A 60,948-nucleotide genomic window follows, 5' to 3' on the forward strand; every position below is an offset into this window, starting at 1 on the left:
ATCAGCCATCAACACAGTGATGATTTTGGAATTCAACAGCATCCAAACACAATACATTAAAAGAAGTCTGGAAGTTATGATCACGGAATGAATTTACAAACTTACCCTGATCCAAAATATATGCAACGTTACTCTGAGCAACCTCATATCCAAGTTCTGCCAGGAACACGTATTTTATCAAGGCTGTGTCAATGTTTCCTTCCTTGTAACTTGTATGGGCCTCCATCAGGAGCTCTGACCAGCGCCCTCGCTCTGCTACATTTTTGAACAGCTACAGGAATACAATACATGTATCTCAGTATTCAGTGAATTTTGAATGACAATGGAATTTTCCCTGGATGATCTTTTCCTACAAGATATTTATTATATGGAAGTGTTTGCTTCTATTTGTCAAAAGGTCAGGAGCTAGTTGCAATCATCTTCATTTGACAAAATTATGAAACAGAGTCAAAATTATGGCTATTTGAATGGAATAGATGTTACTATTTTTCACAGAAGAGGTGGCTAAATAAGAGTCTACAGAATGTATATGTGATTGTGTGTGTACAATTATCATGGTGTTCTGGTTCTTCAGCACCAAAGACTCAACAACTTTTACAGTGGCGTTGCACAATCACTTTTTGCAAAGAATCATTCAATTTTCATTAATTTTTAACCCAAGATTAGAATAATGGTTGGGTTCACCTTTACACATGACAAGCAGTAGTACAGGTGAGAAAGTAGTGTAAATTTATGCAAATCACCTGATTTCTTGGGTTCTTTTTCTACTGTTTTAGACATTTCAAAAAATTAACTCCACTCCGGCTGGGTCAAATTTGGTGAAATTTCCACATTATGTTCTTTATATACAAAATAACAAGATGACAATTTTGTTTGGCAATGAACTTTTCACATTTGTATGAGAGTCGTTTCAATTTTGCTTATCATGATTTTAATCACTTTTTTGAATGTCAGTCTTTCAACCCCTGCCATTTAAGAATGAGAAATAGGTAATGCAAAACAAAATCGTAGTTTTTTCTACATATGAGGTATTAAATTTCATAAAGTAGCATCAAGTTTTTGACTTAATTTTTTATCATGAATACCAAAATTGAGGTTTTCTTCCCCAAATATATACCCCTTCATTCTTCGAGTAAACTAATGCTACATGTACCATACTAAACTTTAGATTCTCTGCTTTTTGAAAACATATAGTGTGAGGAGATTTTCATGCCATCTTTGATAAGAAATTCTGCTTTGAAAAAGTGTTGGTTAAGAGCAACGCCACCTTCAGTACAGCATTTACCAAGCATCACTCCCAAAATTTATGCACATCAGGCACACATTATAACATGACTAGAAATAGAAAGGATTCGCATGCACAGAGGTACTATATTTTAATAACTCACGCACATTGTGGTTTAATACAAACAAATCCATTAATTTTGAAACCTTATGTATCATCATAATAACATGAACTGTACGGTATTCACAATGCAATATAATTCCATGGCTTCCCCCATAGCAGTGGTTTGTTAGTTGATGCTTACCTCCACTGCTGTATGACATGACCTCATTACTCCAGTGCCAGCTGCATGCATCTGGGCCAGATTGAAGAATGCAAGGACGTGACCAGACTGTGAAGCCAGATTGAAATATTTGACAGCCATTTTGTAGTCTCTCTTCACTCCCAATCCACCTAATGGGGGAAGTATAGAATAGATGTTGAGTCTCCAGTGCTTACATGCAGACCTAAAATTTATAAATGTCAAATTCATATGTATCAACATGGTAATGTTGAACATATGGTTTACGGTATTTGCAATCCATACGATAAAATTTCAAATGTACACCAATGATAGTACACCATTAAATGAAGCAAATATTTGCTTAAAACTTACTGTAATACATGGTTCCTAGGTGTAACTGGCCATCAACCCATCCCTGGTCAGCAGCCATTTGGAAAAACTGTAATGCCTTATGATAATCCTACACAAAAGAAACAATGAGAATCTGTTTTTTGTTTCTTTCTTTTTTTTTGTTTTTGTTTTTGATTTTTTGGGGTTTTTTGTATGTTTTGTTTTTGTTTTTGTTTTTTTTGGGGGGGGTTGATTAATTTTGTGCACAAAATGGGTTCTCAGAGACACAATTTCATTTACAAACACAGGAAGCATCACCACACTCTGTCAAGGCAGAGTTTTATAAAACAGACCAGTGACAGTTTTGTGACACACTCTGAGTACACAGAATCATTTCAACCATGATAAATCACTTGAGGAAGGAGACTGGCTCATTGAAGTGTCTTCACCAAATATAACTGTGTGCCACTGTCGTCAATGTGGGTCTATGTAAAGAAATCTAACAAGAGTTTGTTGACTATTGACCATATATAAGTGTCTGACATCATTTTTTATTAACATATTGGAGGACTCTATGGTTGTGCCTCACTCACATGATAATACAAGATAATATGCATTTCTATCCTATTGCTAACAGCTGACAGTATTAACATACTGCATTGTTGGATGCATGCCTGCCTGCCTCTATGATTTTCAACAGGTCTACATGACATTTTAAATCAGCTGATGATTTGGACAATTTTGGTCTATTTCATCATTACTAAAAACTGCACTAAAACGGAATCCACTCCACTACGATGGACATACCTGCTCAACCCCGCTACCATAGAGGTACATCAAGCCCATACCACTCTGTCCTATAGGGTTCCCCTGATCTGCCGCTTTCTTGAAATACTTCAGAGCTGTGTCATTGTCCTGTTTTATCAGTGGGCTGCCTTCAGAATACATCTGTCAATTGAGAAAAAACAACAGAAGAAATGACGGGTGGATGGACTGAGAATTATTAAGGCATTAAACTCTGGTAAATTAACATGCATAACCAAAACATATAAATTAATGGTACCAACTGAAATGTCCTCAGGCAGTTTTGTCATCAAGCCCTCAAAGGCCGATGTTTAAATTAATAAATTAAAGCATATATGATATGCTGAAAGTTGGCAACATATCTAGAGAGTTACAAAACAGAAGACTGACATACCTTTCCAAGGAAAGCCTGTGCATTAGCATTACCAGCCTCTGCTGCTTGCATGAAATAGTTCAATGCTCTCTGTAGAAAACAGAAGATTAGAAATTTTTTATAAGCGTAGTCTTTCCACTTCAGTATACGTAGCTTGGTCTGATTGTGGCTTGATTTGTTCTGATTATATCCAGCGGTGTCACTAGAGCTATCATAAAATATTCCATTCATTCTTTTCCTGATTCAAAAATGTATCATTAATTTTTTTCATATCCATTTCCTTGTCTGCAGATCAAACCACGAGTACCAGAACTTTGATCATTAAAGTGCAATAAACTTGTTATGGATAATCTAGCATTTCAAAGAAATCCTTTGCACAACCAAATGAGCATACCCTATGACTGTGATGGGTCCGGTCAGGTATGGATGAAAACTACTAGCACGTTGTAGTCTGTGAGCATTCTTGAAGCTTGAAGCACAAACTAGACTTTCCAATCAAAGGCAATAAATGTCAGAGACAGTGACTGTCTTCACCTCACATACACTTAGAACTCAAACTTACATTGTGATTTTGCTCAACTCCTCTTCCTCCTTGGTAATGGAGTTGACCAAGACCAACCTACAAATTAAGGAAAACGTTCACCAATATATCAATACTGCTGGTTAATACTCAATCACAAAATTCTGGCAAGAAGAAATATCATAACTTTTGTATAAACAAATTACATATAGCTGTTATCTTTGTGTTGTACAACTACTTTGCTATTTCGAATGGGAAAAGGGTGTATGATACCAGCAGCATGTGACTGATGCTTATCTAATAATATCAGTGCCTCTTGTTTTTCACAAAAGAATGACAATAATTTTACCTGAGCCTGTATATCTCCCTTATCTGCAAGCAGTTCATAATATTGGACCAGGTCTTCGTCCAATAAACCAGTGGCTGCCCCTGATGTCTCTGCCTCATCATGTAAACGTACACGTTGTACCGCAGCACCCCCGCTAAGTGACACGTCCTCTGCAACTGTAGACACATAATGAACACAACATTAAAATGCGTGTTGTAATATTCAAACCACTGCAAAAATCTGATGCTTGGTAATATTTATAGAAAGAACTGCAGTCAATGACTGAAATATTTGGGCAACAATGAAAGCTTTTCAGTATTATAAGAAGTCAATTGTGATGCCAAACTTTTTATCAAAGCCTTCGTTGTCACAATTGCACATCGAGGACTAGTTCTAAACCTTTCCAAATTTCTTGATAGGAGAGAATGACATATATTATTATGTACCTTGTTGGATTTAATGGACCAAATTTGATCATTGTAAAAGTCAGTTTCATTGTAAAGAAGTAAAAAAGATGATGGTTCATTGAAAGACAAATCAAACTATACACTCACCTTTGGTGGCTACTTTTCTGTAGTATGTCAAAGCTGACTCACAGCTCTGACTTACACCAATGCCAGCCCAATACCTGTATCCCTGAAAACAACAAATGTAGGCAAGGTCAAACTTGTGTTCAAAAATTTATGACAAGATTTCTGTAGTTTTTTGTTTTGAAACACTGAGCTCATTCTTGTGCAAAAGAATGGTCAAAATCTTCATCAACATACACTAGGTGACATTCTTCCAATTGCCGAATGAAATGGAAGGTTTCGTGCATAAAACTATTGGCAAGTAGTCTATAGATCTTTGTCACCACCAATGCACATGATATACCGGTAAATAACCTTTTTCATAAAATTATAAACATTCTTTTAAAGGAGAACACACCTATATTTCTTGCTCTATTCTTTGTTTGTTTGGTTATACAAATTAATAATAGACAGTGTATATGCAGATCTGTATGGACTTGAAGATCTTATGAGAACATCAAAGACTGTTGGGACTTCATTGCAACATGAAACTTGTGATGATAAATATATTCCAACTGCATCAAAAATTTTTCTTTTTCTTTCAGTGGCAATCTGCCATTATATCATTCACCTACAACAATTGCATAAGATTATTTAAACGTGATTACCATCGTCATCTGGGCAAGTGGATCACCACCAAGGGCGCCAAACGTGTGGAACACCAACGCCTTGGCTTGGCTTGAATTGACACCAATGCCTGCCCCGTACATGAAACCTAAACACTGAAACAAAAGACAAACAAAATCCCATCTCACGTTTTCTAACAGTCATGTGGGCTGTACCTCACAATGACGTTGTGCATTATAATTTCACGGTTGGAGATAAAACGTACATGTGCTCAATATGGAAAAATATGTCTAGTACAAGGCAAATGTGTGCTAATGACATATCCCACTTTTTTATATCAAGTACTGCATGCACACAAATACCATATGAGAGATTACAGTGATTGAATGACAAAGCACTTTAAGTTATGAGTTTATCATGTATGTACTGCATCATGCATACAGATGCTGCACCTCATTAAACTTCAATTTATATAATCAATTGTTATTATTAAATAAAACTGTTAGGCTGAAAGTTTTTTTATATACGAAATGTCAGATTTTCCACGTTTCTCCAGATAGAATTGTACATGCAACAGAGAATCTGATACTTACAGTCTGACCCTTTGGAGATCCTTTCTCTACAAGGTTGGTACACATATCAAAAGTGCCACTGACATTGAATGGTAGATAGTCACCAAACAAGTAGGCATAGCTGACTAGCTCTTGGGACGATGTGTGGTTCATGTAGGCAGCAACTTCAAGTAATGAATACCCTCTAAAATAAATGAAAAGGAACATAATATATAGCGAGCCTTGGATGAACCTACATGTATATGATGACTTTTCTGGTGGGTCTAGCCTTTGGTGTTCTGGCGCTAACTGGTAAAAGACCATGGTGATATTCAATGGGTAATGTACACTTACAATCTCCATACAGAGACTGTAGCATGGCATGGATAATTCTAACCTAGCTAGAGAGTCTCTGAATCAATAACTTTGCGCCCCCAACAATTAGTATGGGTATTGGTCAGACTCCATAGCTAGATTATAATTATCCACAGTGCTACTACAATCTCTGAGCCAAGACTGTTATACTTACTGTTGTGGGGCTTACTGACTGGGCTGTGTAAATGAACAGCAAATATTGCAATAGATACATGAAGGTCCACGCACAGCCGTACAAAAAACACTTGCTAACTAACATGCACTGTGCCAGCATATCAACTAGATGCTGTATAATATGCAAACCCATCTTATTTATGACCTGCTACCTGCTTTTTGACAAAGCCATTGTGATATGAGCTGAATCTGTATTTGTCTTTGAATACTATGCATAAATTGTAAACATGGTGATACTCTGATTCAATTCAAGCAAATAAACAATTTAACTTTGCTATATTTACCTCTTCTTGTCTTCTTTTGTTGTGTTCAAAAGTGGTAGAGCTCTTTGATATGTTGCCTCAGCTGAAATCAAACGGTAACAACATCACTTGCACACTTTAACATTACAAACCAGATACACGGGTTACAAAAACCTTATTTACATTTGCATATTTTTCCTGCTAGCATTTCCTGCATTTTTTCTTTGCAGAAAATGCCTGACATTCTAATAAAGTGGAACTAAAACAATTGGCTGTCAGCATGACAACAGTGCAACACTGTGCAACCATGGTGTTACAGCTGCTTTTTAACCCCTGTCCTGCCAAGTTCATATGTTACCATCAGGCCAAGTTGGTTAAAACAAGAGCTCGATCAATATGTTGCATTTAAACGATGACCTGCACACTTGAACTGAGAAGGCCTCTCAGTCTGAAATCACAGAAACTGTAAACGTGCATTTTTACTTACTAAACCTGCTACAGCATACTATGCCAGGTGGGTGAAAATAGATTATACATATATGGTTTTGGCTCAATGCTGCTTTTTACTGACTTTGGCAGACAGGGCAGTGACAGGTCTGGCAAGATAAGGGTTAAAGTACTGGCTTTTGGGAAAGATCTCACAGTGAAACACACATTCTATACTATTTTGCTACACATGATAAATCACTATCAGAATGATACAGTATCAAAATAAGTTACCTATTTTTGCAGTTTCATCATCTACAGCTGGCTCTGTTGGCGGTTCCTCAATTGGTTTCACATCAGGAGACTCACTGTCAACATTGACATCTTCATTTATTGCAGTATTCCCGTTTTCCGTTTTTAACACCTTTGCATTTGCATCTTCTGGCACGTTAGTATCCTTCCCACTGGAATCACCATGGAGTGCGATTGGTGGTTTTTCCAAAGTCCTACCAGGTGTATGAACTGTCCTGTCATTTTGCTGTCCCGGTATGTGTTGGTTTACTGTATTCTGCTGTTCATGATGGAGCAGTTGATCTCCACGGTGACGATTTTTAACAGGCTGAGAATGCTGTTCATGTTGTTGTGCCAGTGTTTCCTGCTGCTGTTGGTTTCCTGGGGGTACTTGGGGTACTTTTTTCTCTTGAAATTGGTGTTCATGACCTTGATATTGCAGATTTGGTTGTGCTGCTGGTACCTGCTGCTTGGGTTGTACATGTACTTGCTGTTGTTGTTGTTGTTGTTGTTGTTGTTGTTGTTGTTGGACTGGCAGTGAACCAGGTTGCTGGTATTGCTGCTGGACTGGAGGTTGATGTTGTTGCTGCTCCTGGTGTTGTTCTTGTTGTAAATGTGGGGGTATATGATGTTTATTTTCTGATTGTTTGCTAGTATCTAGTGGCTGTTGAGGTTGCTGAGTCTGCTGTTGCTCTTCATGTGGTGGAATATGGTCAGTGTTATCAATTCTTGGATTTGAATTTGTTGGCTGTTGCTGCTGTTGGTGATTTTGATGTTGCTGTTTTTGCAGTTCATGCGGAGGAATGTGATTGTTTTCTGATTGTTTATTCAAATCTGCTTGTTGTTGATGAAAATGATCATATTGTTGTTGTTGTTGTTGTTGTTGTTGTTGTTGTTGTTGTTGTTGTTGTTGTTGAAGTTCATGAGGAGGAATGTGATCTGCATACTCTGATTGTTCATTCAAATCTGCTTTCTCTTGGTGTTGCTGTGCTTGTGGCTGATTCAGCTGTCGCTGCGCTTCCTGTTGCAGTGCCTGCCACTGTTTCAGCTGTTGCTGTGCTTCCTGCTGTTTTTGCCGCAGATCTGGCGGTACATGTCCAGGTGGTTTGCCAGCCACAGTATTTCCGTTCACATTGACTGGCTGTTGCTGCACTTGCTGCTGTTGGTGTTGCTGCGGTGGCTGCTGCTGTTCAGCAGGTTTTAAAATGTTCCCACTGGGTTTGTAACCCCCTAGTGAAGGATGCTGCTGCTGATGTTGCTGTTGCTGCTGCTGTGATGACTGTTGCTGCTGGGGCTGGTGAGGTCCTGGATGACCTGGGGGCTGGTGAGGTCCTGGATGACCTGGAGGCACTTTGTAATTACGTGGTATCTTTGGTGCTTGGCCTGTTTGTTGCCTGCTATCATCCTGCTGTTGTTGCTGGCTCTGTGCAACATCAGCTCCTGTGGAATCAATGAATAATAGAAAAACATCGATCAACCCTACAATGAATAAAACGTCTAAATAGTCTGACTTGAAAATGCACTTTTCCTCCCAAACAGCCAAATTGCTCATTATGTATACATGTTTTACCCAAATTATTTGGAACAATCATATAATGTACTGCATTAAACAAAAACACATGGCTTCAAAACAGATCAAGCAATAATATAGAGATGACTGAATTAGTCCATGGCTACTTGGTATATTTTTGTGGTGATCCATGCTGTAAAGTATGCTGAATTGCTGGTCTGAAAAATGGACGCACAAGAAATAAATTTGATTTCAAATAAAACATTTTAAAACTTTGTAACTTCATTCTCATCACTAAAATCACAATCATACCATAATGTTGATACAGCATGAAGGAGATATGAATGGTAAATTTTCAAATTGGCCAGCAATGAATTTTATCTGGAGTGACATCTTGAGCTAGCAGCCATTGTATTAGTATGTTCTATAAGCATGTGCCTGTATAAACACTTATCAATCTCTCAATAAAATACATTTTAAATGCATTGTATAACAATCCCGTACAAACTTGCCATTAAACTACAGATATGTATGAACACAGTCCCTCTATCCACCGGTCTGGAAACGCCTATTGTAAAAGGTGTCAATCACCTAGACCGCACAGCCGAACCGCGATACGAGGGCCAGTCACGTGATAATGCGTAGCTTGGGTTTGTCCTGCATGCCACAGTCCCCCGATTGTGTGTACGCTTTTCTCGAATTTTCGCTGTTTTTGGCTCTATTAAGTGTTCTCTGCGTCTATCTACGACACGAAGACAGACATTATCATATCCTGAAACCGGTGTGTGTTTTTCGTGATCCTTATCCCATCGTAAATGATGATAGTGTGCGATAATTTCTGGGGTTGACCGCTGCGAGTGTGTTGACGTACGTAGCACAAGCAACGGCTGGAATCACACCGGAAAATTTGTGGTCCCCCTTCTCTTTCAATGCTAGTAGTCAGTGCCTCCAAATATGATCTAAATATGTTTTCTGTGTAATATTCTGTGAAATTATGTCTGTTAACTGAGCAGAATAGGAACGACAACTGCAGAAATGCACGTAAATTTTTTTCGCATATATATTTTCCCATGTAGCGTCAATATGGCCACAGTCCCTCTATCCACTAGAGGGACTGTGATATGGCGAACTCTCGATACGTACGCTCGCGCTCAGGCACAGTAAATACCTTTTACAAAATGCTATCATGTCAACACAATAACAAGTTTGGTAATGAACTACTCAGCTGTCGATGTTAATATTCAGCTGATTTTGCCTGTCTTCTTGATTTCGGGCAATAGTCCATGACACTTGCGAACAGTGCATGGCCATTTTGTTTTTCGATCGTGATCATAATGCAACCATAATGTACATGTGTGGTCCCTTTCAAGCTTTATCTAGAGGGGCAACGTTACCCATTTAATGAAAAAATAAATTGTTTAGTGTTTCTAAAGTGAACAAGTTGTAATGTTTTGTGATATTCTGAAAATAACAACCCACAAACGTCATGTTTTTGAACGATCACATTGCGGCTGTCATAGGATCGTGGGGTAGCGACATCGATATAGCGGCCAGTTGAACATTGTCAGTGTCCTTTGTTTAAGGTGTGAATCGTGTGTTGGTTCATATCACGGAGTGTCACAAAGAAACCAGCCACGTTTCCAGACCGGTGGATAGAGGGACTGTGGTATGAACATGTGACTAGTATTTGTAAACTGTGTCAGCACATCTTTTTACCCTAAAAAGTCTATTTTTAAAAGCTACATCAGAGGCAACTGTTGCATAATATTATATTATATTATATTATATTATATTATATAAAAATTATATTATATTATATTATATATTATATTATATCATACCAGTATATAGCGATCTGATTGGTTGAGACTCGTAAAGAACAGTGGTATATTGGTGATATACCACGGCTGGCATACGCTCGAGCTCTCAGCTTAAGCAAAAATCTTTTTTTGCCAGTTTTTCACCAGAATTTCAATATACTGTTATGATATAATAGCAATAAATCACACCCAGCATCGGTATACCACTCGATTTTGACCAGTTCATGACATATGTGCACGAGCGATAGCGAGTGCATATATGGAGTGAACTGGTCAAAATGTCATGGTATACCGTCGCTGCGTGTGCTTTAATTATATTATATTATATTGTGTTATATTATATTATATTATTATTATATTACACTCCAATAGTTTCCAAAATAATAGACACATATTCAAGCACCATTTCTTAGAGTCTCATAGAGCTAGATATTGAGAAATTGTCCAGATGGTATACTTCGATGAGCCACGGTCCCTGGAGGGACCGTGGATGAGCTAATAGTGTATTATTTTTCCTCTGGGTACTTGTCATGTTTTTAACAAGAACATTCAATACCAAAGTGTCCGATGTATACAACTGATACAAAATCTGTGCAAAGTGATCGTCAAATCTACCTCTAATTTACTGTAAATATCCTGAGAAGGATATGATGTTACTGAGTGCATGGGTCGTCGAAAACAACAGGCTTGCTTCAAAAGCATGCATGGAGATGTAAGAAAATGAATTACGTACCTGAAAGAGACAGTCCAATAACCACAATTAAAAATGTCCAATGCACCATCTTTGCAAGGTGTGGACTAGAAAATGGAAACAAAATACACTCAAACGACTCGAAGGGGTACTACACTGCAGGCGAGGTTTGCAGCAATATCAGAGCATGGAGTATGTCCGTATTCAAAAACAACGTGTAATTATTTGCTTGGACGGGACGAAACGACCTGTACACACATCGGCTGAATTTGCTCACTTCCGGGTTAGGTAGTTCTGTATCAACGCCATCACAATAACTGAAACGATGCAAGTTCCATGTGTTTTCGCTCAGAACGCCATAGTAGTGGCAAGAAACGTTTCGGGGAGCCCGATAGGATTGCCTACACCGATTTTCCTAAATCATAAGCCTCAACTCGATTCAGGTGAAGGCGAAATCAATAGTTCTTTGACACGTATGGTGGAAGGAAGGAACGAATGCTGTGATTGGCTACTCAGACATGATGCTAAAATATCATTTTTTCACAGGACCTTCCAGGGACCCATCGCCTGTGGATGCCAATACAATACTTTTACCGTACCAATCCATGTAGCTCAGCTTTATTTTCAATGAATGCCTAGATAGATTGTCATAAAGATGTTTTATTTTGTCCAATCAAAATTCGTTTGACAAATTCTGAAAGTAGCGTAGAGAGAAACTACGCATGTGCAGTTTGGGGTCACTTGAGGTTATGCAACAAACTTCATCGGCGCGGTCGCGGCGGTCCAGGCCGCGCCGAGGCCCGAGGTAATACCAACTGGATTGTCGGTCATGCGGAATACATAGCGATGGCGTCTCTCGAAAATATTATCAAGTATAATACATTGTGTTCGGACCTATCGTAGCATCTTCCACAATTACCAAAGTAGTAAGGATAATGTTTATTTATTTTTTACTTTTACTTTAAGATCTTATATACTTGCAGCAGATAACTGGTGATTTTACAACACGCAAAAACTTGTTGACGACGCACTATATCAGACAAGAATTTCATGAATGTCACAGACGATGGAAAATGATACTGCAACTGAAGATTCAGTTGCCATTTATACTTAAGTTATGTGTTAGGCTGGTTTGCATTCAAAATGTGATGTCATTGGCATGTAATAAGTGCCTGCCCAACGAATCTTCTCTTCCAAAAAAGGAAGCAAATTGTTACAAGAAAAGACGGGGAATATTTTTCAAAATGTCAGTTTTCGAAGTTGTCAACTTTTGAAATTCGCCGTCATCTTAGTGTTTTAATATTCACTGTTATGTGTTTTTGGGATTTATGTGCACTTTCCCCAAAATATTGCAATAGACTTTTGCAGAGGATAGTGGCTTTACCCGCGACTAAGTTTTTTTCATTTTGAAAATTATACCAAAATTAACCAATATATACCAAAATGAGCAAAAAAGGGTAAATTTCAGTTTTTATGTGTGAATTGTAATTTTTACCACTCCATAATAGACCTTGTCTGATCGCCGCTAAAGCAAGTTATATGTGTGAGCTGTAACAACACTGGGAAAAGGAGATTAGTATATTTGCCCTTGTGGTTATTGGTATGTACAATATGTCTGCACATACCACAGAATAATTATTCATCTTTTGGGAACTTTTTGTAAAATTAAGTATTTGTTTTCCATTAACTAGCTTGGCAAGTTACTGTTTTGTACTTTTATGTGTTTATATACAAGTCACTATGTAAATTATTTCCAAATTTTGTGGGCTCATTGACTGATGAGCAAGCAGAAAAGATGGTGCAAGCAATGAGCGACTTTTTGATTGATTTTCATTTTTTTCTTTCACAAATCTAACATGAAATAAACAAAGCAAATGGTAGACTGTGAAAAAAGACTATCTATATCCAATGATAATGTGATACTTATTTTTCTTCTCAGGTCTGGAGTTTCTGAACTGAGTTTAAACACTATGCTGAAGAAACTGATTGACCTTTGCTTAAAGTGCATTGAGAATAATTTACATCTGTTAAGAAATCTACAGGAGAGTTTACCAACAAAGTTTAAAGAGGTCGTCATTGAGAGACTTGCTTGCCATGACAAATTCTCACCAGAATATGTATCACTTATCATTCAACAGTTGTTTTCAGCTTTATTGAAGAAGATAAGTTTTCATGAGTGTGCTCAGATCGATGATGATGTTCTACAAAAACTGTCTGACAGTGGGTGTCAGCTGGAATGTTTGACCATTGATGGGTGTGCAAATGTCAGCGACGCAGGCTTGCAGGCTTTGCTTCAGAACCAAAGGGAGTTAATCACCCTTGAACTGATTTTCTTGCCCAGGGTCACAGGGTCATGCCTACGAAGAGTGCATTCACCTGCGTTCCAACATATCATTGTGCAAGAGGAACACTGCGATGCGCTGGGACTTGACAACGATGCCCTGTGCTCATTCATCGACAACAACCGATCTTTGTTCTTCATCTGCATCCACAAAGCAGCAACCTCCAGGCCACTCACAGAGAGCCATGTCTCTAGGATTATCACCAGCATTGGCCAGAGGCTCTGTCACTTCTACCTGACTGGAAACACCGCAGTGTCCGATTACAATCTTCAGGAGCTCGCTAACAAGAGCAAAAACCTGAGAACTCTGAAGATAAGGAAGCTGGACGAGACGGCATGGAGGACCATCACAGAGAAAGGTCTGCAAATCTTGTTCAGAGGCTGCCAGCACATCTCTGATCTGAATCTGTGTTTTTACCATGAACTTTTTGAGAGAAATCATGGCACTTGCTCATTGCCATATTTTCCCGAGACCTTGGTTTCGTTAACACTGGATGGAAGTTCAATAGGCATGGATGAAGCCACTTTCTATGATGCCTTCTGTCGGCTCCCAAACTTGCGAAAACTGGACACAAACATAGACGGTATTTCAGCCGACACCCTTGACAGAACTTTGGCAAAGATAGGACACCAGCTGAGGGATCTCAAAATGGCATATTCTTCTTCACACTGCACCATAATGCACTCTGTCATGGAGTCTGTGGTCAACTACTGCATCAACTTGAAGAGTTGGACAGTGTACACCTGCAACCACATGACTGGCAGAGAGCTGTATCCGCTGTTGCGAGATGAAAACAGGGCCAGTAAACTGACGTGCTTAAAACTCTGGCCAGTCGGACACATCTTGTATGATGTCTTGATGACGGTGGCCAGTTCCTGTCAGAATTTAGAAACACTGACCGTGTGCAATAGCGATGTTGACGACGACATGATCATGACTCTCTCGAGAAACTGTACCAACCTCAAAAACATTGATCTGAACGGCGAGAGTGCCAGTGTCACCGAAGAAGTCTTGTCTCAGTTAGCCATTCACTGTCCCCTGAGTCGCGTCCGGTTACCCAGAATGCTGCACATTACTGACAAGACAGTGAAAACTATGGCCTATCACTGCCCATTCCTTGAATTTGTAAGGTTTGCCGGCCGTGCTAGAATAAGTCCCGATACTATCAAAATGCTGCGGGACAACTGCATTAAGAGAGTCTACATAGCTTATCATCCCAGGCTGGAAGAATGGAGCACAACCTAATAATATGCAAACCTGTGGTCACATCATGAAATCATCCATAAAAACAAAATTCTTGGCACACAGAAGATTTCATGAGAAATCAAACAAAGTTTATCAAGAAAATCTGTAGATCTTGGTGAACTATAAAAATGTAACGTCTAAATATGAAGAACTCAAACCAGAGCATAGTAGTATGCAAGATTTGCATGCATGCAGTTATCACTTATTTACCATAAGATACTATGCAGTATATGCATCCAGTCGTAATATTGGCATCAGTTGATGAAGGCCATCCCAAATAACTGATTTGTTATCAGCAGTTTTGATATTTAAATTCAAGAGATGAAACAATCTAGGACTGAGGTAATAGAGGGCTCCCCGAATAGCCAGCAGGCAAATCCCAAGATCCAGCAAATACATCAATAAGTGATCTGTGATTTGATTTTGATATGATTTCAGATGGGCGGTACAGTGAAATCATCCTATGCTTGTGCCCACAACACCACCCAATTCTCATGGTGTGTGGCTAATATGCAGGGTGTCTGTTAGGAAATAATTTTGACGCCTTGATTTAGTTTATTATGAGTGCACAAATGTGCAGAGTAATTAGAGAAATGATGAGGAATGCAATCAGTGATAATGATTAGAATTCTACAAGTGATACGTTAATTGCCTGTACAAAAAGAAAGCACTTACAAAAGCGTGTCAGTTTTGCATGATTTCCATTTTGTGTTATTCATGTCAGTGTGCATTTTTCAATGATTTTAATCCTTTCACCCTGTTTCCCTGTGTAGAGTTCCAACTTGATAACAGAAGACAATAGGGATATACCAAGATATTGTGTTGAAAAGGTGAATCTAACTTTAGTTAAGGGGTTACGTTACAGAAGTTAATAGAATAATCATGTGAGATGTGTTAATTGTGAGTGTGTGAGTTTTAAGTCAACCTTTGGTAACTGAGACATTTCACATTAGGTTGAATATTTTCTGCTGATTTTTGAGTATTACACTATATGATAACAGAACACAACCAAGTCTATTATACTGTCTTTCCACCAAACTCTGACCACAGATAGACTTGTAAGTCTTGTAAGAATGGACCCATGCATTCATGTAGTTAGGTTTGAACAGGGAAACGAAATCTTGCACCAGTATAAAGATTTTTAATCGCTTCATCTCTTTTGACACCCAGTCATCTTGGATGTGGTATCCATGGTGAAGGTGTATCAGTGCACAATACAAGGTGAGTTACTCTCAGTCTCCGAAGATGCTGAAAGATTTACGAGATGATAAGTTTGTCTAAGATTAAGTGCTTTGTACACTTATGATCAGTATTTGTTTCCATTCATTTTATACCATGTACTGAATCATTACTTTAATTTTTCAGGCATGTTTCTCAAGCTCTATTTATTTAAAATGTATCACAACAATTTATAATGGTAGATGAATCAGAAGTCGAGTTAAACAAGGGCTACTCAGTGCATGTACACTTTATGTGCAATTCATGAAAATTTACTATTGATAATGAGTAATTGTCTCTGGATTTTATATTTATTACAGCAGATTTCGATGTTAGTTTTTATGAGACACCTTAATCACACGATGTAGATTTTTCAAATTTGCTATCAAATTCATCAGTGCAGAAGATGTATCCTTGGTAACAAGAATAGCATATAAAACATCAACTGTAGAGTAACCCACTGGCTGCTTGGCATTTCTTGGGTGTACGTGGTAGATTTTACCGTTTCGTTTTATCACCCCAACAGTACACTATATATGCGACAGCTTGCCAAAGTGTATTGCCTTCAATTTAGGGACTGGACATAAATAACAGGGAGGGGGGGGGTGGGCCGTGTTTTTCGAAAAAACGCTGCGTAAAAAATAGTGACCCTTCAAAAGTTCATGCACAAAAATTAGTGACCCTCCCCCTTATCCGTGCATGAAAATAAGTGACCCTCCCCTGTTACTCAATACCCCCCCCCAAAAAAAAACCGCAATGTGTTAAAGACCCCTTCTGACTTGCTATACTTTTTAAGTCGCCCTCCCGAAAGGAAGGCAAAATGTGGCCGATATAACGCGTTGTCCAAAAAATATCAAATCATATGTGTGTTATTCATGTAAATGTACTTTGCTTGAAGTGGCAGGTAAAAAGTGCATGCCTGTACAAAAAATGTAATTTTTAGATTTTATCGATAATGTTGATTCACTATACATGTAGTCGACTATAAGAAAACTACGAACGTGTATTTTCCAGTATAAAACTAGCTATATCTGTTCATATACAGATGTTTAATAACTGATAAAGATATACTTGATTAGCATGGGTTGTTTACAAGTGCACATGTGAACAAGATATTTGATTTTGGAATTTCTGTCAAAATGTTGATTCACTATACATGGGAGTCTATGACAAAACTATACATGGGAGTCTATGACAAAACTGTCAAAAAATTTTCAGAATTAAAAATTTGTACTATTTGTGCATATATGGACCCTGAATAATTGACATAATTGTGCTTGATTAGAAGAGGGTGGTAAATGTGCATCTGTGTACAATAACTTTGTTTTTGGAATTTCGCATAAAATGTTGATCCACTATACATGGGAGTCTATGACAAAACTGTAAAAAAAATTTTCAGAATTAAAATATGCACTATTTGTGTATATATGACCCTGAATAATTGACATAATTTGCTTGATTAGAAGAAGGTGGTAACACGTGCATCTGTGTACAATAACTTTGTTTTTGGAATTTCGCATGAAATGTGGATCCATTATACATTGTAGTCTATGAAGAAACTATGATAATTTTTTTTAAATACAAACTTGGCAAATCTGTGTATTTATGTATGCTTGATTATTGATATTTATGTTCTTGATTAGACTAGAGTGGTTACAAGTCCATTGTGTGCAAGAAATTTGATTTTGGGAATTTCACCGAAATGTTGATTCACTATACATGGCAGTCTATGGTGAAACCCTATGAATAATTTTTTTCCAATACAAAAATAGGTAAATCTGTGCATTTATGTACACTCAATTATTGGTACTAATGTTCATGATTAGACTAGAGTGGTTTCAAGTCAATGGTTGTGCAAGAAATTTGATTTTGGCATATCACTTAAATGTCGATTCACTATACATGGCAGTCTATGATGATGAAACTATGAATAATTTTTTTCCAATACAAAATAGGAAAATCTGTGCATTTATGTACACTTGAAAATTGGTATTAATGTTCATGATTAGACTAGAGTAGTTTCAAGTCAATGGGTGTGCAAGAAATTTGATTTTGGAATTTCACTGAATGTCCATTCACTTGGAATTTCACTGAAATGTCCATTCACTATACATGGCAGTCTATGATGAAACTATGAATAATTTTTTTCCAATACAAAACTTGGTAAACCTGTGCATTTATGTACACCTAATCATTAGTATTAATATTCATGATTAGACTAGAGTGGTTTCAAGTCAATGGTTGTGCAAGAAATTTGATTTTGGCATATCACTTAAATGTCGATTCACTATACATGGCAGTCTATGATGAAACTATGAATAATTTTTTTCCAATACAAAAATAGGAAAATCTGTGCATTTATGTACACTTGATTATTGGTATTAATGTTCATGATTAGACTAGAGTAGTTTCAAGTCAATGGGTGTGCAAGAAATTTGATTTTGGAATTTCACTGAAATGTCCATTCACTTGGAATTTCACTGAAATGTCCATTCACTATACATGGCAGTCTATGATGAAACTATGAATAATTTTTTTCCAATACAAAACTTGGTAAACCTGTGCATTTATGTACACCTAATCATTAGTATTAATATTCATGATTAGACTAGAGTGGTTTCAAGTCAATGGTTGTGCAAGAAATTTGATTTTGGCATATCACTTAAATGTCGATTCACTATACATTGTAGGCTATGAGGAAACTACAAATAACTCATAGGTTATCTGATCCTAAATTGTTATTCAAAAGTTGTTCGACCTGAAGCTTCCAGTTGTTATTGATGACACTATGCACTATTCTGAACAGTTTGTATTCTGTCAATGTCCTCAAAAAATTAAAGAATGTACATACAGCGACATGAACGTTTGACACCGACCTATACCCAATGTATTGTCAATGGGAGAATGATGTCAAATAAGTAATCTCCCAAATTGTTATTGAAAGAGTCATTATAGGGGACAGTTATGCACAATAGTGTTGAATAAGTAGAAATCATGACAACTTAAATCAATGTGGCTGCTTGGATCATCAACACATTGTTTATTATACCTGAAATTTGCGCCCGAAGGGCGCGCCGAAAATGGTAATGGCAGAAAATGAAAGTGCCAGGAGGTATTTTTTCTTTTTTCAGTATTCCATAACGTGCACATGCAATTTCAGCTTTGATGCATGAAAAAAGGTGACCCTCCCCCATAGGCTTGCACAAAATTTTATGACCCTTCAAAAATGCTTGCGCGGAAAATGGCGACCCACCCCCAAAAAAACACCGGCCCCCCCCCCCCTGTAATTTGTGTCCAGTCCCTTAGTGATCACCTCACCACAAACGCAACAGTCTGCTGAAATTTCTTCCTACAATTTACTCTGTCAGGATATTTATAAGCGCACAGAATTGGGGCAAGTTGAACATCAACCCATCAACAATCATACAAACACACTTTATCTGAAAATACATTCACTGTTGTTGCTAGCGTGCCCATTCAGTTGCTTGACAGTTTACAGATCGCAGTTGCCATCAAGACATATTAGATGCAATTTAAAAAGTATAAAGCAGCATTTGTTTTGTTTTCTCTGGCCTCTGAGAAACTGCCACCATCAGGCAATATTTGAAGCATTTTTGAAACCTCGACATCTAGGTTTACACAATCTTTATCAGTAACTCTGGTATTCATGTACATATATTTTATCATCGATAACAAAGTCTGGCTGAAAACCGCTTTTCATTTTCTCACACTCCATACATAATGAGCTCTCATTTCCATAGACTTCCAACCTGTCCCAACAACATTCCCTTTACAGTATCTCGGCGCGTTCATTTTCAGCTGGACACATAACAAATTTGAGTAGCTAATCTCTTCTTTTGCCTTGCTATTTTCTCATCATTTTTTTCAAGCTCATCCAATAACCCTTTGAGTGCCGAAATTTTTTCCCACCAAAATTGTAGTATATTTTACAAGTTTTTTGTGAATATCTCTCTAATTGACAATTTGGACCAAATAGACAGATCTTATTTGCTTATTTTTACCAAAATTTTGGCAAAAATCGGGAAAAAATTTACTAGAGCATATTTTATCAAGGTGACAAAATTGACTTTGGCACCGAAAGAGTTAAGGTATATACCTTTCAATAGCTGCCTGTCAATGATAATTTCCCTCCGATTTGAAAACACTGTGAACACCCTGAGATCTGTGTGTCGTTGGTCAGTACTTATAATTCACAACTAGTCACATCGGGAGTGTCATTGACGCAATTTATTTGGCTCCTTTATATATCAAATTGCATTAAGACAATACATATGTTCCTAAAAAGATAAAGACATTGCCACGTAAGTGGGAAATGGTTACAGGATGTTGGCACTTAAGAGCATTTCATTTCACAAGCGCTGACTTCATTTTTCATATTTTTGTGCAACTCAAACAAAAAATGCACTGTTAATTCTGGGAAATCCATTTGGGAGTACACAGTCATATTATTAAATGACTTGAAGTAAGATTTAAAAAAGGGCATACCCCTCCCCAAAAAGATTTTTGGGTTTTAATGTTATTCTGATTTCACTTGTAATTATGGCTGATTAATGTTTCAAATGTTGTTTTGCAGCATATTTAAATTGGGTTTTGAAATTTGCAGCATCTTCTTTCTCAAGAGAGTGATTGCATTCACAGGATTTTCAATCGCACCATGACAATTACATAAACAAAAATATTTTTAATTTTCTTCAACTACTGCCTAAAAAATTAATGTTTGTATTTAAGGGGTAATCATAGCATTACTCTGTTGAGTGCTATCATAGCATACATGTCTATGTAAGGCATTTCCAAGAAGGGACTTTCATTTCACCAGACTGTCGGTAACAGAAGAAATAGAGAAAAATATTGATCACACATATGACCATGAGGTTGACACCATTCTTTGATCAATATTTAACATGTATGTTTTTCAGCTTTGTTACTTTGTACGGGAGCCCTTAATTCTTCTTGTACACATCGTTTACCTCAACATGATTTGTGATCAACTTGAACCTCTCTCTCTCTTCAGCATGTGATGAAATTTAATCAAGTTGTAAAAGTGCGCCCTCTACAGGTGAGTTGCGCTTTGTTCGATATTCCACCATAGAGGGCACATGTTAGACAGTTTGAAACAAAAAGCTGAGGCTTGAGAAAGGGTGTGAGGCTGAAACTGCTGATAAGATTAAGAACAGTATCTATAAATTCCAACAATGCACACAGCACCTAGAACGTTCACCAAAATATCTGCATTGATAGAAAAACATGTTGAACTTCGCATCCTTCAACAATTAACATGAGAATGACAGGACTGAACATGAAAATAAAATGAATAGTACAGATAAAATACAAATGAAACACTTGTGACAATATAAACAAAGCTAATGTCAATTAAAAATACCATCGAAAGCAGACATGTAAAATCATAAATAAATTGTACAAGTTAAAGACAAAATTTAGAATAATTCAAATAAAAATGAACAAAACTCCATATATATCAGCAGTGAAGCGAAGAACCACAGCTGTTCGTATTTCAGCAGCTTGGTCTTGGCTTTGAAATCACTCTGTCCAATGTCAATGTTGTCACCAGCTGAGTTCTCAGCTTGTTCAATAACATTTCACAATCCGAATGCAGGTGTTACTGAGGTTTTGTGAAGGAAGACAGATCAGTGTGGAACAGAAATATAATTTCTACTTTTCATGATAAAATGTGGTTCTCAGCAGGAAATGAAAAATTTCAGGAGAATCTGTGAGGAATACTGATGGCACCGACTGGATTTTAATCACCTGAATAACAACAAGTTTGTAGTGAAGTCGTTAGTTCTTTTCATTTCATAGGTCCAGCGTGGTCTATGAGGATGAAATACTTAGTACTGACTACATTTCAATATGCAGGACATTACAGCTGGTTATCCCCATTACATAGCAAGCTGTACAGGGTGACTGATGCTAGTCGTTTTGTTCAGTGCCTGTGCAAAGCCCACTCATATATCATATGACAAAAATACCTCAGAGGAAAAAAATTATATTTGCTATCAGTTCAGAATGCCCAAGTTGGTGTTTTTCTTATGCTTGCTACCTTGTCTGTGTGATTTGTCTACCCTGAAGCTCGGCCAAGAGCCTTATAAGTTACGTGTTACAATTTGGTACAAGGTGACAACACAATGAACCAATTTCCTGCCATTTCACACGATCCTCATCTCAGACCACAAACTGAATAAACCACTTGTGCGTATAGAATACCACAAGGAGGCTGCAAAAGCGTGAAATAGAATTTGAGCATTAGAAAGTGAAAACAAGCGACTATGTAGACCCTGAGGATGTGACCGTTCCCAGTTGTCAATTGTTCTCAAGTAAATAAACATTTATGTACCAGCTCATCAGGCTCTGAAGGGCGATGTCAAAATTTTGCAATGCGGGTTTTGCACAGGCTCTTTAAGTAAACCTCGCCTTTTCAAGAGAAAATATACATGATAACAAGAGTATATGAGCACACTAAAATTTCACATACCAGTATATTTGTCCTAGAAGAAAGAGAAAGTATGAAATAAAAATCTATAATAAATTTTCAATCCGCACAAAAGTTGAAAAGAGCTTTCTATGTTATTGCTTGATTTTGTAATTGAAAATTACTGAAAGGCTTTCAATTGTTTGTCTATGATCATTACGTGATTGTTCAAATTTAACTTTTTTTTCAACAAAGGATTAGAATTGAACAGCCTTGAGAAACCCACTTGTAATCTCTACACCACTTCTTCTTTGAATTCAGAGAGGCAAGCTAGTAGCTGGACAAGTACTTGGGCTCATTACGGGACAGCTAATTAACCATGCAGTGTCTACCCTAATGTCCCTACCACTCTGCTAGGATTTTTGGAGGTATTGAGGGTTTTGAATACAGAATTACAGGTGATTCATTACAGGTGAGCTTGGTTCCATGCTAACCAGCCAGGGACCAATGAACCAAAATAATCTGAACCAAGGCCTGGGTCGATATCGGTCTGGTACTGCGTGGAAATCAAAGTTTTGCCTTCTGAGGTGTCACTGTACTAGAACATAACTGTAGTGCAGGAAATTCTGTAAAACTGCTTTACCTATCACCAGACTCAGCTAGGTCTTGGTTTTTCAGATACAGCTAACTTACAAATCTTGTTTCTTGTGGATGTCAGTTAATGGGGTGTATAAGCTGTTGATTGGTTGCAAACCACATTTTGGCACACACTAATTATAGTCATAGCTAATCGGATTTGGTCTTGTCAGAGGTAGCCAGTGGTGGGACATCTGCCCAGTGATTGTCACTATTAAGTCCCGTAGGAGACTAGTATGGACCACCTTGTCAAAACTACGGATTTGAGGCTAATCACAAAACAGCAACATCACATATTTTGACACATAGTCAAATCAGAGGACACAGTCAATTACACAGAAATCAAACAAAGATTTAGACTTAGTAGAGTAGGATAGAATCAGGACAAAGTTACCAATGGAAGCTCTGGAATGTCAATGGAACATAACGATCAGAAAATTACATCATGCTGAAATGATTCACACAAAGTACAACATGACTGTATCCTTTTTTTTTTTAAATCGCAATCGATGAATGATTTTAAAATCATCGTTTTGAACTGATCAGAGCTTATTGCCATTGTTGATAATTTATAACATGAAAATGAACCACGGTTACTCTAGCTAGTGTAATTGGGAATAAACCTTGGAATATGATGTAAGTTTGAAAAACAATGAAAATTTAGCTTTTAGCTCATATGGTACAAGCGTTCCTCTGTTAATACAAGAACTAATTTTTTTTTTAATTTTTATTTTGTTTTAATTGATATATGGTCTATTTCATAGACATCATTGGAGGCATTGTAAAATTATAATACAGTGGTTAGTAATTTTCAGGTATTAAAATCTCTCGGTATTATCACTTTTTTAAAAATTGTTCAAGATTTTGATTCATTACTCAAATCTATAAGTGCACACATTTCACGGATATCCTGTTTGTCTTGCATTGCAAACTTACGACCTAGGGTTCACATGTGAGCCACTGCTGAGTCTTGAAAATACTTTTAAAAGAAAAACATTAACTATGAACAGATGTCTGATTCCCTCAACAGTACACATGGAAAAAAGCTCGTACAAAATAAAACAACGAGGGCCTATCATCAGGCCGCCAAACATAAACTGCTGACACAAAAGAGAAAGTGTTCATTTCGATGGGTAAATTTCTCTAGTAACTGATTTGAATTCAAAGATTTTTATGTAAATTATCCAGTGAAAATCTCCAGTGTTGAGTAATGGAAGATTTGTTGCACTTTTCCACGACCAGTCCAAGTTTCAGCGACTCCTTGCTGTCAATACATAAATCAGTGCCTCTGTACCGAAGCTGTCGATTGTTCTCTATTTGCTCCCATTTCTGAAAGAGACAACAGGGAATTTACACTTGAATGAGAAGGTAATACCATGATATCAGATGAAAGCAACATTTTTCAGAGGCTATAGTTTTGCAGATTATTGTGAAGAGTAACTGTGCAATCAATCTTTCAAGAATATTCAATTTGAATTTTTTTTTATTTTTGAGTACGAGTATCTGAGTGTTAGTAAAATGACAATAGGAAGTTTTACAAAACTTGGCATATGTCATTCAGTGATTTGGAGAATGAACCTTCAACATAGCACATGACTTTGACGTATCATTTTGGTATATCATTATATCAAAGTAGGCAGCTCACCACTATATGCTCAGATTTGGGTCGATCGAAGAGTAAAAACTGAGATCAAGATTTGACTCTTTAACCCTTTCATGCATGAACAACAATGTACAGGGGTGGGCCAGGCATATTCCCAGGAAGAGTTTATAATTACTTGAGGAAAGTTCGAGATGTGTTCAGGAGATGCACATATACATGTACACATGTATTCTTTCAGATTGGCAAACACTTCATATATACACATGTATTCTTTCAGATTGGCAAACAGACAGTTACGGAACCAGGAGGGCTACCTTATGAGACAGGCACACATATAGTGGGACACAGTCATACAGACTGTGAAACAATGTCACAAACATAAACAGTGAGGCATAATCATGCACAAACCAACATCAAACAGCGAGACACAGATGGACATTGGAGTCACAGTGAAAAAACAATTTTCTTCACTGTACAAGCACATTGACAGAAACCCATGTCAAACAGTGTGACACACACACACAGACATCACTTCAAAAAGCCCCCCCCCCTTCTTGGCTGTACAGCGACACTGGCAGTAACACCAAATCCCACAACAGAGAGACACACTGATGGATAGACAATAGAGACAGAGGTATGATACACTCTTCTGTCTTGTCTGTTAAAAAATATCACAATTCACCTGATTTGGATTGTTCTCATGGCAACCATGCAGTTTGATGACACCACCAGGCCGGTGATCCAGTAATGTCAAACACAAGTCTTGATGGCGTATTGATTTGTCTTTGGTTAATGCAAACTCCTGTGAATTGGAAAACAGAATCAGCATGTTGGATTCTCTAAACATATTCCCATAACACAAGAATCACCAGCTGACGAAGTCAAACTGATGTTGAGAACAACAGTGAGTGACACACACATTATTGGAGAAAATAACAGTATCACTGATGTTGTTGTAGTCCATCTTGCATGTTAGGCCAAAAAAAAAAGAAATGTTTCTGGTCAGGTCTTTCTTTAAAAAATGTGCCACAAAGAATTTTTCTTTCTTTTCGGCCATTTTGGTTTGGTGTCAGCCACGGCCGCCGGCCACAAACAAAAAAAAATACCGTCAATGACACTGTACCTTCTCTAATGTGTGGCCAGGTCAGGTAATTGGTTGTTGGCATGGAGTTGTTGGTAAATAGTTGATGATGTAGGGGCATGAGGTGGGATATGGACCAAAAGAACCCAAAGATGATTAAATACATCAATCAAAAAATTCTAAGCTACAGTATAAACTGCCTAAAGATAGTTCAATGTGGGAAAAAGTTAAATAATTCAGAAAGAAGAATTCACAGTCCAAAATAGTAATGACGCACTTCCTTACTGACGTGAGTGCATGTGAAATACACAACCTGGCATGTGTAAATTAAATGTATACCAAGTGATCATTTTAAGTCACTTTTAACTGTTTTTAATGGATTTTCCAAAGAGTCCTGTGAAAATGATGAAAAAGCTTATCTGGTCTTGTGTTTGTATAACCTCATGGCTGATAATTGTCATAGTATTGAAAAAAATTGAAAGTGAAGAAATTACTGTTTTTAATAGGCATATTTTCCTTGAAATACATGACCGTGTAACGAATATATGCTAAAAGTGTTTAAGAGTAAATTCTTTTAAAAAATAATTTAATCTGTGACCAAAGGATTTTTATTCTTTGAGTTTACAAATTCAAACATTGCAATTTGTTCAATCATCTTGTGCAGTGCAAAATTTATAAAATGACTGAAAAACAAAAAAAATTGGCAGAATTACAGTCTTTGTGATGTAAAATTATGGGTTGACATCACGATAACTGTTATCTGTTTGAAGTACTAATATACTATAATTTAAAAAAGAAAAGTTCATGCAGAAACGGTAAAATATATTGTCAGCAATGTAGTGTTAATTTTGACTTTACATCAAATATGCCTTTGCTGGATACCAAATATATAGGGTGAAATATTAAATCAGCCATGTTCAGCAAAATCCACACAACAGCATTGATCCTTTTCTAATTTGATTTGATTTGCTTATGTTATCCTTGTATGACAGTCAGTACAATATGGAACTTGAACACAACACAGTGAATAAGTATGCTGTAAATGAAATGGTGTGGCTGCATCCACATGCAGCAATAGGAGTGCCTTTGTCTCTCACCCCTCATTTCCAACCTGTCCCATCCCTGAAAAAATAGTTTGGTCTTATATTTATAATGTTAATAATTTCTGTATTTGTTAAAATGTGCGCATCTCAAAAACTTTTGATCATAAACATTTTCATTGTTTTTTTATAGCTGACCAGTCAGTTAACGTGTTTATTTTGAATATTTGCGCATTTTTCCGCAGTATTTGACATTTTCTGAATACCTTCTTATTCAGTTTGTCATTTTCTAAAAGTTTAAATGCTCCATTGTGTGGTCAAGCTTTCCACAAGCATCAAATGTGGTACTTCATATAGGGGGGTCTGCCTCTAGAGGGCGGGCATCATGAATAGTGTTTGTTGGTTAATTCCTCCACGTAAACTTCTGATTGTACTGTAAACATTGAACATGGCCGACGTCCGATTTTCCTGTTTAAAACTTTCACTCATTTTCGTTCATATGACTCTGAAACTCCAGGAAACGATTGGGAAGAAGGGTTATCTTGAAATATTGAGGTACTCGCCGATATTTTGCAAAATTAAATGAGAAAAAATGCAAGGAAAATGCCGACAGGCTTACACAACGACAGTTTTCAGACTCGGAGGCATATGATCATCTCTGCAGATTATGCAACAGGCCAAGATCACGTGAGGCCATGAGGGGATATCCACAGCAACTCAGTACCAAACACTAGCGCTCACAGAGTGAGCAAACACAAAGTGAGTACCCCTAACGTCAGCTCAGTAGTCTGTAATAGATTGTAGTCAACTAAGAAACCTTGGAGAAAGGCTTAACACTGTGGCTATGCCGCTAAGTCCCTTTTGATTTTTGTCATAGCTCAAAATCGTTCTCCCACACCTCAATCTGAGCCATGAACACCCCAACAGTTTATGATATGACCCATCACAATGGCATGACGTCAACGGATCTTGACAGACGGAAGTCTTGACAGACGGAAGTACTTGACAGCAGCATATTGGTTTTCAACTCAAATACCTTCTCTGTCTATAAATAGACACGAGAAGGTAAAAAGGGTGACGCGCTGTTGTTCAAGTGACGCACACGCTGACCAGAAACATTTCTTTTTCTTTTTTTGGCCTTAGAGAGCTTTAAAGTACAAAGCATGGGAGGAGAGATATTCATGAAGTGATTCCCAAATATTGTCTGTCTTTCAATTCTTCTATAGCATTTGTCATTACATCTGTACATACTTGCATCAGGGTCAATTTACCATAATTCAAACATTTATTTTCAAGACGCTGATTTGTAAAATTTGTCATGGAATAAAGTTCACATTTTTTTTTGTCTGCTCACCTGATTCCCACCGGTACTGTGACACTCATAAATCCCCAATGTTCCATCTGTGAAGTGGCCCATGGTGTCCATGCACATATGGCCTTGTTGCAGAGCTCCAAATGCAATGTCCCTCTTGTCTGGGACCCTACAGATGTATTGGTGCACAGACACGTTAAATGCAGAGGATATTAGCAAAGAAATAGAGATGACCCAGGTTAGCATATGTGCAGAGAAATTTTACATAAAGTGTAAACAAGAATGGCTTCAAAAGTCACACTGCAACATATTGCACACTGTCAATATGTTCATACTTATGTTCATAATAGAAAGACATACGCTGTAACTTATTTACATTTTTTCACTGTTTTCTGCCGTATCAAGTCCAGTTCTCTTACTATACTTCAACAAACACGTAAAAATGTTTTTAATTCCTTTTTACTGGTTCCTACGGATGTTCACATTCAGAAACTTCAACTTGAAAGTGGTGACAAAATTAGGTCAGCAAATTTACAAATAGGAGCATTTATTACAAGGCTTACCTGAGTTCAGGATACACAGTTTCTAAATACCAGCTGAACGGCTTGCAATTCAGAGAAGCCCGGAGATCAACTCTACTTTGTATGCTGAAAGCAAAGAGGGAAAAAGAAATGCATTGTTTTTCCAGGAATAACCGTACATGTACATATTTTGTGAACAGTAAAATGTGATCCAAAAGACAACTTATTGACCATAGCCATCAGTGAAACAATCTAGAATATATGTACATTGTTCAAAGATTTTGTATGTTATTTTCATTGAAACGTAATCAACAGTGCAATAATGCACAATTTTTAAACATTGGGTTGGACAATCTGACATTTAAAACTAGGTTACGGCAAATGTAGTACCTCTTTTTTACGAGCAGATCGGCAGATAACGACAATACTTGATAAGATAAATCCATACTATATCAAACAATCTGTTGTAGATCTTAAGCACCCTGTCTTAAAGCTTGAAAAGCCTGTCTTCCATGTACATACCATGAAAAAAAGACCTCTTTGACAAGGCAAACGCATTTGCGTTTCAATTTAACTGCTACATGGTTTAACTACAGTAAGAAGAGCTTCACGTTTACTTACAAAGCACGGAGAAAAACCTACATCCTTTGTTTTCATATTTTTGCAAAATTTTACACTCGTCAACTGGCACAGGTAATTGCTGAATATTTGGATTTCAGATGCCTTCATTGGGTACCTCAGGAAGTCAAATGAAAATGAAGTTCGCGCTGGCATTACTGCACAAATATTATGTTACTTTGGTTTGTACTATCATGAACTCTAAAGGAATATTTCCTCCATGTTGTATCTGTTGATAGTTTGGTTTGAAGTGTTTTTCTCTTGGCTGAAACAACATCAGTTCCTTTCATGATACATAATATGATTGTTCTCCACACTGTAAACTAGTCTGCTGACATCACATCAGTGATCATTAAAATCTGAACTTATTGAGACACGGGTACATCTAGGAGGTGGCTGTCAATACCTCAAATATCCCTGGCAGGTATCAATTTTCTGACCGATGTTCCCATGTAAGGGAATATGCGAGAAAGAGATTCACATCAGTGTCATGTTACTAATTCATTACCCAGACATGATGAGCTAGGCCGTGAGTGCATGGACCCAATTTCTATGAAATCAATGGTCATAATCTGCCTTTTTTTAATTTTGCATTATACGTACTATGACTAAAGTATGTGAAATCTATGTAAAAGAATACTTTTAAGCCTGTGATGAGCTAGCCCGTAAGTGTAGACCCAATTTCTATAAAATCAATGGTCATAATCTGTCTTTTTTTGAATTTTGCATCACACATACTGGGACTAAAGTATGTGAAATCTACGTAAAAGAATACTTTTAAGCCTATGCCTGTAATTTATTCAGTGGAATGAATGATAACACAAGGTTCATAAATACTGTAGATTCTTCTTAAGCTTTTGATGCGAATGTGAAAAGACAAAAAAGCCATGTTCACTTTGATGAGAATGTAAATATATACACATAGCTGTAAAATTTATACAGATAGTGTAAAATTTTTACAAATAGTGTAAAATTTATACAAAGAACGTCACCAACAACTACGCTCCCATTTTGATTGAATTGATGCATGCATGTGTGACCTACACAAACAAAATAGCAAGTATAAATATATAGATTTTGCAGCAATGTTTGCACTAATAACAGTGAGATTATACGGAGCTGAGTACTCTGTATGGGTAATATAAGGTAGAATGCACCTCAGGGACAGATCTTTGGACTCTGACTCTCAAACTTTTCTGTTCTTTTCTAATCTACCACTGTGGGGGTTCATTTTGAAGTCCTTGGAGTAAGAAAGACTTTCAACATCTTAGTTTTTTTTGAAAATCGAAGATTTATATTTTTCCGTAGAGTGAACACATGGATGAGGGCCATTTTGAATTTCAAATATCTGCAAATCTTGGGTAATTTGTCTTCCTTGTACCAATATTTGCACGGAGACCCAATAGATTTTTATTTGTGCTTTTGAAAGAGAATGGTTGAAAGATTCTTTGAGGAAAGTTTGAGCAAAAGTTTAATTCTTTCACTTTGAGGCGCATACACGCCTCGAAAGTGAAGACAAACTTTTGCACAAACTTTCCTCAATGAAACTTTCAATTATTCTCTTTCAAAAGCAAGCATAAAAAATCAGGGGTCACCATGCAAAATTTGGTACTGGAGAGACAAATCACCTATGATTTCCCGATATTTGAATTTCAAAATGGCTGCCATCCCTGTGATAACTCTATATGCAAAAAAGAAAATTTTCGATTTCCAAGAAACAAAGATGGTGATAACTTTTCTTTCATCAAGAGCTTTAAAATGAGCCCAAACAAGTGGTAGATCAGAAGAGAATTGATTAAATTTGAAAGCCCGAATTTCTGTCCCGGAGGCACATTCTACCTTAATGAAAAATAATAAAGTTATTGGTAAGCAGTCTTGATTAAACTTAAGGTAGCGGTAAAGGCTAGAGCGTCAGTTATAAACTTCAATAAAACTATTAAAATATAAAAGTAGTCAACATTCTCTGTGGAATAAAAAAACTAGACCTTTGGGGTCATAGGCATTGCAGAGTTATAGCCCATTGAAACTTCTGAAAAACTGACCAAATAAGAGGAAGTTGGGGAGTCCTTAGTGTATTAACTATGGTAGAGGTCCCCTAGCTTTTAAAAAATGTTTGAAAAGGGAAAGTCATTTTTTACTGTTTTTCAGGAAAGTTTGACAAGGCAGTGCTTGCATTCAGAATGCGTGACTGCTATTGTAAATGTATTTTTAGATTCTTTGAGTGTCAAAGAGGTGTCAAAAGTGAGATTAACCAAAAGACTGCTCTGTGACTTCAAAGAGGGTGCAAATATGGCTTGTTTTCAACGATTTTGCCAGAATAACAGTTTTCCTACATAATTTTATACCAATTTAATCCAACCTTTGAAATGAGATATGGACATGGAATTTTTACAGCCTATTAACAAGGTTACAGATAAGATTTGTACGGCACAATTTTCCTGTATTTGAAGTACTTTTTGAAAAATCACATTTTGAAATTTGAAAGAATTTTTAATAATTTTTTGATATGTAAACCCATGTAAAATCATAAAAACAAATTTTATTTACAAATCCTGCCGTACAAATCTTACAATTAATAGTGTCAACATATTTATAACTAATTTGGTAATATTAATACTACCCAATTATTATTAAATTCAAATATGTAAAAAAATATGAAAAATTAAATTTTAATATTGATTGGTGTCATATTTCAAAATCATGGCTACAAATATACAATTTTTATATTCTTTTGAGAAGTATTAACTGAGGGAGTTATCCTGAAAATTTGAACTACATATCTTGATTCTAACACTTGAAACTTGACATTAACTCTGAGAAAAGAATTGGTGCAAAAATAGCCTTTAACCGCTACCGTTAACTTGAATGAAAACGTTCTTTGGAACATGCATACCAAATTTAAAAGCAATCAGGTACTCATCAATGATTTCTGCCATCAATGTTTCTTAACCCACAACAAACAAAAAATTTCATCAAAATAACATTACTATATATACAAACCACTATGAATGCGAACATCCCTATGTACAACCTAAATATCAAAGCAATCAAGTCTGTTAAATTGTTCTGATTGGTCTTATCAAGTTTTGATTCTCAACTGCTCTGACAATCCTTTGGTCATTGTTGTATATCTGGGACTGGAAAGTTCTTCTTTACAAAAAATTACGTATACCTTCTGAAGTGAAGTGATTTTGAATACAAGAGCTTTATTCTCTTGTGTTCAGAGAGTTTGTCATACTTGTCATTCTGACACTTTCAATTTTATTCATCCAGAGTTCGTTTTATGGGTTTGCTACAAATCTAATGAACAGGGCAGATGGAAAGTTCAAAGCAAATATCTACATTAAAACACCAGAATAACATCTTTAAGAAATCGTATTGTTTTATGGATTTTTTAGTATCCCAATCGTGATGTTTGCAAGCTTAGATTCGCATTCAGAGATTCTCAAATTCCTGATATTTTCCACATAGAAGGGGAGGTGTCAGCCTTTCTCTTAACTGGCCTTGACTTTGAGACCATATACACAGCACCGAGGACAGAACATTCATTTTCTGAACTTACTTTCCAAACGGCACATTCTTCGCCGAAGGAACTGCAGCATAGTAATACTTCTTATATTCATCCATCCACACTTCGGCGGCACGTCTCGTATTTCTAGGATTAAACCAGATAAAGAGCATCCATGAAATGCCGGACTTAAATATACGAAAGTAGATGCCTTCTGAGGACATGATGATACAAAAGACAAGCATTACGCTAATATCTTTGCAACCTGGGGGCTAACACTTAATACGATCTGCCTAATTTATTGATAGGCCGTATTAAATGTATCATAAATAAAATTTACAGGTGTTCAACATCATTTTTAGATCCCACGTACTCTAATATTCATATTCACTTTGGAGATTTGCAGACGATCACTGTGGAGCAAATACTTCCTCCGTGGGTTTGCCGATACCGTCAGAGACATTTAAAAAGTTCATACTCTGAAGGGACATGAATAACTGATATTTCAATGCAATATTTGTTTTATACTCAAAGTAAATTGTAGAAACCTATCCTTTTGTAAAAGCAGGTGCAACTGAAACAAGTTTTAATGTGCTCTTTGGCACAGGATCCCATACTTTACAGTACTTAAAGTTTTCCGGCTGAAACTGAAATATTAGGTATCCATTTTGCTTTGCATTTTGTAAAAATATCACAATTTTTTTCATTTCTGGACTGCATATTTTGTCATTAAATTTTTCAAAAATTCTATTTTCTTGATTCTAGATTTTCTCTAGCCTTAGATTTTTCAAATTTTATGATAACCATCCATTCATTTTTGTTGCATTGTTTTTCCTCTCGCTTGCAGATTAGACAAAGATGGGTACACTGTTGCAAAAGGAAACACATCACTAAGGGGAGAACCATTTGATTTCTGGCAACAATTTTTTTTAAATCCTCCAGCCCGCCCCCCCCCCCCCCCCCCCCCTCCCCAACCCCGAAATCAAATGGTTCTCCCATAAACTCATTCTGGTACTTTTCAACTCTCCTTCCCCACCTTTCCTCTTGTAAATAGATTCACCAACCTATTTCAAACAATAAGGCAAACTCAAAATATTGCGGTGAAGAAGTTAAAAATGAAAAAAATTACTTTAATATAATAAATTGAACTATGTAATTTGGGCAAATATTTAGCACAGGACTTGAACTATAGCTTTTAAAAAGCACAAAGAAAATACAACATAGGAATTTCAAATGTTCCAGTTAAAAATGCCAGACAAGACCAGACAGTGATGAACGCAGAGGAGAGAGATTGCCTTAAAGCCATGAAAATCTCCCTGGAACAATGCTAGGCAGGACGAGAATGCTGACAGGAACCACTGAAGCAGAGAAATCAACCATGCTTGTCTGGTCAATGATGTCTGATAGATAACAACGAATGATGTCTGATGTCTGTTAACAAGGCGGCGAAAACAGTTTGACCTAAAAGACGTAAAAGGAGCTAAGACAACAGTGGAATGCTACACTTAACATTTAATCTCCTGTGAAAAGGACAACCTAATTAACAAAACATCTTTTAATATGGAAATAAGATGTTCATCTTAGATGACGCTGTTGATAAGGCTACCCTACTTGAACAATTACAATCAATGAATAGATGAGTGCATGAATGAAAGACCAGGTTATCTGCTGGCAGTCATGTGAAAATTTACAGGTTCCTCATGCTGCAAAAAAGTAACTTGTCTCAAGATTCTTCCAGGTCACTTCCAACAATCTTTATTTTGCCAGTGGTTTCAAAAAAGCCATGGTGCTGGCAAAAAAACGTGGATTTTGAGAGCAGCCACTGAAAAAAGAAGTCAAGTATTCTATATCTATGTGTTTTATGCATGCCTACACATGATGAGATTGCTTGGAAACTTGTCAATAATTGTTTGCTGTCTGCCAGAGTATGGTCAACACACTGATCAAGACCATCTGGGTGATCTCTGTGAATAACTGGCTCCCTTGCTTCATTGGACATTTGCTTTGCCATCATGCGTTCACTGTCCTAGGAGCTTTAATATCAATAATCAAAGAAGATCATGCAATTCCAATGTTATTATCCGTGCAACCTCTGCAAGCTCTTACAATCATTGCTTTTTAATCCCAAATGAAATGATCACATGGATATTTCATTGATTATCAACTATGGGGATTTTTATGTCATCTCTTTTAATTCTTCAAATCAATTGAAATGTACCTATACGAAAAACGAGAAGATGCTGCCATATCATTGGTTGAGTACTACCTGGTAATATCTATGATATAAAAGTTCACTCATGGATTATAGTGCCTTTGTAAATTCAATCCTTTAATGTAAAATAGATGACCATTTAATCCTGAGCTCTACAGAACAAGGATACTAAAGGCCATGAAATACATTGTTGAGTACCTGGATAATACTATTATTTATCACTGCAATGAGAGGTTTGATTGTTGGTCGCTCAAAATGCTCTCTGCTCAGCACAAGGAAGGTCAAGGTCGACAGGGTATGATGTATTGTTGACAACATGCTCGATATATATCTATGAAAACATCTCCAACAAAGACCATGTATCAAAATGTTGTGTGATTGGTTCTGTGTTCTTAAAACTGGACTGAAACAAACATCATTGCTGAATCGATTCTGTTCATTTTTGTGAGCAACTATCTATATATCTATATCTGGATTATGCACAGAATGGCACATGGAACATCTTGCAAAACAAGAAAGGGATGGAAAATACGGAACTTGTCAGGAAAGAATGATTGTCAGCTCATGTCTACCTTGCAAAGACGTTTCCGCTACCTCCAGGGAATGTGTACGGATGCTGTTTGCGGAAGACATGACCGACTCTACTGCATGGTATGATTTCTAGGGTACCTCCACATTGCCAAACCCTGAATGAAATTTCTGCAAAAGGAACGATGCGGATAAACTTAAATGATGTAAACTGTCTGATAAAGATAATGTTGAATTAAAACGGAATTTAAAATAAATACATAAGCATGTGTATGTAGACATGAATTCAGTGCCTACCAGTAAAGATAGATGCACTTACACACAATTGAATATATACATGTATAAATATGCACAAATGCACACATTTGCATGAATACAGGCACATATTCAAATACTTCTATACAAATTATAGCCAGTGACTCCAGCTATACATGTACATATCATGTGTACATATATACAGACACACACACACAAATAAAGGCATCTCCGCATCTCTAAATACACTTACACAGTGACATTCACTGACATGTAGAGACATACATGGTCCAAGAGGTAGTACATACATGAACCTACACATTACATATACTGGTATTAAATGGTCACTGACATCATTACTCTTTGTTGGACACACAAATTCAGTCATGTCGACACTTCAGTATTACGCGTCGACACAATGGAAATCACATCCAAAACCCTGGAGATATTATATTAATCTTGAGAATTCCTGTAGAAATTTGAACGGACTACCGGTACATACGCATGATACTTTTGAACCACATTGCATGCATGATACTTTTGAACCACATTGCATATTACCAAACGATAGCTTCTACTTAAAGTATGTATCTACAGTCCATGTTTCATATTCAATAAATCAGGCTACAGCTGGCTATGAACCTCAGGAAGCATTGCTTCGCACACTGATCCATGAATTATAGATTATACTAGTAAGTGTCATTGAAGCAGAGTTGACAAATGATTCCATAGACAGGGAAAGGTACATGGACAACAAATTTGAAATTGCAATTTTCCCTGAGAAAATGAATTAAGTACTGATGGTGACACTGCTTGACACATCATATAGGGTCTGATCATTCTATTGATTAATTGCAGTGCTGAAGCTCAAGGTTTTGCCTCGGTATGTGGGCTGGACAACAAAATTTGGGTTTGCCATCCACTCACATACCCAGGCAAAACCTTGAGTTCCAGAGCACTGCAGCTAGCTATTAATATGTCGATATCCATGGGATGAAATTTCACACGTTGAAAGAGCAACATATAAATTATTAATGCATTTTGTTGACTAGAGTCATTAAAATATTCAGTATGACACAAATTACCCTGAAAAAGATTTGAAACAGATTGGATTACTGCTATTTACAATGGACATGACTGATGCACTTGTTTTAGAGATAGATGCAGCGCTGAATGAAACAATTTTCACAATTCCCCCTGATCACATTTGATAAAGCACAGCATTATTCAAATGCAGTGTGCTCTTATAAGGCGCCATAGCAAGACTGCAATATTTGACAAATATCATAGTTTGGTTTAAAGTTAGTATACATCTTGGGCACAAATTTTCGGACTCTAAAATTTTCTACAATTCTTTTCCTCTCTACCACTTTTGGGGGCTCATTTTAAAGCTTTTGGAGTAGGAAAACTTTTTACTTTCATAGTTTTTCAAAAGCCGAAAATTTTATTTTTCCATATAGGGTTAACACAGGAATGGCCGTCATTTTGAATTTCAAATATCAGTAAATGTAAGGTAATTTGTTTTTCTGGTACCAAACTTTGCACAGAGACCCCTGATTTTATTCTAGATTTGTAAAGAGTATGGTTGACAGTTTCATTGAGGAAAGGTTGTGCGAAACTTTAAGCCTTTCACTTTCGAGGCACATACTACCTTAACCTGTTCACACCTAATTCCCTGTGAACAGGTCCACACTCACCATTTATTACAATGGGTTTGGGCCAAACCATGGTAGTGAAAGGGTTAATACTGAACTTGTACTGTAATAATTTGACTATTTCTTCCTTTGGATTGTTTCTCTTCATTAAAAACATTCTAAGATGTTTCAAAAAAATATAGGAAGCAGCTGTTGAATTTTTAAAACCATCACAGCATGTAATCAGAATCATCAGAAGCCATCCAGACATCAGCTATCTTGTAGCTTGCTTGGCTACAGAAAATGCAGGATTCAGGGAGAAAGTTACCATGCCAAAGGACAATCAAGAAAAACGCTGTAAAGAGGGATCTAATAAATAAGTTACATCATGAAATCTGAAGCATACTAATAGCTTAATCTGATTAGTACACCCTACAAGCATAATTGGGGTAGGCAGATCTCAAAACATCTCACTGAGATCTATTGACATAAAATATTGAAAAAGCAAACCACGAGAATCGACATGTGATCGCTTTATTTCAAACTGAGCGAATAAGGCTATTGAATTTATTCACATGATCAAAAGTTTTTTACAGCAGTTCCCTAAACCATCCTACATGTACTTACATAAGTATTGAAGCATTACAGTAGAAACATGGAATCTACTTCAAAAATATCAAGTACAATGTGAGATTCATAAGATAAGAGTCAGAGTTCTAATTCTTTAGACACATCTCAAGTAAGCAGATTTTATTTAGGGGGTAGTATGCGCCTCAAAAATGAAGGATTAACTTTTGCTCAAACTTTCCTCAATGAAACTTTTAACCATTCTCTTACAAAATCAAGAATAAAAATCGGGGGTCACTGTGCAAAGTTTGGAACTAGAGAAATAAATTATCTAATATTTACTGATATTTGAAAATCAAAATAGCTGCCATCTCTATGTTAACTCTTTAGGGAAAAATAAAACTTTCTATTTCCTAAAAACTAAATTGGTGAAATATTTTCTTACTCTGAGAGCTTTAAAAAAAATCCCCACAAGTGGTAGATCAGGAAAAAAAATGATAAAAGTTTGAGAGTCAGTATACCTATCCCCAAGGTGCATTCTACCTTAAAATGCAAAAAATTTGAAGGGATGCAGATGGCTATGAACATTTCCAGAAGCCCCTCTCTAAATTTAACTCTATGAAATTGAAATCTCCTTCCTCTATATCCAATTACAGAACCATGGGTTCTTTTTGTAGTTTCTGGAGGATGAATGTGTTCAAATGAGTTATTTCTTACACCCATATCATGTTTAAGGGAAAGATACTCCTCTCTTTTGGCTGCTAGGAATGAAAGACAACTTTGAAACACAGACTTGCATACTGTCATTCTGCAAATGCAAAAACTGATTTCTAAGGTCACTTACCAAGATTTTCCCCTCCCCATATGTCCATCATCATATCATACTTTCCAAGTTCTTCAAACCAGGGTTTTGATATTGTAAATAATCCTCCAGCTATCATCGGCGTTCTGCATTCAAGAAGAATCTGGCGTTACATGAGCCGTTATAACACAGATCACAGGTATTTATATGTGCAGTATGTATATTGTGTTAAGGCAAAAATATCCGTCCATTTCTTCAACTTTTTCGGCATTTCTCTTGAGTCTTTCACATCTTCCAAATGCTAAAAATGTACTATCGCATCTTGGCTGCTCTTTTTAGAACCTTAGACGCAAAAAAAAGTTTTACCCCATCTTGTAACTTGTCTTGACAGAGTCTTTACTTAGGTTTGAACACTGTTGTTGGCCATTCTCCATGGCATACATGTACATGTACGAGTTGAACACAGAATCAGCTCACGCTGTTCAGAATTGTGCAGTGCATATTATGAGATCCAACAGAACACTAGCATTTTCTGTGCACTGAGTGTGGCACACTGTCATATTTTCATGCATAATTTTCTTGAAGTAAACATACAAAAGGGACTTATGCAGCTGGTCTAGAAAGCTGGGCGTCATATTTTCTTCATTTGGCCTCAACAAAATTCAAGTTTTTCACAGGGAATAACACTATGTATACTACATGTATCAGTATTTTAGAGTTTATGTCAAGAGTATTTTGTCAACAACAGGACAGTCACGATTCAGATCTTCCAATGAAATCATGAGCCTCAACAACCCCCAAAATTGTGGTGCAATTCTGAGAAGAGAGTGGTACGTGAGAAATGCCACATCCATAAAATGAACATCAAGGAAACAAGGCTTTGTGATTTTTTTTTTAAAACCTTCCCGCGATTGCACCTTGGGGACAAACAAAAGTTCTCGCCAAGCTCTACTTCAAGGTTGAACCAGTAAGACACCATACAATGGCAGACTAGATAACTCATCTGGATTCATTTGAATACTAGGTATTCATAGTGTTCTTACTACAAATGTACCAATGTACCATCTGTATTCATGAACTCAATTTCAGAAACTCTGGAAATTTCTTTGTGTCAGCCACGTACCATTATGTGTGATATGTAACAGTTTTTATGTGCTAAAGAAAACTTTTTTGATTCAAGGGCACTTTAAAAATGCCCTGAGGGTACACTGAAATGCAAATAAATAGAACAACCTTTGATAATTCTCATAGTACATGTACATATCATACTTGTATTACAATTACTCATCATAATGTACTTAACAACAAATACAACGATGTGTACAAGTATTGATGATTCTGAGAAACGCATAACACTGATATTCCTTGGGAATGGCAATTGGACATACGATACAGCACACCAAACTCACTTGATGGGAGATATTGGGTTGTTTTTCCTTGTGTTCCTTTCTTGCGGATTCATGTAATCCCACTTGAACACCAGATTCCAGTCAAAGCCACCTTTGAGGTCGGCTGAAGCCGCCACATACTGGAAGTTGTCCATGTTGATCACATCAATGATCGGACTCACGACAGCTTTTGGATTCTGTCAGTTGAGGGAGGAAAAAAAAAAAGGTTTTTGAAAATTTTCATGGCAATGTTAGATGTACATCTCCCACCCTCTCACCTATACTAATCCAACATTGGAAAATACGAGGAATAAACTTACTGAACGTGAGAGAGCGATTATAGACATCATTGAATTTCAGATTAGTGGGTACAAGGAGTATCAGCCAGTGACTTATGGTAAGAAGTTCGACAATGCAGTTTGAAAATTCAATACTGCCAATTGGATGAAAACTGCATATACTAGCTGTTTTCAATAAATTACATTGAATGTCTAGAACCAACTGGATTTTGCTCTATAAAAGCTATTTTGCAAACTCAATGTAAGCAGTACTGTATGTATCTCAGTATTTTGAAATGAATTGTTTCTTTCTGACAGAGACATTGTATTGTAAATATTATTCCTGACATGTTACACCCACATCTAACAACAGATTTCCAACCAGCAAATTGGATCACATAAAACAGTATGCTATCCTCCCGTGCACACGAGTAAATCATTGTTTTTTTTGTATTTTCCATACATCAATAAACAAAACATTGTATACTGTAAACATGTCATACTGAACATTGGGTTTAGGCATTACACAGCATCCACCTGTCAGCCATATTGGATTGTAACATGGTTCAAATTGACATGCATGCGTCTCATGCCACCATTGTTCTGCAATATTCCAAAGAAATCATTCTAGCCATGTTTTAATGATGTTACTATGGCACCTTGAGGTATGCAAACACAACCACCAGACAGGGAGGCTGTGAAAAACTTGGCCCTGAAGTTTTCTGTGAGTTTGGTGTACTAACAACAAATTTTCACCATTGTCTGATTTACCTCTTGTTCCCAACATCCAGACAAACCAGACTTACCTCCTGGATTCGCTGTATGAGAGGTTCTATCCAATTCTGATTACACTCACAGTGACTGTCAAGGAATGTCAAAATTGGAGCAGTTGCATAATCAGCGCCTCGAACACGAGACCTCATCAAGCCTGTGTGTATAGAGTAAATCAATTTATCATTTCAAAATCCGTTAGACAAAAATGCTTTTTTGTTTTATGTATTAGAATGTCAGATAGCGATAAAAATATCTGCCATTCCATTTCATGTGATCACCCAATGAGTATAATCATTCAAAATGAAATCTGAATAACCAAAATCCTACAACTTATGAAAATAAGACAGTGTCAGAGTTGCATAATAGTTCCAAATACGCAAAACATTCATTTTGTTTTGCAATCAGCATGTGAAATGATAGCTACACTGGAGAATAATCTTATGTGAAAAATACTATATTACTCATACTCGGGCTCCTATATTTTACATGAAGTACTTGCTTCACTCCAAAAAATTACATATAAATAACTTATAGTTTGAATCAGAGGTTTGATACTAGTCTATTTATTCTATTTATGACTTTTAAATCATGCATAATTTGTCACGGTGTATCATAGTAAACCAGCCTTCATTATGGTCGCCATTGTGCAGGTTTCTATACCACACTCACACTGGCAACACTGTCATCTCTTACGGTGCGCGAGGCAATGCCAGTTCATTGGTCTGCCTTCAAGTCACCATGACGTGCTACTGACACTAAAAATTTCTGCTTTGATGCACAGAAATTTATTCTCATTTCACGCCATGTTATGTTACAGAGTTGGCACACAAAATAAAATTTTTTCGAGGTGATAAATACCATAGGCAATTACCGACTTCATCAAGAAAAAAGTGATAACTTCCTGAAATTTCAAACCTAATCCCTTCAGGTAGAGGTGTATCAGTGAAATGGTGTGGGCTTCAAGATGTGAAATACAAGACCCGCTTAATACATAAATTCTCGAGTTGAATGCTGAACAATTTACGTTGATCAAAAAAAAAAACCACATGTATTAATCCAGGTGAAGCACATTTTGAAACAGGATACCCATAGTAGACCCTGTTACCATGGAGAAACAAAAAAAGAGATTCTAGCTCTGAGCTAATTACGTATTTACTGACCAAGATATGAACTTGCTTGAATAGGGTATTGGCCTGATAAATGCTAAGTGCAAAAGCAAGATGCTGCTACACAGAGCTTTATTTCAAACATTAATGTTGATGATGATAAAAGACTTTTTCTAGGATCCAATTTTCCTTACCTTCTCTTTTCTCATTTCTCAAGACTACAACTTTATTAATTGCTTCTAATTCCTTACCATCTTCAGCTGTAATTACCATTGAGGATCGAGAGAACAGACAAAGATGGATTACACAAAAAAAACCGATTGACGTGCGTGTTGATACTCTTCACAGAGCAAACCTTGAGGTGTGTATATGTAATGTTAATGGTGCGTGAATGTACCTGAATGATCAACCTTGAAGTGTGTTAGTCATCAAATACACAATTCATCAGAACGACTGGTTAGGGTGATTTGCAATGGAAAGTAATCAACGTATACATTCATGAACACAGGCAATCAATCAAAGCAATTTCACGTATGATGTTTGCGGGCAGGTCTATTGCGATCGGCAATAAAACCTCTCGTTTATTTTTTTTTTACAACAGAGTGCATTACTCTGTGGTTCTTGTGAATTACAGTAGTTCTCAACAAAATCTGACCATTATGCTTTGAAAGCATTGTGAAAGATGCACAGGAGACAAATAAGTTGTCACATTTCTGAAGGGTGAGTGGGGTGGCACCGCGAAAGCAATGTGTGAATGAATATTGCCTTGTCCATTCTACCTTTCCATCAGTAAAACCTCAAATGTTGGACAACAATATTACCATTTTGACCGGACACTTTCACTGATCTGATGATAGGTTCCCTCGAAAGCTGATGTAAGGCCATTGCATAGCATGGCAAAAGGTGATAAACTTGTTTACTATAGTGATTTGAGCGATCAGATACACCAAAATGAAGTAATATTTTAATTATTTCTAAAACAACACTTTCATGAGAAATTTGCAACTGTCATTCATTTTCTAGGACACAGCTGCATCTATGCATGGTGACAAGGATGTTCATTCCCAACTGGCCCTGTGACTGTCATCAGTGTCAGGCGTTGTTTCGATACCAGGGCAATACACGAACTCTGTCATTATGCAAATACAATGTACCACATTTACATGTACTTACGATTGTCACTAAAATCGTCCACCAAAATGATTTCTTTAATCATACTGGTAGGGCTTCTTTTAAGAACACTGCAAATGGAAATTGAAAATTAGTATTATTTTTGAATGAAGCAACCATTAGCACACAACAGATTTGCGTTCATGGACAAATCTCTACACAGAGTGTCCATTCGATCATATGCAATGGTGCTACAAGTAATTCTGTTCAATGTTGAAACATATCGTACACGTGTATATGTTATACAGATTTCAAAGTCATGTCATACAAGCCTCTTGAACCTTGTTCAAGCATTTGTTGACACAAGCTTAGACTCTGAGAGGGGATTCAATATTTCACTATCTCACAATACTGATTCTTTAAACCACTTGACTTTTTATCCAGCCTCTTTGTTTCTTTACATAGATCAATATAATACTTTCTTTTGTCCGAACACATTAATTTGTTTCTATCTTGAAGGTAGCAACCTTCTATTTGTCAGTATTTCATCAACACAGATTATAGAGACTACTTCATTCAATATACCTGCTGAGCATTTCTTTGTGAGAAACACCATTAATCTGTGGCCCGGTAGTGCAGTTCATCATTGTGGGATATTAGGAGGCTGAATTCTGTTGGATCGTTATTTTGTTTCCCACGGAATAGGAAACTCACACAAGCCATAGAGAAAGGCACCAAACAGGAAATTAAAAAAATTGTGATGAAGTTGACTCTATCTCCGTCTTCTTGCCTTATCACAATTACTCTCACAAACATTGCAATATTTTCTGTCCTTACAAAACGGGACACTTGATCAGATCTTTCATGCGATATCTCACATGACATTTACAAACCTTTGTAGACGTGTTGCCTAACACCTTGATTTGAGCTACATGTATAAGAAAAGGGTAATTTAATAACAGGAACCTCTGATTCGTTTTACTTCATCATGTATTGAGAACGTAATTAAGTACACCTACAGCAGGTGTGCAATCTTATCAGTCTTATCACAGTGACCACTGTTGCGAAAGTAATCTCGTACTTTTACCTCATATGTTCAAATATTTCCCCTCTGCAATCTATTTTGACAAGCGGAAGTAAAGTCTTCCTTTCTTCTGTTTGTGTGGTCAACTATAAATTGCAATACTGCTTTTTGTGATATTTGGGAGATCATATTTTTTAAAGAATCATTAAATATCCAGCCCCTACATGACAGCACGGATCACGGATAGAACCACGCTTTTGCCATTTCAACATAGCACAACAGAGTAACTGAAAGTTCTGTCCAAATCCACCCGAACAAAACATCTGTGCATCTCCATTTTCAAATTGCAAGCTGGGAACAGATGGGAACTCAAATTTTCATGTTTTACTATCTTGATGGCAATTCGAGCTCAGATAAGATCATATATACATGAATTCTATTTTAACACAGCAAATTGAGGCTGGGCTTTATATTTTGTATTGCAATTCACACAGTTAAGTTGAAGTTCATTGTTGTATTCAATGACGCACAATAATTGCACAAAAATCACCAACATAGTATCGCATTCAATCATTTTATGGCATATGAAGGCTCAGAGTGTATTCTACATGTGTGGACCTTCTAGCATGGATTTAAGTAAACTTTGTCCATCCGCTGTGACAGTCCTTACCATGGCTTCGGTGAATTTAGAATTGATAGGAGAGAAGAATGCTGGGCCCTTATTAACTTGTGGTCAATTCAACTGTGCCTTAGGGGGACATGTTTGCATTTAGTAAAGATAAAAGGCACCCCTAGACAAACAATGATTTCCAACATGAGAAAGATGTGACCCAGCATTTCTCAGATGTGCTGATGAATCAATTATTTTTAATAATGCTGAAAGAAATAATATTTACAAAGGATGCAAAGCCAATAACTTTCACTGGAAAGCAGGAGTCAACAGTGTATGTTACAATGACTGCACTGTCTACTTACCTAACTATAGTGCGCAACAATGTGGATCTAGCTTCATTGTGAAACGTAATAATGACACTAGTTTGTGGGTACTGCCTCTCCCATTGCTGCTTTTTACATCTGGAGGAGAAAAGTTACAATATAATCTTATGGATGAATTCAAAGTATAAAACAGATTGATGCATCGTGATGAATAATAAAATAATATATACATTTGAATTTGAAGTTTCCATTATTCTCCATATTGCATGGAAGGACGGAAGACTTTACTATACTACTAATTCACATTTCAATATAAAAAGGATAATTTTGAGCAAAAAAAAAAACCCAGAACATTTTATACCATTAAAATATAGTAGTTACCTAAATATGCAGATCAGTGATCACCATGGTGATACGCTCATCATATGACCAAATGCACATTGATAATATCATTCTACAATATTCCATTTGTATGCAATCAAAGCTCTGAGACCTTCTCCATACTGTGTCTGATTGCACTGATTCATAAAAGTAATTTGAATTCCTTTCATGAACATCTGCTTCTTTTGAAAATCAAAAGACACACTAATGAAACTGGAAAGCCTCTCATCCTTAATGCACTAGATGTTACAGTGGCTGCATAAGAAATGGGAACCTCGTGCTACCTACACGGCACTACCTCGACGTCCTCGTTCAATTTTTACAGCAATTTCGGTTCCACTATCAGGAATTTTGGTTACGTTTTAGGAACTCACCATGAAAAACATGCCTGAGCATAATTTTTGAAAGTGAGTTCAACTTTGATACATGGATATAGGTTACTGTTTCAAAACAGGGACTCTCTTTTTGACAGCCATCAAAACCCATATGATTGAAAAGATGAAAAGGTATCATAGATCCACACTTCTGAAGTCTCAGGTGTTTGCACTAAATTTGAAATAGAAACTTAAAATTTAATCATCTCATTTCCATGTCTCAAACATCACACAGAATTCAAACTAATTGTTAAGATATGATTTGTCTTTAAGATATTGTCTATTTGTTTACGAATAAAATAACAGAAAAACCCAGGTTTTCTTAAATATTACTCATTCCTCCATGTACCCAATGACTGGAACCTTACTTTTGCCTTTATTTTTTGCAGTTTTACCAATTTTCATGAATTTTTTCTGTAATTTTTTATAATTTTTGACCAAACGGACGTCACTTATGATTGGTTACAGTTTTTGATCAATTTTTGGGGGAAAATCTGAAAAAAAACATTGTCTGGATCTGACAAGTTTGGGTTATATTTTATGAAGGTGACAAAAATTGACTTTGGCACTTGAAGGGTTGATCAAGTAGAGGGTCTGGTATGAATGGGGAATTACAGAAAGTATTTTTGTTTGATTCAACAGGATCCTAATATGAGCAACCTATGGCTGCCCACAGCTTTCTCGCAAGGTCCTCCTTAACTGGTCAATTTCTTTTATGGTTCAACGTCGGACCAATCAGTGAAGTTATATTTTCCAATGACCTTGGGTTCAACCCAAGGGTCACTACTGTCAGACAGTGTCATGCTATCCATGGCATACTCATGAATATGGATCAAAAGATATGCCTATGGCACTGTACCTTTCCCTCTGAAGAATTACAAAGGTCATCAGTCAATTGTACCAGTATATATTTCTTCCATAGTGGTAGTGCAGATGACAGACATGTGCACTACAGTAAAAATGCTTACCAATGTCTTATTACTTGAACACCTATGTCTGTCAGGTACAGAAAAATTCACAAAGGCTGTACAACCGCACTCAAGCGTCTATGCTGCAACCAACTTTTGCGTGGCTGCAGAAATAAAACACGAGTCTCATGGAAAGTAAATCCATTTTGAATGCACTTTACCAGTCATGAGAGACAATAAAACTCAGAATTTCCAGTTAAGCAGCAAATCTCAGCAAATTTCGTCCCTTTGCCTGTGCACTAACAAATGCAGTGTCAGCAAAAATGCTCAGTGTACATATCTATATGGCATCCCTCACCGCCGCCCTGCCCCCTAAACCATACCTCCATGCTATGCTTCATATACATTACATCATCTCTCAATAATGAACACAATGACAATAATATTGTGTCCGACTTGTCTTGACTCACCATGAATAATTGTTCTCTTCTTAAAACGATCTGTTTCATCATTTCCAAAGAATGTTTGAAAAAATGCAGTCACATTGGCCATATCAGATCATAAAAACCAAATCATATCTCAAATGTCTGTACATATGGGGTTAATTATTTCTCTAATAAGAAATTTTGCACAATAACCCCAGATATTTATTCTCCATTTCGAAAGGGAATAGTTTATAGTTTCCTTGAGGAAAGTTTGGGCAAAAGTAATTTTGATGCCTGAATAGTACCTTAAAATTGATGATTTCTTATTGGTAGTATTACTGAGGATTTAGAGTCTACATGTTGCAAAACTTGCCAGATCTAATGATTTCCAACCCAAGTCATGGTTATGTTTGACAAACAAATTGTGTAAAGCTCATACACCATTAAAAATCCAGAATACAATAAATGACTTACAAAGGATTCCTTGTATCTGGAATATCTCTGTCCATCTTCAGTTTGTCACTCTCAACTTGATTAAATTTATTTCTTGCATAAGCGTCCTGTCCCGTTTGGACTATTGTCTTTGATAGATAAGTTTTTTGGTCAAATGTTTGATAACTGTAATCTGGTTTTGAGTTCCACAAAATAGTGTCTTTTTTCTGGCTAATGATGTTGTTGTTGTTGTTGAGGATAGTTTTGGCATCTTCATGGTCATTCTGACTGTTGTCCACTTGCAATGGATGGAACTTAAATCTTGCCTCATTGTCCTGTTCAGTGCATAGAGAGAAATGTTCACAGTGAAATAGTTGCAATTTAGAGGTATGTTATATGCAATATCAAGCATTGTATGTGTTACATTCGTGGAGTAATCAGTATTACATGTATATCATACCAGTATATTGTTGGTGCAAATACTGCGATCTGATTGGTCGAGACACGAAAAGAACCATGGTATATTGGCGATATACCACGGCTGGCATACACGCAAGCTCTAAGCTTGAGCAGAAATCTGTTTATGACGTTCCAATCCAGAATTCCAATATACTATTATGATGTAATAGCAATAAATCACACCCAGCAACGGTATACCACTCGATTTTGACCAGTTCACATGCACTCGCTATTGCTCGTGCACATATTTCAAAATCTTGTGGTATACCGTTGCTGGGTGTGCTTTATTGCTTAATTAATGTGTATGTGTTGTAAATATCTATCTATCATGTAAATATATACTATAGATAGATACAGGTAAATATTGATATACAGATAATATATATATATATATATATATATATATATATATATATATATATATATATATATATATATATATATATATACACACCAGGGTATATAATATGTCTAAATGCCAAATGTTTAACTTGTCCCACAAATGTGTGTGTGTTTGTGTGTGTGCGTGCGTGCGATGTTCCATGTTGAGTACTGGATTTTGATCCTCACTAGAATTTATTGTTCAATAATAACATTACACATCATACACAATCTACTCATTGACTACTCATTTAGGAAGAAGGGTATGACATTGTGTTTGTCTTATCAAAAATTGTAAGGAAATTATCATCACAATTACAGCTGTAGTGCCGACAAGTTCACTAAATTGAGCTATTCGTGATAAAAATAGTGTGTTCTTCACACTACTTTGACCATTCCCATCTTTGAACATTCGTGAGATTAAACTTTCAAAATTATCGAATAAACATTTTACAAGTTTTTGTTTTCAATTAAACTTTGAATGTATAGAAGCAATCCTCGTTCTGTTCATTCTCATCAGGAATACTATTATGTGCATTTACACCCTCTCGCTAACGAAGAAATTCCAACTGCCATGTAAGTTTTGTCCCTGAAAGACCTTGGAGTTATGAATATCTAACAACTACCCCTAGACTCAAACAGAATTATATACCGGTACCACATCAGAGAACCAGCAATCTTCCATTATTGACACTCTCCAAGGATCTTTAAGACTAGATAAATGTAGCACTAGTCAGCTGTATACCCTTTGTAATTACCAATATGTTTCTATTTGATTTAGGATACGCTGCCTTTTAATAAAATTCTTTGTTTGCTAGGGGATGGGTAGCTTTTCATGCAAAATCATGAAAAACAAACACAAAACTGTAGTTACCTTGTCCCCCATCTGAGAAATGTATCACAAAAATTTAGCTTGTGTTTTATTTCTGTGTTTGTTTTTCAACCTTCTGGGAGGGTAGGTTTGAAGGAAATTCAAGGACGGCAAACAAAGAATTTCATTTACAGGTGCCTAATACAAGCGTGATATGTGGATTACATGTAATAGCTATGTCCCTGTTGAGTTAAAGCTAAAAGCGGTAACACAGATGTAAACTGTACCCAACATCAAAAAGGGGCAAATAAATTTTGTAGGTTTTCCTTGTTTGATTAATATCATATGCCAATTATCCATGAACAGAAAAGCCATATGGTCTAATCTGTCTCGGTATGGTCCAGCTCTGAAGACAATCAGTTCAATCATTCTGGCAAAATGATACTCTTGATAACATACATGCAGCCTGCAGTTATTTACGATGAACATTTTAGACAAAGCTCTTCTTTTTGTTCAAAACAGGTATGCCACCTGTGATCAGAACCTTTTTTCATAGAACAGTGCAAATTGCAGTAGCATTCGTAGAATTCACATGGAGTAATGTATGTATATATATCAAATCCATATGGAATACAATATGCATGTACCCTGGTAGAATATTATTGTTGTTGTATCGATGGTGAGCATACATGTAGGTGTCACTGTAGATTATAGCATTGTGAAATAATGTCATGGCAGAGGAGAAAGAGAGGGCAATTTTCATCAGCGTATGGCGTAATCATTATGCTCTTATTCAAGCAACATATATAATTAAATTAAGTATAAAAGCAATCTAAACATGCATATCTGTCACTTGAAAGCTATACATAAATTGTAATTCAGGCTCCAACATGTCATTAACCTCATATGACTCTGATTCATAGAAGCCTTAAAATTGTTTTTAATGCTACATGTATATGTACAAGCAGCTATAAGATTTCTCTTTGTTATGGTTGCATGGCGTTCAAAATTGTGAGGAAGCCATAACTTAGCTTGTGTGAGTCATAGAGACATCAATTCAAAATTATAAGAAACCTCACATTGTATTAACATTGTATTTAAATCCATCACAGCAATTTTAAATACAGTTGACATTTTCATGTACAAATATTATTTACTTCTTTCAACTCTTTTACGCCATACTTCAATTCCTGGGCCTTAATCCTTTGAGCGCCAAAGTCAACTTTTGTCGCCTATATTTGATGTACCCCAGTCAAATTTTTTCAGATTTTTGCCAAAATTTTGATGAAAACCTGAGGCCAATGAAATGTGATGTCTGTTCGGTCCAAAGTAATCCAAAAAATTGCAGAAATATTCATAAAAATTGTTAAAATTTTGCACTAAAATTTGGTGGGAAAAATTTGGTGGGAAAAGCACTCAATGGTTAAGCCATGACATTTACAGGGAATATTTATGGCCATTCAGGCTTTCCAGTCACATATAAACATTTTCAAACCAAAGAAACCTCAATTCACTGCATACCTACATGTACAGTATGGGTATTTGGTCTTTTTCACAAAATTAAATTTCTGGTGTGTAGGCAATATGCACTGACAATCATGAAAGCTTCAATGTATTGTCCTGAACAAATAACTTGTTTTACAAGCTGTCCACACAATATGTAATTCAACTCATGGGGGCCATATTGTAGCCACACCTCTGGAAGATATACAAGCTGTACTAAAATATACCAGAACACAATTGGAAAATATGGTAAATTTCAATCGCGTTCGAACTCACAATATACGGCACCCAGTCACCTAGCGGAGAAGCCATAGACAAAACTGCTGGGTTAAATCCCCACTTTCAAAAAAAGAGTGGACTAATTTGCGAGAATAGGATCTTTTAATTTTTCAAGTTTATCAAAAGTGTTAGATGCCCCATAGCTGAAAGTTGCAATATTACAAACTACCCATAAAAATAAGTGAATTGCCAAAAAAAAGAGAAGTAGATGAGCTTAAATGTGCTGATTAAACCAACATTACTACAATATCCTATTCTTCCAAATTTGTGCCCATTTTGTGCTTGGCAGTTTACAGTGTCAGCCTATTTTTTATTCATAGGAAGGCGTGTCCAACTCAATTGTCATACTTTTAAAAGGGTTTTCAAGAAGCTATTGTTGAACACATAGGAAGCGATCATTTATAGGCCATGAAAGTTATTGTTCCGTGGAAATGAGCAGTTGTTTGATATAAACCTTTATTTGAAATATTGACCTGACTTTATGTTTACTGATAGGGTATTAACTAGCAGTCAATTTTATGTATAGTCACAGTAAGAACCATAGATCAGTATAGTCTATACAAGTACATGTGCAATCTATTGTTTGTACACACTACACAATATGGCACTCCATCAAAACCCTGTATTGTCACAGTCTCTGTGGAATGCATATTGGTGAATCCATGTGCTGCAAAAGTGTTTTTGGTCAGTATATTTTATTCTTCAAATATTTTGGAGACAGAAAAGACACACAAACAAGACTAAATAAATAAAGGAAAAATACAACATCAGTTTCATCATTGCTATTACAGAAGGAACTGAGGGGTGTTTGGCCATGGCCCATGCAAAGTCTCTGACACTAATAACTTGGATGAATATTTTAAATTTCTACAAGGAGTCTCTTTTCATCGTTTATAGACCAGCATTTACCATGTACTTTTCGGAGACACAAGTGCTCCATCTATTTATGATCATCTTATAGGTAATAATAGGTAAATACATGTAGAAAAATGATTAATTTATGCAATGAAAATGAGTAATAGGAAACTATCATTTGTTCTGTAATTGCTACCATCTAGAGTACAAAATTGCTAGATGGAAAAAGACAAGTTAGAGACATATTGTTGTCAGTCGATTAAAACATACCAACGATAAATGATAATTGAGAGCTGTACTGTTACACCTGTCTGACAAAAGCATTGTAACCCTCTCTACTGTTACTGGTAAAACATTTTCAAATACAAAGAAACATACATTAACAGTTACAGCAAGCGGAGCTTTGATATTTCCATTTGGTATATTGTACCGTCTATACATGTGTTCTTGCTCACTGTTCAGTCACCACTGGGATGTGCTACATCAAATTACCATTTTTTGCATCGTGCACCGACAGAAAAATACTTTGCATAGTAGATAATGTCGTTCTCAAATGTAAGTACAGACATACAGGTTTTTATAGACAGTTATAAACAGTTGAAGAAAGTGACCAACACATTCCTATGGATGAGCACAGCAATTGGAAATGGTAAGTACATGTTTGCCCAGGGCTATAATTGACACAGTATATGGGGTCTAAAATTTGCAAAAATGTTTGCCTATAAAATCCCTTTCACGATCACTCCTATGACTCTCTGACATTTTGTCTGATAAATCTTGCACAAGCACTCACAGAAATCCATACTGTGGAAGCTATGCTTCTGTAATCACATTTATACCAAATGAACATTTCCTCATCTCATTTTTATGTCACATTTCACTGATAGTTACTTATTGCTTTTAATGATGTAGGTTAAGAAAGTTTATTAGTAATCTTCTTTCAAGGAATATCATATGCAAAAAAAGTTCCTTTGTGCATATAGTGATCATAAATGCAGAAATGTTATAACCTCCATACAGGTATTCCCTTTTAACTCTTTGAGCGCCAAAGTCTATTTTTGTCCCCTTTATAAAATAAAAACCCCCGTCAATTTTTCTCAGAGTTTTGCCAAAATTTTGAGAAAAAAATGTAGCAAATGAAATGTGATGTCCATTTCGTACAAAATTATCAAAAAATTATAGAAAAATTCATAAAAATTGGTAAAATTTTGCACTAAAATTTTGGCGGGGGAAAATTACAGCGCTCAAAGGGTTAAAGCGACATTGAAGTATTTGTATACCTACATGTATCATCCTCTGCAGTATTGCACACATTTACAAGTCTCATTTTCCGTTTAATTGTGAAACCGTTGAAATGATTTGCTCTCTGCTTAATCACATCAGGAAGAATCGTATTGACAGCTTTTTACGCATTGACAAAAACTCTACAGAGAAGAACCTATTGTATGCAGTCAGTAGCTGCCAGCAAATACTTTCAGTGTTGTCTGGGTACAGATTTACATGTATGGTGGCCAGCTTTTCTGACTGAATTACAAAGTATGTCAATAAAGAAAGCATCAGAGGACTTCCACCTTGACTGTTGTTATGTTTTTATGTGCTCATCTAGTTTAAGACAACAAATATCACACTGTGGTTTGCTATTTAAAAACTGATTTTTTTTATTATTCAGTTTTCGGCATCTACATTGTACCCTTCCAACTAATACCTTAACCGGCAAACACACTCTTTCTCCACAGAAATGTCACTTCCGAACGATAGTCACTTTTCTTGGTTCTTGGTGACTACTAGTAACAGGTTTGACTGTAAGTGAATTGCAAAATGATCTACCGACTTTATATAAGACTATGATATAATGATTTTCACATGGAATAAAAATTCTATGGAAAATTTTGCCATTTTCACGTTTTTTTTTTTTTATAATTGAAATTGTACGCAACGAATGATGCCTTCATTTCATCAAGATCATCGTCGGTTTGAAAGTTTCCTCACATCTATTTACTGTGGTTTTACGACTTATCCGGACACCAAACTTGCTAATTACCCAGCAACTTCGCTGATGATATTAAGACTTTGATCGGTAATTACCAAAGCACTTTGGTAATTCACCTCAAACTTGATACTTGATCTGACTGCATGAGTGCTCCATGGGGTACACAATGTGTATACAGAGTTACTGATAAGTATCATACTAGTGCCATAAACTAATTTGTGACCAGGGGTTGGCATTCCACTGAACAGCATTCCTCAGTAAAACCAACATATGTACATGTGTGCTGTTCATCCGTGCTACATGTAAAACTCAACTACGGAGAGGTAAGGAGAGTGTAATGGGTCGTTAGAGTTTTCTCAGAGCAGAAAAACTATTACTAACGTTAAAACAAGCTGACATTGGAATTCCTGTTACAGCATTGTGAGGAAAATCCTACATTATCCAGTTTATTTATAATCCTGTGACCGTCCGTCTCCGTCACCTAAATAGAATAGTCCCACTCCACGCATCCGCCATTGGTTTTCCTCCTCTAAAACCTGCAGTTTCATTCATTTGAAGCAATTATCCTTTCATCTGTAAAGAGTTTTTACCTGTGACTATTACAACTTTCACTGCCAGTTGTTGTTTTCATAAGATACAGACCATTTGATACTGAGGTACGCCGAGTTGCTCTTACTTGCAGGCAATGCAGATGCCACTTCACAGTTCACACTGTGCTGTTGATCGGCAAAGTACAAGACATTTTTGTTTCACTTTTTTTTATGTCTAGATATGATTCATGTGGAAATTTTACCAAATGTCACAGATGGGATTGTGTTTTCAATTTCATTTGATGCAGGGATATGAAATACTGTGTCAGTTTAGCTCGGAATCGTTGCTGAGTTTTGCTGCCTTTTGGCAATGGTTGTCTATCAGCATAAATGTGATCGAGGAATGCCCGTTCATGAAGATAGAGAGATTGAAAATCTTTTCTGTATTCTAGCTTCCTTTTCAATTTCTTCATGTGTAAGTTGATTTAGGAAAGTGATTGAAAGTTTGAGTGGTGTTCAATAATTGTGCCTAAATCAGCACGAATTGAAAACACGAAAAAAGTATACCTAAAGTAGGACTGTTCAATCAGACACGATGTCCCTTGAAGTTACAGAGATCTTTTTGGTGCAGTGGGCAGGTTAACTCATATGCAAGTTGTATTTGTCCTGCGCCATTTTCATCTCTTTGTTCAGCAATATTTTGAGTGGGTACACTGTTGAAAACTTTGAGTGCAAACTCATGTCTCAAATTGGTTTATGCTATCACTGTATTGCACTGAGATGTGGTGTCAGTGTTTCCACTTTGCCACCCATGGAGTTACTGCAGCCAGATCAAGTATCAAGTTTGAGGTGAATTGCCGAAGTGCTTTGGTAATTACTGATCAAAGTCTCAATATCATCAGCGAAGTTGCTGGGTAATTAGCAAGTTTGGTTTCCGGATAAGTCGTAAAATCACTGTAATGTCTTTATGATATGAATGTGTACAGTGTTGGATTGTAAAGGAAGGAAGGAAGGCATGATCCATCTATGCAAATTCAGCCTAGCCCTTTTCCATGCGACGGTACAGAACGTTGGTAAACGTATGACCCACATGTACCGTACTTGAGGTGGTAGAAAATATGTCAGCTGTTGTGAATGACCCTCAAAGTTAAGATCCGCACATGTGTGAAGTGGAATCTTGAGGACAGTGACGACTTCACCAACATCTGGATGTGCTTGTTATATACTTATGATAGCATATGACAAGAGCCATTTGCATAAGAGCTCTTACATTTCTGCTTGAAATTTCCTTTCAACTGATTTTTTTCTTTTTGTAAATAGCTACAACCAGCAAACTCATATTATTATCATATGAACTTACATGTAGGTCATTCTCTAAATAAAATGAGGCAACAATTTTCGCTTTGTCAAAGCACAAGTTCAGCTTTTCAAATGAGACTACAGTGCATGCTGAAAAATAATTTTACAATGATAACTAGAAAGGTGTCAATTATAATTGCTTGCCCATACCTGTCTTACAGCTTTATCTTATCATTTGAATTTTTTTTCCACACTTAACCTTGTAATGACCTGTTGGTTTCCAGAATCTGGAGAATCTAATGTACAATTTATTTCACTTGACAAAAATAATTCAATCTCTGTATTGTTAAAATGTACACGTGTACCTTTAATAATTTACAGTAATTTATTCATAACTCATGGGCTATGATTCACAAGGGATGTTTGATCTTGCCAAGAAATAGAATTAAACCTCTTTACATAAAAATCCTGCGGCGTTCACGGTATTTCCATATTTTGCCATTCTATATTACTGATGGGAGTGACCTTTGTATGTAAGCAGATTTTACAAGGACAAAAGCTGTATCGTTCAATAATATTTTCATTATTTCGTAGGGGAGGGGGAAACAAATATTTTCGTTATTCTTCTCTCTATAGCATGTTGAAATATAAAGCATAAGCCTTGAACAATGTGCAATGCTGATAATGAGAAATACAGTCATTCTGGTCAAGACAATGTAACATTTCATTGTCAACGATGTAACATTAGACATCACACATCACACTTTATATCGGGGAGTGTGTTGAAAACTTGGTATGCATTTCCGTATGATTTTGGAAGCAAAACAAGAAGCTGTATTTCACAGACTGACCAAAAGTACTGGAAAGTACATGTACACCAAAAGTCACGGCTAATGGAGCTTTAAGATTGGTCCTCACTTTAAGTTGTACATCCAGTGGCTGGTGGCCACGTATACCACATGTCAGGCAAATGTGATTTGCCGTCACTGGTGTAAACATTGCTTCTAGAGAGCCACTCTGCGGATAGGCCACAAAAAAGGCAACCTGACCTCATTTGGAACTGTCCCTCTGAGGTTGAAAAAGTGTTTTATTGGACTACGTGTACTTTACATTGGGGAAATGCCCCTTCTAAACCTCCATACCTACTGGTCAAGGCTGAAAATATTTCACATCTCCTTTCAGGCTTGAACCATGGGTATCAAATGTCCCTAAATGACATAAATGTCACAAATCAACCAATCATTGACGTGGAAGATGTCTTCTGAAAGGTTAAAGTCCCATAAATATGCTGGGTTCATCACCAGATGTCACACTTTGATCATATTACCACCAGCAACTTGACCACGAACACATGCACACAATGATAATGTATACATAATATTATCTCCACCCTTTCTGTTGTTTCTGGTCGGTTTGAAGACGAGCGGTACAGTTATATGATGAAGCACGAGAAAAATCTTTGGCATGGACGCACATCCATATTGTAGTTTGAACAAATAAACTATTTAGCTGCCACATACACAGGAGAGTACTGTGAAAATAATCAACACACTGACAATGGATTGCCACATACAAGCTTCACTAAATAGCTACAACATCATTGAAAGCCAAATTTGCAATTTGACTGCTACATTACAGGAAAATGAATGGTTTAATATTTATATAGAATGATAGAATCTACAGTCTAACCTGCCTGGATGAGCAAGTTCCTGGGAGTACCATACATAAAAATTGAGCTTTATGGTCAAGAAATCCCTTGTGATGGATTTTGGGGGATTGCCTATTTGGACATCATTCAAAACTTATATGCTCTTTCTTCGGAGTGGTTATAGATCACAAAGATCGGGAATACTGAAGTTGAAACCTACATTTACTGTCACATGTCCATGGTTGAAATTATACCATCTGTCCAGTGAACCTAAAGTTCAACCTACATCCCGCATATTCATGTGATTTGACTGATCATGCTGATACACAGTATGCCATCTCTGCAAATTACTCTTAGATAACACCGGTTATTATCGAAAGATCAAAATTTAATGACAGCTCAATTAATTTTCCTCTGTTGCTTCTTGTGAACCCCAATTAGTAACATTTTGGGGGGTGTATTGAGTGGAAAATTTGTGTTCAACAAGATTGAACTTGGTATAAGGATAATTCGGTAAACATACTGCTGTGGCTTTGAACTTCACTTTGCACGATATATATGTGGGTATTTAGTAACCCTTGAAATTGTTAAAATGCATCTTTTTGTAAAATACAAAAAATATTAATTGTCTGGTAATATTCCTATGAAAGCTACATAAACATTCATGTTTTGGGACCACTATCTGCATTGCAACTTGTCACCCACAGGATTAAGAAATGAATTTCAAAAAATAAAATTGTCACATGATAAAGTGTAGCAATGCAGTGAGACGGAGAGTGCGTAGGTGTACGTCTTTCGTTCATTATCCTGAAGGAGCTATTTGAATAGAACTTGTTTAAATTTGACATTCTCATTATTGACCATTGTTAAGGAGAGTCTATCTGAATAGCAATAAAGGAAACATATCTGATGGTAAGGCCAGAAATTGAGGAAACAAAAGACTTAAAAATCGCCATAAAAAATCAAAACAAATACAATTTAAAAAGGTAAGCAAATATGATATTATGCATTGACCACAGTGAATAATACATGTTTTCACAACAGACGCTTAGATTTCAACCACTTCAGAACTCTTTAATCATCATGCTGCTTATCTTACAACAATCACGATATGAGATTATTTTCACTTTTATCAATTTATATTTTTTAATAAAAATTAGTCACTAAATTTAGTATCACTAAACCATTGCTGAAAGATACCGCACATGTTACTTGACCTCATTGACTTGACCATCAAGACAAAGTCAATATGGACTTTAAATGACTATTACACCTCAGAATTGTTCATCTGTTACTAACATTTACCCTTTCAAGTGTTATGGTTGAGTCTGGTGAATAATTTACCAAATGTAACGGGCCTTTTGTACAAGATGTCAACAACGGTGGATACAGCAGTACAGCTTGTGTGTGTTCTGGTACACTAGCTATTATGCCTGTGCCAGAATATTTAATTTTGTTGCCCATAGTGACTGTCAATATATAGACAATTTTGCCTTGAATATTTGATACGTCATAGTCATTGGTGGCCTACTCCTCAAAGACCCTTGAGCTGGCCAGGGTCTTGGATAGTCGCATTTACACTGCCGAACAAAAAAGCCTACAGATGTACACAGAAACAGGAGAGGTCCCTGACTATACAAGATATACATTTTACTGTAAATACTATATAAAGTTCGGTCTACTGTGCAGTATGCCCTCAAAGGCAATTTGAAGCACCACTGACACTGAGTTTTTGCTCTGACTTTAGGAAAATTTTACATCTTTCAGAAGGGTCACTCCACAAGACAGCAACACTGCCAACTTGTGAAATATCTAAACAGTCTGCTTCTGTTTCAATGATACTCTACACTGTATACATCATTGCTTAAAGAATGAGGTTTACTATTTTGATGCAGTGACTTGTGGTGTACATCCACCAGCAGATTTCAATGCTTGCTGGGTAATTAAGGCAAATGTGATTTTCCATAATTTTTGTTTTCTTTGTTTGTTAGTTTACGTTACAAGTATATTGTTCGTTTGATTGGCTGATTTTAGGGTAAACAGTACCAAGTTGCACACTTTCTCTGGATCCACTGGTTCAAACCATGTAATGGTTTTTTGAGAACTTGTTTATTTGCACATGGTGTGCATGTTTATACACCATGATGCTGTCCCAAACCTGGATTACGATATTGCCACATCAACGACAGTCAATTATTAAGGACACTGGCAAAAGATTGACAGATGCCAACTGTTTGAGTCGGGGGAAAGTAGGGGTTTTGACGCCAACTATATTTCCATTTGACAAAATCGATATTACATATCAAAGTTCATGGGGAAATCTGTCCCGATCAACATTGTTGACAGACAACTTTCAAAAAGAGTGAGTGGGTTCGATGCAAGTATTTTACATATAAGCAACTTCGAACTGATCTAATGACAATCTGTCCACGTTAACAAAATTCAGACAATGGATTTTTTTAAACATGAATTAAGGCAAAAAGTTCCATGAAATTAGAGTGAGTAAACAAGACGGCTACGTATCGTTTTTACGATCATAATCTGAGATGTGGCACTGTTGCTGTTCAAACCATTGAGTGTCCAGAACTTTACTGTTTAGCAGAGGGCTGCACCCAAACTATCTTCACATTCACTTCAGAACGACATTTTCATGATGTGTAAAATAGATCCACTTTCGGACGGTACACGAACAAAGTTTAGTTGAACACGTGTACTTTCCGTACGGCTGTGCAAAACAAACAGAACACACAAAAGCGTCGCTTACGCTCACCACCATCCTATATAGATAGTATACAAACACATACACACATTGGGATACGGAGAGAATATCGGTAATGGTAATCATCTTAGCAAACTTACGTGGTCATCGTTGTCTTTGTTTTCAGGACCAAGTATGTAAATTCCAAAACCGACAAACCACACCACTGCAATAAGAAGAAGAAATCGGGCCTTTCGCCGTATCATGATGTCGAACGAAGTGCATTAGCATTGGCAAACTATTTAAAAAACGGAGCAAACGCGGAAAATAACTGGGACAACCAATCCGGAAGCTGAACTCGCCACCGGAAGCCGGCAGATTTGCATTGTGGGTAAATAAACTTCACGAAATATCGTTCAACTCGTTATGGCCACAGGCGCTTCGAGCGTCGCTTCGCGAAGCCCATTTATACAATAAGTGACGATCGAAGCACCTGCGGCTTATACTCTGTATTATACTATGTATCAATTTTTCGGCACTGTGCACTGCAGTGATACTTGCTCGGTAGTTGTACCGTTTAGGTAGGCCACGTCAATCTTTCTATTATAGGCCCTAATGTATAAATTTATATTTGTGGGCTGTACCTTACCGGTAAGGGAGCGTTCAGTTTTTACGGTGGGGGGGGGGGGCCGGCAAAATCTTGTCGCCGG

General features: G+C 36.6%; 3 protein-coding genes across 3 annotated transcripts in view; 1 reads left to right on the forward strand and 2 right to left on the reverse strand.

Annotated features, from left to right (window-relative positions):
- LOC139150077 (protein sel-1 homolog 1-like) overlaps positions 1-11,691 on the reverse strand; it is a 15,374-nt gene extending 3,683 nt beyond the window's left edge. The window contains exons 1-13 of the mRNA XM_070722233.1: positions 11,122-11,691; positions 7,062-8,498; positions 6,384-6,444; positions 5,593-5,755; positions 5,041-5,154; positions 4,418-4,499; positions 3,885-4,039; positions 3,578-3,634; positions 3,037-3,105; positions 2,646-2,786; positions 1,881-1,968; positions 1,530-1,678; positions 106-271 (exon numbers count right to left, since the gene is read on the reverse strand). Of these exons, the coding sequence (XP_070578334.1) occupies positions 106-271; positions 1,530-1,678; positions 1,881-1,968; positions 2,646-2,786; positions 3,037-3,105; positions 3,578-3,634; positions 3,885-4,039; positions 4,418-4,499; positions 5,041-5,154; positions 5,593-5,755; positions 6,384-6,444; positions 7,062-8,498; positions 11,122-11,170 (2,731 nt within the window). The 5' untranslated portion in view covers positions 11,171-11,691. The remainder of the gene's footprint in view (positions 1-105; positions 272-1,529; positions 1,679-1,880; positions 1,969-2,645; positions 2,787-3,036; positions 3,106-3,577; positions 3,635-3,884; positions 4,040-4,417; positions 4,500-5,040; positions 5,155-5,592; positions 5,756-6,383; positions 6,445-7,061; positions 8,499-11,121) is intronic.
- A 116-nt stretch (positions 11,692-11,807) lies between these two features.
- LOC139150078 (uncharacterized) lies at positions 11,808-15,333 on the forward strand. The gene is made up of 2 exons (XM_070722235.1): positions 11,808-12,005; positions 13,019-15,333. Exon 2 carries the CDS (start codon positions 13,050-13,052, stop codon positions 14,664-14,666), a length of 1,617 nt encoding a protein of 538 aa, XP_070578336.1. The 5' UTR covers positions 11,808-12,005; positions 13,019-13,049; the 3' UTR covers positions 14,667-15,333.
- A 4,784-nt stretch (positions 15,334-20,117) lies between these two features.
- On the reverse strand, positions 20,118-60,620 carry LOC139150079 (polypeptide N-acetylgalactosaminyltransferase 2-like). Its single transcript, XM_070722236.1, has 14 exons — positions 60,400-60,620; positions 47,828-48,120; positions 45,305-45,403; positions 43,369-43,436; positions 42,390-42,455; positions 41,122-41,243; positions 40,059-40,234; positions 38,692-38,795; positions 35,436-35,562; positions 32,706-32,798; positions 28,568-28,651; positions 28,047-28,173; positions 25,254-25,373; positions 20,118-24,297 (listed from the first exon to the last, which is right to left on the reverse strand). Exons 1-14 carry the CDS (start codon positions 60,502-60,504, stop codon positions 24,130-24,132), a joined length of 1,752 nt encoding a protein of 583 aa, XP_070578337.1. The 5' UTR covers positions 60,505-60,620; the 3' UTR covers positions 20,118-24,129.
- Positions 60,621-60,948: the final 328 nt, after the last annotated feature.

This window comes from Ptychodera flava, chromosome 14, assembly GCF_041260155.1.
Source record: "Ptychodera flava strain L36383 chromosome 14, AS_Pfla_20210202, whole genome shotgun sequence".
Classification (NCBI taxonomy): Eukaryota; Metazoa; Hemichordata; class Enteropneusta; family Ptychoderidae; genus Ptychodera; species Ptychodera flava.

Coding starts and splice junctions, on each gene's coding strand:
- LOC139150078 (XM_070722235.1), top strand. CDS start 13,050: ATGCTGAAGAAACTGATTGACCTTTGCTTAAAGTGCATTGAGAATAAT.
- LOC139150079 (XM_070722236.1), bottom strand. CDS start 60,504: ATGATACGGCGAAAGGCCCGATTTCTTCTTCTTATTGCAGTGGTGTGG. Junction 40,235..41,121: donor TCATACAGCGAATCCAGGAG/GTAAGTCTGGTT, acceptor CTCAACTGACAG/AATCCAAAAGCTGTCGTGAG. Junction 32,799..35,435: donor AGCGGAAACGTCTTTGCAAG/GTAGACATGAGC, acceptor GTTTAATCCTAG/AAATACGAGACGTGCCGCCG.